This window comes from Cupressus sempervirens, chromosome 8, assembly GCF_028749045.1.
Source record: "Cupressus sempervirens isolate cs-2001-9-10 chromosome 8, ASM2874904v1, whole genome shotgun sequence".
Classification (NCBI taxonomy): Eukaryota; Viridiplantae; Streptophyta; class Pinopsida; order Cupressales; family Cupressaceae; genus Cupressus; species Cupressus sempervirens.
In genome coordinates, this window is record NC_143125.1 from 278774598 (window position 1) to 278846686 (window position 72089).

Here is a 72089-nt window from a genome sequence, read left to right on the forward strand (position 1 = left end):
TGCAAATCCAATCATCATTAAAAAGACATTATGTTTGTGCCGTGGATTTTCTCCTTTCGAATTAGCTCAGTCACCGCCGCCGAAAAATCATTGTTGCTTCCCCACGTCATCACCAAGTTGCTAGCAACCGCTTTGTTGGAAAACCAGTCAGCGACCGTGTTTGCTTCACGATAAACGTGGCTGATGTGGAAGTTTTTAAATTTCCTTAAGTCATTGTTGAAAGCATTTAATTGTTATAAAAATAAATAAGAACATTTTTTAAAAAATGGAAAACACAACACGATATGACATAGACCAAAATGAACAAAGTAATTTGGATAAAAAAATTAAGGTAGTAATTAGATACAAACATTTTTTTTTAAAAATTATAATAAAGTATTTTCTTTAACCAACTTTGTCAATAACTTGTATACTTCTAATCTATGGACAAATGTAGTAATAAATAGTTGATGTTTTATTTCAAATTTAGTTATTACATTCTAGATCCACTTTTAAGTTTTAATGTCATGGAAGTATGACTTGAGAAAAGAAATATCTACTCTCACACAATTGAAATAAGAAATTCATTCACTGTTGGGCTTGTAGGGATAATTTTGCTTGTATATAACGAATATTTCCATAATAGCATATGTATGTTAAGTAAATATTTATGTGAATAATCTCTCTATATAGGATCTACTTATATTTAATTAATAAAATAATTATATAACCAATTTTTAGTAATTTTCTTTTGAAACAAGGTATGTCATTAGCACATGTATGACATCACATATAACTTAAAATATCAATAAGACATGTGGATTTTCATACAAATATAGTATTCATTTAGACAAGTAAGTCTATACTCTAAAACATATTCACCATATATTTATGTTTCTTTGAAGAATCATTTAAATAAAAATCTTGGTAAGGAAGAGGGAAATAAAATACTTTGCTTGACAATGCAATGCTTACCATTTGTGATCACTTATAAAATAATCATAATCTAGTCTCTAACGATTGGTAATATCTGGATGTTGAACATATGTATATGTAAGCATCACAACCCTTACTACCTGGTTGGTACATATTCAATGACCAAGAAAAAGTCTACACCAATGTTCTCTTTATTTTTCAATGCACAATTTTGGAGCAAGTTATACAAAAGAGCACAAAGATATTATAAGATTTTCAATTTAAAATCTACACTATGTATATTTTTAGCCCCATACAAATGTAGATTATTGAGATATAGGAGCACATGTTTCCTTTCAAATTCCATATCACTTTTTTAAACCTTCTAACATAAAAATGTGTACATAAAATTATATATAAATATTGATAATATGTATAACCCATATATATAAGAGGCTCACAATTTACCATTGTCGTAGGCTCTTGCCTATATATAACTCATATATCATTACATAACATTTGAAAAACAATATCTTTTTCACTTCTTTTGACATTATATCAGTACATGATTGTTGGTATTTTCTATCATGCAAACTTTTATTTTATTTAGCAATTGAATTTATTCATTTAAATGATTTTTTTTTTGGGAAAACTTTATATTTATATTAATATTAACTGGTTCAAAAGGACTCCCGAAGAAAGAACCAGGAAAGAAAACTTTGTTCATGACCCATCAATTTACAAAGTGAGCTTTAGATCCTCAAAATAATCCCTAAAATACCTGAATCCCCAAGGCCATATATAGACCTAGTTACAAATTCAAAATAGACCCTTAAAATGGCAGAATGTCACTACATTTGAAACATATGTAAGATAGCAATATTGAGACTGCCCCAAAACCCAAGGCCAATTTGAAGGCCAGATTACATTAACAAAACCCCATTACCCAATTACAATTTTGATGCACAAAATATTGTGCCAAAGCACAATCATATAGTAATGGAAAGACCTGCCAAGGCATCTTTGAGGCAGAGGGCTTCTGTGAAGCAAAGCAAAACCAATGATAAAGGTCAAGAAGAGAGAGGGAAGATGTCATCCCAAGACCTTATAGATAGACTGCTCAAAAAAAATTGCATAAGAATATTAGTCAAGACAAAAATATACAATATATCATCTAGTAAGTCACAAAATGTAATCACCACAACCAAAATGCATAGTGGAGACAAGAATAGAGAACTCCACAATTGATCAACATGAGAGAAAAGAGGATCTCATGAACCCAAAGAACCATAGGGTGAAACCAAAGCACAAATAAAGGAGGAGGAAGGGAAAACTGAAGCACAAGTAGGGGAGGAGGATCTAACTGATAATGGAACCAAAGTATGAACATGAGCTACAATGGGAACAAAATTATTGCCTAGAGAATTGTCATCCATTGGAGGAGAGCCAAAACCTGAGCTTGAGGCATGAGCATGTGTTAACAGACACAAGAAGAGCATAAGTTTTTGCAAAAGCCTTTCCAATGTGGTCTACATCAAAGGGAGTCATGTTAAGTAAGTGATTGAGAGGCATAATGGAGGAAGAGGCAAGAAAATCTTTAACTGCAGCAAGCAACATGATATACTTGTATGAATTGAAAAGAAGATGCCGCAGAAATACTCCACCAATGTGAGCATCCTCTAACCAGAAATAATATTTTTGGACTGCTAAAAGCAACCCATTATCTTGAAGGAAATATGGCACAATAACCCAATATGCAATAGACAACAACAGAGTCCAAGAATTAAAACATTAGGTAGCACATGCAAAGAGTTTCAAACAAAAATAGAAAACATAATGCCATAAATAAGGTAAGTCATCAAATAGTAATACTGAGATGACATGGCACACTTAGATAAATAAATGAGAATCTTGTAAAATTAGGAACCAATGATCTCTTAGGACATCTAGGACCTCGATAATAATATAGGAGATATGAAACAAGTTACATAGAATCAATATTAATCAAATTAAAAATAGAGGGGTGGGAAACTGGGGATACAAGGGTAGAAGGATAAAAGAGGTGAGAGTCACCAACACCTAGATTAGCCAACAAATATGCTAAACAATTACCCACTCTAAAGGTGTGGGTTAAGAAGAAATCTAAGAAAGAGTCCAGGAGGGACCAAATCTAAGACAACATAATGGATGTGCCTTGAAAAAGAAACTCTCTGAACACAAGCATTAATAATTACCGAAGAATCCCCTTCAAGATGAAGGAACTTAACATGTAAATTCTTTATTGCAAAGAGACCATATAATAGAGCAAGAGCTTCTACCAGATTGCTAGTTCGTAGAGGTACAAGATGAACCTCAACGTAGAGAACCAAACTAAGGCAGTCACAAAGAACAAAACTTATTCTCAACTTAACTAGATTTCCTTTAGAGGAACCATCAAGACTAAGTTTAATAAAACCATTTTGAGGGGGGGACCATTTAATAGAGGCTCTAGAGTACATTCTATCTTTAGGGCATAAAAGAAAAGGAAGGGAAGGACACAACAAGCCCTTCCATTCCTTGACAATAATATTATCTCAAGAAGAAAAGCCCTGATCTCCTTTAAACTTACAAGTATAAGCATTAGTAACCTCAACAATAGAGTGATGAAGCTTATTCAGAATAACATCAATGGTGGAGGGAGAATTTTGAAAAATCTACTTGTTTTTCTCCCACTAGATAGCCCATAAGATCAAAGAAGGAGAACAAATCCAAATATAGGCAAACATAGATTTAGGAAACAAAATTGGCCAAGATTGGAAGAGGTCCCACAAAGACAAATGAAGGGGCATAGGAAAATCCAATTTTCTCAAAACAAAAATGAACATTCTTGGGCAAAGGGGCAATTGAGGAAAAGGTGATTAGAGGATTCTTGAGCCTGATTGCACAAAACACAAGGAAAAGCAATGGTAATATTGAATCTAGATAATCTGTCACTTGTAAGGACACAGTTCTTCAAAGCAAGCTAGGAAGAACAACTTGCCATAGGTAAAACTGACCTGTGTCAGCAAAAAATAAAAGCCCTCTATTTAGATTTTTGATTTTGAGAATTTTGAACTATCTCATAACCCAACTTGACTGTGTAATTACCATCTGGGGATGGTGATGCAAGGGCATCACAAGACTAGCAATTATTTTAATGATCTTGGATTCTACATGCATTTTGCATAGGTTATTTTAAAAATCTAATAGTTGGGTTATGTCTTAGTTTTAAATGGTTTTTTTAATGATGTAACTAGTGGGATAGACATAAGTGTCATTGATATAATAATGAGTTGTTTGGTTAGTAAGTTTGGTGGTTATAGAATCGATTATGGGGGTTATCGGGTTATCTTCTTTTGAAGATATTTATCTATAAAATTTAGAACTCGAGAAGTAGAGCAGGAGTCGAGTAGAATAGAAGAAGGATAGTGGATGGTGTCTTGATAGAGGAGAGCCAAGATGTAACAACAAGGTGAATTAAAAAAATATGATATGTTTGTGAATTTTTGTTCTCGTTGGCCATTAGGCATAATCACATTGTCTTGGTGATTATGCAGTGTTCGAATCTTTTTTGAAAGAAGGTTAATGTTTCTTGAATCGAGTTTTTGAAGAGTGTTTAATGTTTATGGAATCGAGTTGATTATTCAAAGAATCGGTTTGGATCAAAAGTCTTAGATTGATGGTTTGAAAAAAAAGATAGAATAATATGCAAGACAAAGTTATCTTCGATGCAGATTTTAAAGGAGAACAAATAGTTGCCAATGTGGTTATTGCTTGAAATAAGATAGGAGATGCCATATTTATAAGTTTGATTGGGCTTAATTAACCTTACCACTGTGCGCTCTGCATCAAGTGGTATCAGAGCACAATAAAAGATCTGGTTTGGGGTGAAGATCTAAGATTTTGAAGACCAAGAGTCCTTTGTTGATGCTTGGAGTAGAACTATCCTCTGAGAGTGTTCCAAGGTGGTGGCTAGATATCTAACGAACCCTAGATTGGTTTGAGAAGATGGTTTTGACAAATAGTGAAAGAGAAATGATTAAGGCATTGACGAAATACTTGTATGGCAATAAAAAGAAGAGAGAAGAAAGAGAAAGAAAGAAAAAGGAAGAGGAAGCTAAGAAGCAAGAAGAAGAAAGGTACAAGAATCTTAGTGAAGAGTTGGATAAGAGTATTGCAAAGTGGGAGAGGATAGCATTGCTTTTGGAGCAAGCAGTAGATGAAGATGAAGCTATTGATAAAGACAAGGATCAAGAAGTGTTACACATTCCATTGGAAGGGCATGGACAGTAGATGAATGTTGGTGTAGAGAGTGAGAGTGAACAATAGGAGGTTGTTGTTGAACCTTGTGAGGAAAAGGTTCTTGCAGATGAGGGAGAGTTGGTGACAGGTGTGGTTGAAGAAATGATTTTCCCGAATGATGGAAATGTGGAAAAAATTGATCAAGAAGGAAAAGACATAGTCCAAGGATTGCAGGCTAAGGAGAAGACTATTGCTGTAACGGATGACATATTTGTTGATCACTGTGATGTTCTAGAGATATACAAACAAGAAGAGGACTAGATTGTGGATCAAGTTGATTGGTATTTTTATGCAGGAGATGTGATGATTATGACAAAGGTATTTATTCCAAGATTCAAAGGAGGAATTCAAATTGGAGATTGGCATCAGCACGTTGTCTGGAGCAGCATCAATTCAGTCATCATTGTGATAACATTATTTCCTTCATACAATTGGAAGATTCAGAAGAAGATTACAACAATTCAATGCGACTTGAATTTTTCTATCCCTGGGAGTATGATGCAGGGCATCGCAAGACTAGCAATTATTTCAATGATCTTGGATTCTACATGCATTTTGCATAGGTTATTTTAATAATCTAATAGCTGGGTTATGTCTTAGTTTTAAATGATTGTTTTAATGATGTAACTAGTGGGATGGACATAAGTGTCATTGATATAATAACGAGTTGTTTGGTTAGTAAGTTTGGTGGTTATAGAGTTGGTTATGGGGGTTATCGGGTTATCTTCTTTTGAAGATATTTATCTATAAAATTAAGAACCCAAGAAGTAGAGCAGGAGTCGAGTAGAATAGAAGAAGGATAGTGGATGGTGTCTTGATAGAGGAGAGCCAAGATGTAATAGCAAGGTGAATTAATGAAATATGATATGGTTGTGAATTGTTGTTCTCGCTGGCTGTCAGGCACAATCACATTGTCTTGTTGATTATGCAATGTTCGAATCTTTTTTGAAAGAAGGTTAATGTTTCTTGAATTGGGTTTTTGAAGAGTGTTTAATTTTTATGGAATCGAGTTGATTATTCAAAGAATCAGTTTGGATCAGAAGTTTCAGATCGATGGTTTGAAAAAAAGATAGAATAATATGCAAGATAGAGTTAACTTCGATGCTAATTTTAAAGGAGAATAAATAGTTGCCGATGTGGTTGTTTCTTGAAATAAGATAGGAGATGCCATATTTATAAGTTTTATTGGGCTTAATTAACCTTACCACTATGCACTATGCATCAGATGGGGCCTAAAAAAGGTGATTAGGAGACTTAGAAAAGAAAATAGACTGTGAAGAAAGGAATTGATTAGTAGTAATGACATCCTAAAAAGAAATAGGGAGAAGGGAAAAGTCATTCCATATGAGTAAACCGGAATGAATGGAAACTATAGCCACATAACTAGCAAAATTAAATCCCCAGTGTAAAGAAGCCACTTCCCAAATGTTTAAGCAAGGTTGGAGAGTGCATAAAGGCAACAAACCATTCCATGAGTCAAGCCAAAAATTACTGATTCACCATTGTGGACTTCCTATGAGATAGAAGATGTAATAATATATCTAGCTTTCATCATAAAATTCCAAATGGTCGAACCTTTTAGGGGACCAAGAGTAGAAAAGACTCTAGAAGGATCTAAGTTATTAGGGTATTTCTCCTACATCAAACGATACCATTTAATGTTAGGTTGAGAAAACACTTTCCAAACCAACTTACCACAAAAAGCTAGATTGCGAGATGACAAACTATGAAGACCCACTCCACCAGTCAATAGGGAAGAAACCATGTTTGAGAGTGATACAAGTGGAATTTTCCTTTCTCCAAACATGTTGGTTGTCCAAAAGAATTCCCTAATTAGTTTATCAATCTGAGTGATAACTGACTTCAGAGCTTGAAGTACTGAAAAGTAGTAGTTAGGAATTATTGATAGAATAGTTTTGATTAATAAAATTCTACCAGCTAATGAAAGCCACCTTGCTTTCCAAGCCAGAATCTTGGATTTAATATGACTGACAACTGACTATCAGTATATTATTTTATTCAATCCTATGAAGAAAGGAACTCCTAAGTAAGTAGAAGGAAGTTCATCTAGAGGGAAATCTAGAGTGTCAACAACCCTTTTAGCTAACACTAATTTTATATTAAAAAGATAGACTTTGGATTTCTAAATGTTAGTTTTTTGACCAAAAGCTGAACAATAAAGGTCTAAAACCTTCTTAACTTGTTTAGCCTCTAAATGGAAGCCTTAACAAACATAAGTGTGTCATCAAAAAATAAAGAATGTTGTGACCAAAATGGATGTATTCAAAATGGGCACATCGGTCAAGCCATAAACCAACATTATGGGAAGCATTAATAGCTCGACTAAGAGCCTCAGCCATGATGATGAAAAGAAAAAGAGACAAGGGATCTCCTTGTCGAACACCGTAAGAAAATGAAAAGAAACTAGTAGGTGCCCCATTAATTAGTACAGAAAAATGAGCTCCAACAATAGAGGCCTTAACCCATTTACACCACTTTTTGGAGAAACCAAACCTTGACAGGACCTTTAATAAAAAAGACCAATTTACCTTGTCATATGCCTTCATCATAGCCAATTTAATGATAAATGAAGGAATAGAATGACAATTGATGGAATGAAGGGTTTCATGGGCAAGAATAGCCCCATCTATGGTGTCCCTACCAGGAACAAAGCCACCTTGTTCATGTGAAATAATCCTTGGGATGATATGCTAGAGACACAAATAAATGGCTTTAGTAATGATTTTATAATTTTTTACAAAGAGAGATATGACAAAAATCAACGAAGGTTTGGGGGTCACTATTTTTAGGGATAAGGACAAGGTTCGCAGTATTAAAACATTTTAGCATAGTTGAATTCTTCCTAGACTCCTCTAGAACAACCAGAAGGTCAAAACATATAACATCCCAAGTCTTTTGGAAGAAGAGTCTTGTAAAACCATCTAGACCAGGGGCCTTGTCAGGAGATAATGAAAATACTGCATTTCTAACTTATAACAAGGTAAAAGGGGCCATTAAAATTAGGTTGTTCTGGATTGTAATAGAAGGGGGGATATCAAGAAAAATATCATCAAAAATATTATCATTAGACTGAAGGGGCAAGGGGGAAATAACAAATTGGAAAAAAACCTACCCCCTTGATGCTTAATACACTCAATATCAGAAAATGCATTTCCATGTTCATCTTTAATAGAAAAAATAGATTTGATTGCTTTCTTACGTTTGGTTGAGGCATGAAAAAACTTGGTGTTTTGATCACCTGATTACAACCATAACTCAAAAGACTTTTGTCTCCAATAATCTTCTTCTCTAGCACATAGTTCAGACCACTCGGTCTGAAGGGTTTTTTGCATTTCAAAAGATTGAGGATCTAACCCATTGGTTATAATGTGTTGGTTAATTTCATATAGCTCTCTCTCTCTCTCTCTCTCTCTCTCTCTCTCTCTCTCTCTCTCTCTCTCTCTCTCTCTCTCTCTCTCTACTTTTTTTTTTCTCAAAGATGTTTTTAAAAATATTAAAATTCCAAGCCTTGATCAGGTTTTTGACAAATTGCAATTTTTTAAAGAATTGGAACATCATGGTCCCATTCTCCTGAGGAGCATATTGCCGCCATTGTTTTAAGAGATAATGAAAGAGAGGATGTCTGAACCAAAACGATTCAAATTTTAATCTTTACATTTAAAGACATTTTATATATCCTTTCAAATCTAATGATTAGGGCAATGATTGTCAACTAGATAGTTGTGGCTAATGATTGTCAATATTGATTTTGAAGGTTAGTTGGTTTCTCATAGATGTTCTTGTTATAAAATAATTAAATTCAATTTTATTTTACTTTTAATTCTTATAGTATTTTTTTATCAAATTTAAATGGTTTATGTCAAAATGTCATATTTACTAAGATTTGTGAAGGATTCTACAATAGGTAACATAAAAATTGTTAAGGATTTTCAATAAATTTTGTTTATTTAAATTAAACCTAAATGATAATATTATTTTATATTACTTAGATTAGATTGAGAAAATAATATCTTGAATTATACAAACAAGTTTAGGCATCAAGTGTTTATTATTCATAAAAATAAACATAACCATTGCACCTTATTACAATCTTCATGCAAAATAAAATTTATAATACTGAAAGATAAAATATCCAACAAATTAAATTATATTCAATATGACCAAATATGTAATACATAATATTTGTTATGACTTGTATAAGATATACAATAGTGGATTAAATAGGTTTTGTGGGTTATGGCATTTTACCATAGCAATACCCATAGATTCTACGAAACAACCTATGTATCACACTCAAATTTCAAATATCTTTGGGAGCCTATTTTACCAACGAGGTGACACTCAAACTCAATTTGACTTTTGTCAAAATTTTGAGAACATGCACAATGCAAAATCAATTGAACAAGATTGGGAATTACTAATGTAGCACACAAACAAAATTGTATGTATTTATGAACAAAACACATTTGACTAATCAATGTACCTTTCCTATGCAAACAATCTAGTGGGACTACACAATAAAAAAGTGCTTAAACTACCCAATCTTCCTATTGCATTTAGTACCATAGTCAAAATATACATACAACCAAACATGAATAGTGACGTTGACCAACTTCAAAAAGAACACTTTCTATGTATAAGCCAATGAATAATGTTAACAACAAGCCTCTGTAATCAAATAGGTCTTGTAAATGGATCTCTTGGAGAGGTGTTAGACATTGTAGACACACCTAGTTTTAAACCCTCATACCTGCCTCTATATGTGGTTGTCTGATTTGATAATTACAAGAGCCCACCTTGGATCTCCCAAATAATTTACCTATAACACATTTATCCTTGGGTAATCATAGATTAATACCACTATCCATGTCATTGGAACTCACCATAAATAAATCCGAAGGATTGAAGCTTCATAAAATAACAATTGGTATTTTAAAATAGAATAACAATGTTTGAATTTTATAGTTGTATCAAGAGTTGAATCAGAGGAAAACCTTTGTATAGAACCACAATTATCCTTTGATCTATATTTAAGAATGAAAAAAATTAATATACAATTATCAAGAAAGGAAGAGTCAAGATCACAACAACTCTCACTATAGTATTAAACGGTGTCTTTCCCTCATCTACAGTATCTCGTGTGTTTGCAGTCTGTACCTTGTTATATTTTGATCTGAGAGATACTTGTTACTCATGTTATTTTTACATTTGAGATGACCCGAGGGTCAGATGTTATACTTCGATTCAGTATCATAGATGTTAGATTACTATGTTGTTCAGTTGATCATATTTGCATGATGATGCCATTTTGAGATAACTATATGTTTATGATGATATCTGATTATCCGATATTTGGATGTATCTTTGATTATGTTATATGTGGATTTAATGTTATGGTTATTTACTTCATTCTTTCTTTGTTATGATATATGAGAACATGAGTGATGTAAATGGATTATTTTAGTATAATTAAACAAATGGTTAAATTAGGTTATTTAATGCATTTATTGCTTCGGCTATGTTATTATATGCAATTGCACTTGATCATGTGTTTTAGTGTGCAATATTTATATCCATGGCAGTGGCACATGGAGTTAGTGATTTAGCTATTCATATTTAACCAATGTCATCCCTGTATGGTCAACCTATCTTATTTAAGTGTTTAAATTAAACCTTCTAGTGATTTGATTAAATCTAGACTCATTTGCATTATGTGATTAGACCTGTGAACATGTCTATGCATCTAGAGGTTTGCCTTGTCGTGAAAGTTTGTAAGGTTTCCTATGATTTTGGTTTAAGGGTTTTTGGGCTTTATTTTTATTGATTTTAATTTCTAGAAAATTTTACATAGATGAATTCCAATTACTTTGAATGGCCTATTTTCATTTGGGTTGATTCGGGGTTTAATTAGGTTACCTAGTTAATTACCCTAATCAATTATTCACTCGAAAAGTGAATAAGTATCCAAAGAGGAAATTTATTCCTCACTTCTCACCTTTGGAAATTAGAAATTTGAGAGCTTTTTCCAAAATTCTCTTCAGGAGGATTGCATTTTTGTTCATTGTGAGAGCTACGGGTGTGAGATCTTTGCAAGATCGGTCTCATTGGATCCAACTCGGGAGACCTTGGTTTGCCACAACTTGTGGTAGCTTCTGTGAGATATTTATTTTATCTGGTTGATTCTTATTTTAGCCCTTTTGGTTGTCAGGTAGTTCTCTCCCATTTTTGTGTTTCAGCTTTCATTTCTGGTAGTTGTATGTTAGGAGGCTGAGAACTAGCGTTCCCCTATGTTTCTGATTGCTAGTTATGCTAGGTTGGTTAGGTATGAATGTTTCCTTGATTTTTGGGATGAGGGTTTGGGGTTTTGTACCGTTATGTTAGCCATTTTTGAATATGGTGTCCAAACCTAAATTTTATTGGATTTTCATGACTATTTTTCCCTAAGACCAAATGGGTTTTAAATTCAAAGTTTTTGAGTTTTGAGGTTTTTACCTCAAATTGTGTGTCACCTAGTTTTCTCAAGTTTTCTTGGTACAATGTTAGTCATGGACTTGGATTATTTGTAGGATGTCAGTTAGGCAATTGTTGCACCTTATGTTGCATTGGGATGTGTGTCACATCTGTCCCCCCAAGCTTGTGTTCGATTGAGTGTTATTTTGCTTGTGTTCTTATCCAACCCTTATTTCTTGATCTTCATGATGGTGGTGTGCCACACATGAGCACGTGCACATGCATTTGTTGGGTGACTTGTGAGGCCCAAACTCCCGTTTGTATTTTGGTGGAGTTATGTTCATTTGGGGTTGGGTTGGGAATATGCATGCCTACGGGCACTCATCATTGGATGAGCATGGGTAGGGTAGGGTAGCATGGAGGGGGCTTCTCTCTTGGAGCCTAGTGATCATTATGCCCCAAGGGTTGGAGAGAAGAAGTTTTAATAAGTAATAACTAAAAAAATACTGGGTAATAAATTTAAGATGATAAAATGTGTGAGCACCTGATTAAGTTTGAAGACACAATGTGAGAGCCTTCCATTGGGAAGTTGAACCACACAATATTTAGCTTGGGCTTCCTGATGCCAAGCGATTTACCCTCTAGGTGAGTCCCTAAATAGTTACCCATTGAGTGTCTGATGAAGTCCTATTGTACTTGCATTTTCTCATGATCTTGGTTTCAGTCATCTTTACTATTTGGCATGAGTGTTAGCCATGGATGTTTGCTTTATGTGTGTTTTTGGTTGGATCATTGTCTCCATCAACATGGCAAGAGTGGACCTATGGGTTCCACATGGTTGGGAGGCATAACTACCTATACCACTGCTAGGGATCAGTGTACAAAGACAGTCTATTATTCTAGTATGACTGGTGCTTGATGTTTCACTTGGTATATTTGAGATTCTATATTTGAGATTCCAAAGTATGCTTCCTTGTGATTTATGCTTTCATTGGAATGCTTGGATATCATGTTTAGACGATGTTAGTTATTTTACACATTCCTATATTATGATGTTTAGCATATGACTAGATGATGTGATTTACTTAGCTGGAGTATCTATTGCTTATTGGTTTAGCATGTTAGATTTTCTTGTTCTTATGATGTTATTATACTTTAGTAGTGACGCCCTCATAAGATAACTCTGACTATTTGGTTGGCAGTTTGGGATGTTACACATGGGGGATGGCTAGAATCTTCAAGGTCTCATGATGCTATTATGGTTAGGAGGAACCACACAAGAGTTTGGTCATTTTTGTTCATTGTGATGTTGCTTTTAGTATGTTTCTTTTTATTACTATGGTTTAGATGGTTAGATGATTTTTTCGTCTTGCAGTTATAGTGTTCAAGTGTTCAAGACTCAATTTGTGGATTTGGTACTCCTCAGTGTGGAGGAATTGTTGTTTCCTACTTGCTTGTCTTTCTTTTTCCTTTTTGCTATTATACTTCCACGCAATGGAGAGGTGCTTTCTCGAGTGAGAATATGTTCTCTCATGCTAGAAGACATTCTCTCACATAAAGTGTAGAGGAGGCTTGCACAAGATTATACTCTCTCATGCGTGAGACTTTGCACTTCCTCGCGCAAATGTGTGCATTCCCTCACGCAAACCTCGGCATCAGTGTGGAGGGAATTTGCTTGCTGAGAAAAATGTTTCCCTGTGCAAGAGGGCAGATCCTCGTATGGCATGGTGCACTTCCTCGCACAAAGGGGTATTTCCTTGAAAGAGACTGTCCGTTGTGTTTTCTCACATGGAAAATAGGGGGTATCTCCATTGTTTTTCAGAGAACACAATTTGGTGTTTTGAGTACCCTTTAGGATTGCTTGTATTTCTAGGCTTCGACAGATTGAAGATTATTATTCTGTTGTCACCTTTGGTTTTTATCTTTTTGTTTGAGCATGTTAGTTGGTAGTGGCATGTAGAGATTCGTTGGTAGCTGGGATGGTTGGTTAAGTCTTCCATTGCGATCTTTGTGATCCTTGTATATTGATTGTCATGTGCATCCATACTTGTTTAAAAAAAATATCTTGGCCTTTATTTATCCTTGTTTTGAGGATCTCCAAGTGGGGCATTACCTCATCACTTTTTTATGGTGGTCACATGAACTATATGCAACCCAACTATGTTTATTTTGTTTTCCTATTTTACATTTCCTTTCATATCATAGTAAATATTTGACAAAAAAATGTATATGGGAAACCATTTTATATAGACTTACATCTTTTGTTAGTATCGGCGTACCCCTTGCTCCTTCGGGTGCAAGTGCTAATTATAATGTCACTTTATTATTCACATGACTTACTTTAACCATGATCATCATTCCCACTCATATATGATCAATTCTTTAGCAATTCAATTAGGACATTCACATTAATGTCGCCCCTTAATTACTAAAATAGATTCATTGTAATTTAAGGTCAACATAATGTTATTGTATGTGATCCCCAATGTTCTCTAGAAAATATTCATCTAATAACTGTTGCAAGATATAATAGTAGAAAGTGAATTGCTCTTTAATATTTGACCTCCTCCATTGATGGTCAACCCTTATAGCTTCCTTGTTACTCTATTCATTTATAGTACTTGTTTCTTTAATCAATATTCTTGTTAAGGGTGCTAATGAGTTCATGGAGCATGTTCATGGGATTGATTGTTGATGACACTTTCTCTTATCTTTTAATCCATGCACTTAGTCTAATAATCCTAAAATTTCTTATGGATCTTAATTTTCCAACTCATATTAATGATCATTGATGGAAAATGGTGATAGTCTCTGCATTGTTATGGTTTCTTTTAGAGGTATTTTCTCCCGCTGAATTGCTTAGCTTTGTTTCTAACTTATGTTATTACAACCAATGCCTTAGGAGGCGATTCCACTATATGATGAGGCTACATTGGATGATATAGAAAAAGGTTATATATAATTATGATATTTTTCATTAATTCGGTATAATGCTTTTTACTATGTTGATTTGGATGATACATGCATTCCTCTTTTCCCATCTATTGTCATATCTCTATGCTACACTCACTTCAAGGTATCTAAATTTCTAATTGTGATTTGGTACACATAGTCAATTATTGTATGCTATTATCATACATCAATTACAGACTTAAGAACTTTATTAATTGACTGCAATCATGAGAAAAACATTGGCATAAACATCATTTGAAAAAATGAATTCACAATATATATCAACAACATGAGGATATCATTTTTGTCATTACAATTCATCGCATAGATCAATATCTCATAATTTGTTTTCTTTGTTATAATTTTGAAGGAAATATGACTACCTCTGATTAATTTGAAAATAACAATTCCTTTTTTGTCGCTACTAATGCAACTTGATAGTTTCTTCAGCAGGTCAAGGTGATCGTTCATGTATTAAACTAAGGCAACAACACCTAGACTATAAAACACAAACTTTGGCACTTGTTTTACCAATATTCTATGTGGAAAAAATTTCATGTAGTGATGTGTTTGTTCAAATTCTTACAAGCCTGGTAGGGAACTTGCTTTGATACCATGTTAAATTTTGACTAGCTTTATAGAAAATAGGAATTTCAAAATTTAATCACTACTCTCTAGATGTATGTGTGGATTCTATATGATATGTTGTTTCTTTAACTTGTAATAGCACTCATTGATTTTTCTTTGTTTCAAGTTACTGTTTCAATGAATATGTATATGATATGAAGATGCATGTCTCCTGTAGAGACGTGTCTCTAGTTAATATCTTAACCCTCATTAGTTATTGCTTCAACATATATTGTAAATGATATGTTCTCAATATATTATCATTATTATAATATATGATAATAAGTTTTATATATAGATAATATGTATATATCATTCGTATAATAATTATATACATATGTATGTATGTATGCATGTATAATATATCTCATATATGTAATATACATATATTAATAATTTATTATGAATAATAATTATGCTCCATGATGATAATAGTAAAGGATATATATCAAATGTTCAAAGTCAACAAACCATTCAAACATTGTTTGGAATCATTTAATCAAAGCTACAATCATTAACATTCTATAGCTTCAATGTTTCTCTTTATTTCCTTTCATTTGTACAAACATATTTTGATTGGAAGGAATAAACTAATGAACATGATTTATAGAGCCCTAAATCCTCTCTATTGCATTTGATTTGAATCCATTTTGAGGATTTTTGATCAAGTTATAAGTTTTTTTTTGGTGATTTTTTTTTGAAACCATCAATACCCTAGGCGTTTGGAACAAATCCTTAGAAACCTAACAATCCATTGTGCAAATTGTACCAAACCTTGGGAAATGTTAGGATACCATATGCACATTAGTATGAAAAAAGTTCCAAACCAGTCACATATGTCCCTAATTTTTAAGGTGATTCCTTAGGCTTGGCATGACTATATGACGAGCCAAGAAGAGCATAAATAGGTTTTGTAAAGAGGATAAACAAGGGTATAGGTATGATCCAATGGTAGAGTTAGTGTCTCTAGGAATGTAGATAGATGATTCAATAAGCCATTTGATAAGTTAATATAACTAGTGAAGAACTCCTTTACAAATCAAGTTTAATTACCAATCAGGCCTAATTTGGACAACATAGGGTTGGCACAATCAAAGGTAAAACCTAGTCCAATTTGCAATATTTCTTGTAGATGTGAAAAAGGTATTCAAAAGTGGTATCTGTTCAGATCCTTATTTAGGAAGTTTATAAGTTATATCCGAAAAGACCAAACGCGAGGGCTAATTACTACCAGATCTCCTACTAGACCTTATGTTCCAAATGGTGAATTAGATTTCTCAAATTGGGATCTAAGAGGGGGTTTGAGTTAGTTAAGACAAGGAGAGGATAAAGCACACCCACAACCCTTCTTTGAAAAGTATGGTGGCAAGATCCTAAGATGATTGGGTCTGGTGTAAGGGAGTCCACAAGGGAAAGAAGGGATTTGATGTGAGAAGTTGTGTTTCACAAAGGATAAAGGATTCTTATGTTGAAAGGACACAAGAGTGTGGTCCAACACAATACCTAGGATATTAGGGCCTCTTGAAGAGGACTAACAAGTTGGTCAACCTAGAGTTGGTACCAAGAGGAAGTTTAGGAGAAAGATAACGATCCTACCTTGATACCACAACCCTTTGCATCACTCCTAATGAGAATTAATGTGTTCTAATGGTACTCAATGTGTCCTAATGGGATTTAATATGTTCTAATGGATTTGAATGTGTTATAATGGTTCCTAATGTGTCGTAATGGTTACTAAGGGGTCTTAGGACCACTTAGGACTTGATTTGTACCATTTAGAGCACTTATTATGCAATAAGACCCATTAGGGTCCCTTAGAAATCCTTAGAAATCGTAATATGTATTCTTAGGGATCCTAAAAGGTCCTAAGGAGATATAAGGGGTCCTCTGACACATTAATGTGTTTTAGTGGGTCTTGATGGGTCTTAATTTGTCCTAATAGGAATTAATGTGTTCTAATGGGTCTTAATGCGTGTTATAATGGGTCCTAATGTCTTCTAATAGGTACTAAGGGGTCCTAAGACCAATTAGGACTTGATTAAAATCCCTTATGACACTTATTATGCATTAGGACCCATTATGTTTCATAAGGGCCATAATGGGGTTCTAAGGGGTCCTAGGATGATTTAGGACCCATTATGACCCCTTACAATATGTTAGGACCCATTAGTGTGTTGTATGATAGTTATTGTGTCCTAAGGGGTCCTATTGGGTCTTAAGGTGTTCTAGTAGGACCTAATGTGTTTTAATGGGTCTTAATTTGTTTGAGTGGGTCCTAATGTGTCCTAATAGGCCATAAGGGGTCTTAGGACCAATTAGGACCCCTTAGGACACTTATTAGGAATAAGACCCATTACCCCTACGATTTAATTAAAAATAAATAAAAAAGAGAGTTCGATTGAACCCACTCTTTCTATTGAAACACTAAGTCACTAAGTTTAAAGACTTTCGATCAAAACTTTTTGATTGTCAAGTGAAAGTGAAACACTTGTAATGAAAACGTCCAAATTTTTGGATTTGTTTGAAATTGATGAATTCCTTCGTTTGAAATTTGTAACCCACTATTATAGGTTCATCTATAGTCTACTTAATTCAACGAAACCTAAGTCATTGAGAAAGTTGATTGAATCCAATTAAGCCCAAGAGTACACAATGTCTAACCAAGATAACTTGCCCCTTGACCCACAACAATGTCTATGTAATATTTTATCTTTCCCACATAAAACCTCTCTTTTATGTTTGAATTATTATTCCACCTATTTCATTGAGATTTTTTTCCTTCCCAACTTCAAGTTTTTATTTCAAACCTTTTAATCCTTTTTCCTCTTTCCTAAGAAGAAACCTCTAAAATTATATAAATTGCAAAGGAGATTCACATAAGTAGGTAAGTATAGTTGCCATTAATGAGCGAGATATTTCAATAGTCAATAAAGTGAGGGTATGGATGGCCACATGGTCTAAATTCCATCCATAAACACATTATTGAGTTTGAGAACCATTGGTAAGAGACATGCTTCATTTTCAACCTAAAAAGAAGTTTGACATTCCTTAAATCGATACTAAAAAAGCCACCTAACTTAAATGAGTAAAACAAAAAAATTAGTAGCAATATTTACGAAAATACAATTTCAGCGTTTGTATGAGGGCCGTCTTTTTAATTTAAATTATTTATTATTTATTATTATTATTATTAATCATCACGGTTTTCTAATAAACATTGAAATACACCAAACAGTGACAACTGTTTATTTCGAGTTAGGAGTGAAAATGTGCTTGAAATATGTGCCGAGTCCTGATTATTATATTATTTTTTTAATATTACATATAAGTATAAATATTTTAGATGGTAAATTTTATTTGTTTTGGAATTTTTAAAATATTTAAATTCAATAAATATAATATATTTTTAATTGATTTGAAGTATTTAAAAAAAAAGGTCTAAAATTTAATCATAATTATTAAAAAAAATTTCTAATTGATTTTTTTAACCTATAATAAAAATTATATAAAATATTATAGAATTTTATTTAAAAATTAATTAAAATAAAATTCTTCAATATTTTTACAATTATTTATTTATCTTAATATTTTAAAATTATATATGTACATCTCTTAAATCTGTAAAATCTAAAAACAATCAAGTAAAAAATTATTATTAAAAGACACATTTATGTTGTATGATTTCTAATCTTATGAAATTCTATTATAGTTCTTTTGTAATATGGATAGTTGAATTTATTTATTCTTTATCTAATATCCTCTTCTAAATTTTGTTAAGACACTAGATTTCTAATCCTATCAAATTAATCTATTGCAATTCTATTATAATAAACAGAGTTAGAAAAAAAATTTAAAATTTAAAATAAAAAAAATAAAATAAAAAATATATATATATATAAAATTAAGCAGAGTTGAATATATTTATATATTTATTCTTAGTTCTAATTTTAGTAGAGGCAGTAGATTTGCATTCATCGTCTATATTCAGAGGGATAAGTGGTACAAAATACACGAGACTAAACTAGTATTTGAACCACAATCATGGACAAAGGTAGTACCTAAGTTGGAAATAGGAAAGGCAAGGGTATCCCTTCTGAGGAAGAATAAAAATCGTTTTGTAGGTGCTAAGATTTCGGTGGTTTACTGTGGGCTTTATATACAATACAATGCCATTATTATATGTCTCTCCGGCCACCGTGCGTGCAAAGCGAATTTTGTAGGATTTTGTGAAGGAAATTCAGCCAGTTTGTCATTGTTTAAAGGCTCTCATCCCAGAATCAGATCTTTCTTCATGATACAAACTTGTATAACTGTAGTTTCCCTGATTCTTTGATGGTGTGGGTGTGTCCCGAATTCATTATTGTGTAGTGGGTATTTGTGAAATTTGTCATGAAAGGCTCAAGGGAGTCACAGGGGTGGGGAAACAAACGGGTTCAGTTCCAGGAGCCTTATAATAAAATGCCCAAATCATCTGGTAAGCATCAGTATTTCTTTTCACAGGTTTTAGCAGTAGTACAAGCAATTAGATCATTCAGTTTCGTAATTTGCTACAGGGTTTATCTGATGTAGAAATCACTCGGTAATTGCTTTCAGGATGGATGCTAAATTAGTCAAAAACTTAATTTGCAGAGCGCTTTATGGGGTGCGTAAAATGTTTCGTTTTGGGTCCTTGCATCCCTTAGTTTTTTCATAGCGGTTTCATGAGGTGTCACAAATTTTTTCTTTAGGGCTTGCTGCTTGTGGCATGACTTAATTGGCCCCTTTAGAACCATTTTGAATTTATAGTTAATTTTCTCGTTGTCAACCATGAGAATCGAGGATCCTCTAGGGTTCTTGAATCTTGACGGCTATCCTTGTATAACTTTCAGGCCAGAGATTAGCCCTATTCCGCGCGGTGTTGCCAGGGTTTGGAAAAAAAAATAGTGTTGCGTGTCTTCCAATGCCTTAAGAATATGTCTACTCCCTGGTGTATTTTAAAATTATAATTTCGTAGTATTTAAAATTTATTTTTTAAATACTATTTTTACCGTAGGCGATGAACGGTAGGATTTCCTGTGTACACTGTGGGGAGGAAATTTTGTGGCTAAACATTCTACGCATTTATATTAGATTTTCAATACATGGAACATTGGGTTCCCTTAAATGTTCGGTTTTTTCGTTTCCGAATCCTTTAGTATTCGATTAGTAGCTAACAGCGGGGATTTTTCCATTTGGATTGGAAAAGTTAGGGCCATTTAAACTGTACTCTTATGCTCTATTTGCATGGTATTTTGTTGAGATAAAGTGAATACAAGCAGTGATGGGGGTTTCTCAGATTTATGAAGGCAAATGGGTATTTGGTGAAGATAGTTACTCCTTTCGTGGTGTGTCGTGAAATCCTAGTAACGAGTTCCCTGCATCTTTTAGGATTCACTAAAGCTCATTACAGGACGGTTTCCCTCACTGAGTATTAAAAAATTAGGACCATTGCACGAGTACTGTTATGCTATTTTAAACTATTTTGTACGAGAGTATGGAGGGTATCAGAGATGAAGGTTCTTCATGTTTAGGATCATTACCAGCAGGATGATTTGTATGAATGGAGGTTTTGTGGCCAATTAAGTCAATCTCCGTGTAAACAGAGCCTCGTTTTATGGGAATCCTTAGGAAAATGGTTTGGGCTCTTTGCATCATCTGGACCTTAATAGTGAGCTAACACTGGACATTTTTCATACCTGGTAATGATAAGCTGGACCAATTTTAGACTTACTGTGCTGCTATATTCAAACATTTGTTGGAGAGGGTTGATACTAGTACAAATGGGATTCCCCAAAATTTAGGGTGAGAAAAAAGTACGAGTGTCTGTATAGGGCGAGAAAACAGCAGGAGTATCTGTATCGTGTCTACAATGAGGTGGAACTTTTATGGTAGAACATTGTATAGATTACATCACTTTATGAATTTGCAGGAGTGTCTGTATTGTGTCTACAACGAGGTGGAACTTTTATGGTAGAACATTGTATAGATTACATTACTTTATGAATTTTCAGAGTCCAATTTCTGAAGGTGTATTGAAGTTTTGGTTTTGTGCTCTTTGCGTCTTTTAGGTTTAAGTGGCAAGCTAATACAGGGCATTTTACTCAATTATATTAAAAAGACAAAAAGACATTTTGGTTTAACTGACACTTTCTGTTATGCGTTTATGGTCAGTTTTTGCAGGAGAAGGTAAATGCTAGCAGAAATGTTGTCTCACTAAACTTGCCATGACAAAACAGTAGCATTGTTCCTTTTCACCAGAGTGTATTCTTTTATGATGGAGGGCATCTTGTGATCTAGCATGTGTAGTTTGCAGGTGCTAAGCCATCCTCAAAGTGCAATTTTGAGAGAAATCTTAGGAGCTTGTGACGATTCAGGGGATATATGCTAACACTTATCTTAAATAAAGTTTGGTAATCATGTTAGTAGTTACCCGGTCATCATGCAAAATACCTGCATTTTGACCATTAACATGCGTTCTTCACAACTTTGTATCTTAATGTTACAAATTTTCCTCTCTATTTTAGCTTCATATTTGAAAAGGATTAGTTGCCAAATCCTGAAATCCTAAAATCTCAATTTGGACCCTACTGCACATACACAATCAAATGCAGTCACTGTCTGTAACTCAGTCTCCCATTGCTTGGAAAAATGAAGAGTCTGTAAGTTGAAATGATTTAGTTAGTGTAAAATCCTGCTGGTTGGTTAGTGTACCTAGGGCATGATTTTACTTTTAGGATAAGATTTTGGTTGGGGTAAAAGTTCAGTTAAAACATATTTTCTGATGTTTTAATGCAAATATGATTACCTGAGAAATGAGGATAAAACTACTGCTTACCTTTAGAGTTTGCATTGCACAAATATGTGGGTGATGTGAATTTTGAGTGAGATATATTAAATGACATGAACACACTTTTCATGGAATACCAAGTCCAATGCATCTATCAAGTGCATGCTTTCGTCACATGACAATATTTTTTGTTGTGTATATCTATGGGGAACTTGAAATTGGATCTGAGATATATTGTCATAGTTCTTTAAGATCCTTGTTTTGATCTAAATATGAGAAAAAATAAATTAGATTGGAGATTAAATTATCTAACCTGCAATGGTTGTACATACCAGTTTGGACCCTCTTATGTATCAGGTTGAAACTTTGGCCCAATGCAGATGTGTACCAAGCAATGCTGCCCTTTGGTTATTTGAACAGTGGCAATCATCAGACCAATTGAATTACATGTCATCAAAATCTGATTCAGTTACTGGGATGAATCCTCTAGGTTTCCTTGGTTGTTGTTTGAATGTCTAGTATCATTTTCTTACAAATTAAAGATTAATTTATCTGCTTACTGAATTATGTTAAATGATTTTTTTATTATATTTTAGATCACACCATTTTATTAGCTAGTGAATATTCAAAGTTTCATGTTCTTGAGATGTATACTATATGTAAACGGGTGCTTCTTTTGCTCTTGTCATTTGTTTGTACCTGCAACTTTATGTTCTCTACTTCTGCCTCATCGTGAACTGCAAGATAATAAGTCATTAGATTTATCTATATGAGCATTGCAGTGATCATCTATGCAAATTTTATCCACTAAACATATTCAAACATGGATGTTACTCTTAGGGGCCTGGAAGCCAGCTGTACCATTTTGGGAAAGGGAGTTTTGTGAATCAGTTGGTCTCTCATGGAGTCAAGTTTGTGACAATAACAATGAATTGGAAGGATTTGAGAATGTTCTTCGTTGGGATGATTCTGCCGCATTTGAAGCTTTTCAGATAGCCAAGCAGAGGTATTGGGCAAAGCGAAATGGACGACCTTATGATGTTCCTCTACCCAGTTCTGACCTATATATCGGTGAAATTGACTGGAACTCCCATATTCAAGAAGACTGTGAGATACCTGAGAGAAATAATTCTTCTTCAGAAGAGGATTACAGAAGGCCATACTTCAAACGAGGGGCAAGGGGGCGCCAAGGACGCAGAAGAAATACATCTAGACCAGAATCACAAGATCATGTGAATCCTTCTGAGGATAATGCTCATTTTTCTGTAAATATGTTAGTTCCCAATGCATGGCCTGACAATGCTAACAATGCCCCAAAAGATGGACAGAACACAGGGCCAATAGGATGGAGTGAAAATAAGCAAAATGCAACTGAAATTTCGAAGAATTGTGCTCAGAATTCGCTGTATATTCAGCCAACAGGGTGGGGAGATCAACAAGATGCTGGTTGGGATGTTAAACAAGCAGATCATTCTGGCTGGGAAGCCCATGAAAATAAAAATGTCTCAACAGGTTGGGAGCAGAAAATGGATTCTGGATGGGGTAACCAGACCGAGCCTACAAGAAATTCAACTATAACAAGTAAAACTGCCTGGACAGATGCTGGTAATGTTGTGGGTGATTCTGTTGGCTGGGGAGATCAAATTAAAAATAGTTTGAATGTACCTGCTATTGGTTCAGGATGGACACCTCATGAAGAGGGAAACTATACATCAGGGCAGGGCTGTGGAAATGAGAACTCTGGATGGGGTTCTCAGCATGTAAGTAGAACAGGCTGGAATAATGTGAAGGACGTTTCAGAGTGGGAGAGTGGAATTGGAAGCACATCTCCTTTCATCCCTCAGGAACAAGTTATTGCAACTGGGTGGGGGGATCAGTTTCCAGAACAAGTACATCCTTATTATCAGAATCATGCTTGTATGCCAGCACAGTGGAATACTATGCCACATGCTGCACAATGGCAAAATCAATCTGCCCCATGGAATCCGGGGCATGTGGAAATGCAATATCAAATCAATGGAAACTGGGGAGGCCCACCTTGCAATTCATTTAATCAAGGGGTTTCACATGGCTGGTATCAGGCACCAGCATACCCACAAAGTGCGTGGCGTTCTAATCAAGGCATGCAAAGCATTTGATTGTTTTTGGTCATAATAGTGTATTTTTATTATTTTGCTACTACTTTTAATTTTTATCATATACAATTAATTATTATTCTTTGTCATTGATCTGTTCAGGTAATTGGCATCAACAGCCTCAACATAAGCAGGGGGGATACCCTGCACAAAATCATCACTATGCACTGAAGAAAGATAGAGATTACAGAGTTAGCAACAGACGTAATCAGAGATGAATGCTTGGGTATGCAAGGAGATATGAATACATGGGTCTCTAAAGGCGAGTCATTTGGGGAGGGAGTAGTGAGTGCTCAACCAGAGTACAGTTCTGTACAGCAGATGGTGATCCTGGGTTTTGATATGGAATACTTTTTACATGATTATTTTTTAGCCTATTTGATTATTTTGTGTTACATGTATATATGTAGCTAAACTAAAATCTTATCAGGAACAGAAACTTGTGCCTAAGCACATGCGCAGGTGAGTCTATTTGTATAATAGTTATTTTGAGACTCGCTTAGGAAATTATGGTGGTTTTTGGGTATTTCACCCCAGCAGCCTAGAGATTTGTATATTGCCTACTATAAAATCAAGATATGGCAGGTGAGGAGATCTTTGATGTTTTATGCTATAATAGCCCTAGTCTCCTCAGTTAACATTTTAGAAGCATTTGGCATCCGTTGGCATCATTCTTTTTGTGCATCTTCATTTTCTTTTTGGAGATGATGAAGGGTGATTATTATTTTTTCAATTATATGTTGAATGAATTATGAGACATGTAATAGAAATGAAGAAGCACGAGTTTCATACTTACACAACTTGCAATTTAAATTTTACAGTATTGCTCTCTTTGGAAATCTCAGCTTTTAAATGTACAGGTGCCTTCGGCAACTTTACAAGGCTTAATATTATAAATTGAGAAATATAAATCTTGTATATGAGTTGTATATTAACTCACAAAGTTTGTTCTTTTGACTAATTAACCTTTATGATTTATGAAATTGTATAGCATGTTTCTGTAACCTTTTACAACCATTGAAGCTCTGGTAATGCTGCCTTTCCTGCAATTCTTAAATTTTTTCTTCAATTATAAATTATAATGAAAATTCAGGCAGGCACATACCAAGGCCAAGGCAAATTAGGTTGGAATAATTTCAAAATCATCACTGTGTTGTGGTGTCAAGTATGTTTGTTTAAGCATGGACTTATAATTACTGTTGAATTATAATCAGTCCTGCCAACTGCTTCAAGTTATATAAAGTAATGTGGTAATTTCTAAAACTAAATTTGTAATTCTTTTTGATGGTTGTTTTCCAAATAAAATTAAATAAAGAAAATTTCTTTTACTAACATGCAACCTGCATTATATGGTGTAATAATTGTGCATTTCTCTAAGTCATGTTTTATGCCATTCTAACTTGTGCAGGGTGTGGTCATGGACTTGGCCGTGTGGAAACTGATGTTTTTGTTTTATTGTAACTTTTCAGACTGTTTGTTGAAAACTTTTGTCTGCAAACAGTGAGAATGTTTAAATTGCTTCAAATTTATATCAGTGAATTGCTGTCTGATCACATTGTTCTTCCTTGCTAATGGGAATTTTTGTTGTATTTGCAGATTGTAATTTTGATATTTGATCTAAATTTTTGAAATGCAGATATCAAAAGCAACGGGATTTTCTAAGGTGCTCTTCCAGCCACCTATTATTGTAAGATGAACACCTTCTGGAGTGCACTTAATCAAAAAATAGTGTACATGTTACTTCGCATATCTTGAATGCGGCAACAATTTTTTAATGTAAGGCAACCTTATATTATTTTATCTTTTTTTTTACATAATATGACTGCTGGATCAAATCCAGGTTTGAAATATTCAAATCTGAAAAGTGTAAAAGTAGCAAAGTTGTCAAAGGCTGTCGGAAATGATCGACTACAAATACCAGGTAATCTTTACTGCACAAAAAGTAATAGATGTTTGGAAGGGGATTGACATGGCTGTGCTTGTCTTGTGGGATTGATCTATGACAATGAAAGAAGTATTTCCCATGTGGCCTCTGCTGAAATTTACTCCTCCAGTATATTTGGGAAGAGAAAAGTTTTAGTGCAAAGACGTATGATGAGGGTGATAATGAATGCATGTGTCCATTTGACCCAATTGGTCTATAGAGCTTATCAAAGTATGGGGAAAATGATTTAACTGTAGCCCTGTCCGGTAGGATGTTTTTCCTGTTGTCCTAATTGTTGACATCTTTGCTCATTTTCCTTGTCTGTCAGTTCCTCACAAGTCATCAATTAGGAATTTCTCATTTCCTTTTTCCACAATTCTTCTTACTCTATTGATCTGTTACTCTAGTATAGGTCCCAGCTAGAGAAAGCAGAATATGAAAATCCTTAAGTCTCTGCTGCTGGTTTAGAATTATAGATTGGTTAAAACTTTTTTGGAGCTGGTCTTAGCTTTCTCCATCTAGATCTAGGTCGCATTAAGCACAGAATTTGTGTAAGCAGGGGCAATATTAAATATCAGGCAACAACCTTTCTCCTATGTGTTTGTCTTAGCAAATTCAATACTGATTTTGGTCAGTGTTGAATAAAGACTTAAGAGGGCTTCCTTTCACGTTTGCTTTTACAAGTAAGTTCTGATTATTGTTTCTCTTTGGATGCAGAACAAACATAAACTGATCATATGAGTTATATGAACGTGCAAAATTTTGAAAGATTAATTAGTTATTATGCAGGGCTGAACTTGGTTTGTTAAAGGGTTTTCTATCTGTTGCAATACCTTTCTTCATCATATGACATCCCATGTTGCATGCACTGTTATATGCTGCAATGGAATTGTTACTTTTTTATAGGTATGACTCGGGTCTTTATGGCAGCAATATTCCTTTTTGTTGATTGCTAAATATTTACCGTTCTGGTTAGTTGAGATATATCTCTGTTGCTAGTATCTGAAATGTGGAAGACATGGATGGCCTTAAAGTAGTTTCTGCATCTAGGACACCTGTGCTTGACTAGTATAAGCAGAAGTAATTTTGTGTGTTATGATCAAATGTTACAGCTTTTGGCGCTTGTTTTTCTTGTACAGTTTTCATATGATATCCACATTCTAGAGAACATGTTACCATACTTTATCCTCATTTCTGAGTTCTTGCTTTTAGATCGTTACCTTCACTGTGAATTTCATTGAAGAGTTAAATATTATACAGGAAAGCTGCTCCTACATTATGTGGTTACAATAAAATATGGAGTTAAGTTTTTGATAGAAGGGGAAAAGCAGGTTTTGAAGGGACAAGGAAACCTGTACAATAAGCTGTTGTCCATCAAGAAAGAAATGTTAAGTGACAGCAGAAACCCCTTTAGAAATATGTCCAAAGAGATATGAAAAAGTGACAGCAGAACCATTATAAAAATGCTGTCCAAAAAAGATAAACACAGAACTGACAGCAGAAATCCACTACAACAAGCTGTCCAAATAGATAAATATTGAACGAACGAACTGATAACTGATTTTATAACGTTTTTATTTTTAAGAAATTACTTTGATTTTACATGTCTACTTTCTAGGATTTTGATATTGTTTTCTGGGAGTCTAGATAAATTTCATCACATGTTAATTCGAGCCATTTGTTGACAGATTCAACTAATGCAAAATCAATTGTAGTTTGTGAAAGAGGTCTGTCATAAAGAGTGCACATATGGGTAGGCTTCTTTAAATACAAAACTTGCAAGAAATAAAAATGCTGGCAATGTGGGTCCTTCTGTAAGATTTAAATGAGCAATTCATTCACTTGTAATATCTGACCTTAAACAAACAATTTTTTCACTTCTAAGATTTAAAGAGGTAATTTGGAAACGCCATTTTCTGGTGGCACAATCTTGTTTTATTTACTGCAGTTCTTGAGTAGAAATGGTTCCTATTTGTCAGTCTTTGGATGACAATAGCTCAGAGGCATTCCTGCGTTGTCATTGTTATGTTCATTTATACTCGTGTCCTAGTTAATGATATCCACGTTCCTTTGTTCAGTGCTTTACTAAATTTGAAATGGTAAACAATGTCAAATGAATTCTGAATCTATGGATATCAGATGATTATGATAACAGTGGGACAAAAATAAATGCTGACAAAATTCAGAGGTGACTAATGGTTGAATGCATTAATGGTCTTCTAAGAATCTGTACCCAACCATTTTACATATCCTTAATCTATTTTTCATTCATCTTGACTATGGTGACCCAAACGTCAATTCAAAAATTTGTAGAGTCAATTCCAGAAACAAGAAACAATACACATTATACTTATAATGATTACTTAAACTTTGATATTATAAGAAGCTATTATACTTGAAATTTTACACATGCTCAAGTATCGTTGAATCCACTATGATCTTGGTTATTTGCAATTCCAAACACCATTACTTTGATGCCACAGTCACTTATGTGAATCAATCTTTAGATTTTAGATTATGTAGTCCAGTTATAAATTGTTTGTTTAGAAATTGTCAACATTTCAGAGGATCTGCAGAAAGTTAAAAACAAGCGATTGCAGTTGAAGATGCTGTGGGCTCGTTGATGAATCTAACGCAACATTTGTAACGTACAAATGAAGTAGCCGTGGGAATTCTGTTTTTACTATGGTGTAATTAAAGCATTTAGGGGACATGATTTATTGGAGTGTAACGCAAATTGGGTCATTAAAGATTAATTTTAGCCAAACAATCTAGTGGACAATGGTTAACTTTAAAAAAGGTAAATAAAGCAAGTCCAATCGATAAACACATGCAACAAGTTTGGTGCTTTGTCAACGCTAGAAAAGATGTGCATTTACTTAACGTGCAGACTTGCGTTATGAACTTTGACGATATGATAGTTGGCAATAAGAATGAAACAAAAACGTACGTGAAGTCTGATCTAAGCCTCGGCGCTAAAGAATCTAGTTTACCTCGACATGCTCCTGAGATTGTCATTATTATCTCATGTGGATACAACTAGAAAGTTAAATTAAAAAGTGGATCTTATCAACCAATAATTCTCAATTTCTATTTTACACATTAGTTTTTAAAAATATTTATGGGCAAGATAATAATGGTTGAATTTTGTTGAATGATTCCAAATGAGGGAACATGCTATCCAGCCGTCAAATTCAAGTTTTTCAACATTTATTAACTAGCAATTGCATCCAACAAGGTGCAATGGTTAGCCGATTGGAAGATATGCAAAGGTAATGCATTAAAGGGAACCTTTTTCTCTTGAGCAAATCTAATCCAATGCGACAAGATAATTAACATGAATCATAAGAAACACGTTAATCATTAGTACAATACACTAATAATGTCCTTAGGGAATGCTTGTGCCTTTGTTTATTTTACAAGTTTTATCATTGTTTTGTTCATGCAATCTCCATTGTCTTGGGATATTAATGAAACTTTGGTGTAGAAGATTGACAATTCGTCTTCCTTTATGTTGTTACAGAGTCTTAGATGACATATTGTCACCTTAAATGCCACTATGTACATTTTGAAGTATTATTAGACAATGAGCACACATTTTATTTTATTTGGGCTCAGTATTGTAAGGTTCTTTCCTCACATACCTAGCGGGTGCTGCTTTCTTATCATATGTATGTGCTTTGATAATAGATAGTGTTACAAAGTTCTAGGGAGCATATGGCCAATCTATATTTCTTTGTTCGGGGGCTTCACTTGCTTCAGTACTTGGGTTGGTTTAATCTCATCTCAGCATCAAAATGTTTACATCTACTATTTGCAAACTTATTCCACTACAATTGATCACATTTCTAAATGCATAGTACTATGTTCTTTATAGTGACATAAGCTTGTTAATTTAAATTTTTTCAATAGAATACAAATTCATATTTTCGAATGACATAACACCATTTAATCATCATATCAACATAGAAATGGAAAATAATATATTAATTTTATTGATTGCATACAGTAAATTTAGGTTTTATTATATTTAACCTACGTACTGAATTATTATTTCTTCAAATAAATCATTAAAAATGTTAATGATAATACATTATATATGATAATGTTTACTGTTAATTTTTAAGTACAAATAAAATAATCAAAGTAAAAACTAAAGTTATAAAAATAAAAATTGAAGAAATAATGATTTAAAATAAAACATCACAACTATATTATTACACTCAACTAATATGAAAATTTGATAAATTAATAATATAAAATTAAATAATGAATATAAATATAATTATACAAATGATTTAATTTTATACATTACGAGATAAAGTATAACATATAAATATTATATCTTTTTTTTTTGTTAACATCTTTTAGAGTTGGAGAGACTTTTTACTGTTCAATTTTTCTAGGTAGTACTAGACTAGATATTTTTTATACATATATGTGTATCTAGGTAAAAATGGGGGGAGCATTTGGCTTCTTTGCTAACATGGTCAAGGTGACATATGTGAGGAGAAGAAAAGAGAAAATAGGGCTAGGATATATAGTCTATGTACTATATATACTAACCCCATGGAAGTTTTATCATTAAAGTGGTTAAAGCAAGCAATTGGCACAACTTCTTATATCTAACTAGGAAAATAAATCCCTTTGCCAACATGCATGGTGCACAACAAACATTTGGTAGTAGCATAGTAATTTATTTCACCTCCACAACTTTTCCATCTTCCCCAATGACCTTGTTTTCTACTGTATCTAGTTCTATCATACATTTGGCGTTCAAGTTGCCCATTAACACAATTAATTCCTTGGCATAAAAATGATGACAATTTTTTGTCTAAGATTTAGCTATGCAACCACCACTCAGTTTGTTTTGTTGTTTTACAAATATAGAGTGACTATAAATAGGAAGAGAAGGGGATAAAATTAGTGCATTTCAATAATTTTGAACCCTCCCAAATCAGTTGAATAGACACGAAAGTTTAGAGATTTCATGTGAAAATGGAAGACGTAGCCAAACCTTTGTATTTGAGTTCATTCCATTTGTTTTGAAGTAGCCATTTCAACGACAACAAATCTTAACTCTTTCCCATTGCTACATGGAATACATTGATGAGATTATTTTAAGGGAACATTTGGAGCAAATCTTTTCACTTTGTTATTGGGATATTTGGTACTCCATCAATCCTTGCACCTTTTTGAATATAATATGATTGTAAATCTCTTAATTGAGTACACACTTTGTATAGTGTTATAAAATCCTTTCACAAGGTAGATCCTTACAGATCTAATTGTATTACCCATAGCAGAGTAAGTCACCAGCAGTGACACCACATTCTAAGCCCTTACAAGACACCCTCTTACTATAGTAGTGATGTATCTGTGTGTATTGTCCCTGCCGCAATTTTCCATCTAATCAAGGGTTTCAATGTGACCAAATACTTGTGTTATGTGTTAATGATTTTATGGTTATGTTCTCATGATTCATGCAATTTAGCATAGATAAAATTATTTTTGTTTCTTTCAGGTTCCAACACATATGACTTGTGATGATGAATTTTTCATCATCATTTCACTTGATACTTATACATCTCTATTATGTTGCTCCTAGTTTTGTGCCATTGTGAGCCTATCTTTTGGGAGCTCATTGTCCTACTTTGTGAGTAACATAATATTGATTTCCCTTGTCTCCTACTTGGGGGCCACAAGCCCTATTTCCTCCTTCTATCTATATCATAGGATCCATTATCTCCCTTTGCTGACTTGTTTTCCTTTTATGATGACATCTTTTCTTGCATTCATTCATTCCATTGTGATACTTGTGGGGTAACATCCCAAGTGCAATCTTACGTTTTCTTCAGATTACATGTCTAGTGTGTATTGAAACCACTTAGGGAAGAATAATATGTCCTTCCCTTCTTCAATTAATCCAATATCTTTTATGAATTTGCATTCTCTTATAATTTGATGTTCTCTCTTGCATGCATTTATTGTGCTATGCAGGGATTAACATCCTAAGTGCAGTCTTATGCTTGTAAGTGCATCTTTATTATAAATAACTTATCATTTAGGGCATATATTGGATTTTATTTCTCTTTTCTCTAGGATTTGTTATCCCTTTATTTTTTATTTGTGATAAGTAGGTAGGCATATTGTAGGATCATTTCATTTCTCTATCCCATTTCTTTATAGGTTTGTATTATTTAATGACATATTCTTATCTATGGTATGTCATGCGTTGTTACATGCAAGATTGTGTGTCTCTACCTAACAATGTCTTTTCATGCCTTGGATTTTAATGTTTGTCATTTCATAATCATCTATAGTGTACTTCATATGTGATATCATTTCTAGCATCTAATGTTGTTTGGAATTATATATCTTGTGATGTTTTCTTGTTTTAATTTTCTCTATGGTGTTGCATTATTCTATAATATAATACTTCTTGTGGAATATGGGGTGTTTACATTTTGTGCATGACCAACAATTTTTTCTTACGACTCATCATTATATCTTCCAAGATTTTGTTATATATAATCCACTATAAACTTCTTTTTCTTGCTTCACGCTAGGGGGACAAGAGGCTTTGTATACTCTCTCTCTCTCTCTCTCTCTCTCTCTCTCTCTCTCTCTCTCTCTCTCAACATTTACTTTCCTTGGGCTTAAGTGGAACTTGTTTATTATGTGACATTGTTCTTTCTCTATGAAAGATTGTTTCTTGACTATGTATTCTCTCTTTTGCAAGAGGTGTATGTCCTAGATCATCACCTCTTCTTTATCAAGTAAGGTTATTCCCATTATATACACTTACCCTTTCTTTGGGTTGAAGTTTGGCGTCCTTTATCCAAGGATCCATATTCCACCTACATATAGGGGGTTGACTAGGCACATTCTTTCTCCTCTTCCCCTCTTCTTGGAGATGATATATTGATCGAGTACTCCTCTTAGGTAGATGTCGTGTCATTAATATTTCTCCCTTTTGAGGATCTTACTTCCATAAGTAATATATCATTTTCACGATTGTCTATGTTCTTAGATGGTAAGGTTTACTACAATTCACTTTGAATATAGCCCACATTGTTGCATAAGGATATCTTTGTGTTGTATGAAGTAGGTATCCTTTCTCTTCCTTCTCATGTCTATATGTCTATTATATATACATGATAAGGAGGAAGGCATACATACACCCTCCTTGTACATAGTTTTTGCTAGCAATCATGGGGTAGAATACTATGGATTTTAAGCATGGCTTAGAGTACTTTAGTCTTGTGGGCTTGGTATACTTTCTTAACACATTCTTATCTATGGTATGTCATACATTGTTACATGCAAGATCGTGTGTTTGTACCTAGCAATGTCTTTTCATGCCTTGGATTTTAATGTTTGTCATTTCATAATCATCTATAGTGTACTTCATATGTGATATCATTTCAGGCATCTAATGTTGTTTGGAATTGTATATCTTGTGATGTTTTCTTGTTTTAATTTTCTCTATGGTGTTGCATTATTCTATAATACTTCTTGTTGAATATGGGTTGTTTGCATTTTGTGCATGAGGCACCCTCTTACTGTAGTAGTGATGTATTTGTGTGTACCGTCCTCGCGGCAATTTTCCATCCAATCAAGGGTTTCAGTGTGACCAAATACTTGTGTTATGTGTCAATGATTTTATGGTTTATGTTCTCATGATTCATGCAATTTAGCCTACATAAAATTATTATTTTTCTTTCTAGTATTGTGGTTGATGATATTTGTTTACCGAGTTGTGAAACATACACGGGAATTACATATTTTATTAAGGGTTAGAGTTTTTTAGAGGATATCGATTCACACATTGCCTTCCCCCTCCCCCTCAACATCCTACCTTTTATAAGTAATCCAACACATATAACTTGTGATGATGAATGGTATCTTTTTCATGATCATTTTACTTGATACTTATGCATCCCTATTATGTTGCTCCTAGTTTTGCACAATTGAGAGCCTATCTTTTGGGAGCTCATTGTCCTACTTTGTGAGTAACATAATATTGATAAGTAGGAGATAATTTCCACAGCAAGTCAAATTGTGATATTGTTATCAGGATTTAACTGTGTGATTTTTGAGTCAAACTCATTGACCCATGTTTCATGAGTAGTGATTCAACATGAATCCATCTCTCATGAGAATAAATGGAACACTTAGTACTCATCAGATCTAGGTGATGCTCATAGGGGTGAAGCACCGGGACTTCCTGGGAGGTCACCCATCCCAGTACTACTCTAGCTTGAGCACACTTTTTCCTCCATGGTTAAACCCAAAGTTTGCAACCCCATTTGCAAAACCTTCACCAAGTGTTGTGCCTTATGAACCATTCATTAGAAAGCCCCTTAAGCTCATCAATTGATAATCAGGAGATAATTTCCACAGCAAGTCAAATTGTGATATTGTTATCAAGATTTAACTGTGTGATTTTTGAGTCAAACTCATTGACCTCTGTTTCATGAGTAGTGATTCAACATGAATCCATCTCTCATGAGAATAAATGGAACACTTAGCACTCATCGGATCTACGTGATGCTTACAGGGGTGAAGCATTGGAACTTCCTGGGAGGTCACCCATCCCAGTACTACATCAGCCTGAGCACGCTTGACTATAGAGTTTCCTCCATGGTTAAAATCAAAGCTTGCAATCCCATTTGCAAAACCTTCACCAAGTGTTGTGCCTTATGAACCATTCATTAGAAAGCCCCTTAAGCTCATCAATTGAGAAGTAGGAGATAATTACCACAACAAGTCAAATTGTGATATTGTAATTCATTTCCCTCATCTCCTGACTTGGGGACCACAAGCCCTATTTCCTCTTTCTATCTATATCATAGGATCCATTATCTCCCTTTGCTGACTTGTTTTCCTTTTATGATGACATCTTTTCTTGCATTCATTCATTGTGATTACTTGTAGGGTAACATCCCAAGTGCAATCTTATGTTTTCTTCAAATTACATGTCTAGTGTAAATTGAAACCACTTAGGGAAGAATAATGTGTCCTTCCCTTCTTCAATGTATCCAATATTCTTTATGAATTTTGCATTCTCTTATAATTTGATGTTCTCTCTTGCATGCATTTATTGTGTTATGCAGGGATTAGCATCCTAAGTGCAGTCTTATGCTTGTAAGTGCATCTTTATTATAAATAACCTATCATTTAGGACATATATTGGATTTTATCTCTCTTTTCTCTAGGATTTGTTATCCCTTTATTTTTTATTTGTAATAAGTAAGAAGGCATATTGTAGGATCATTTCATCTCTCTATCTCATTTCTCTATAGGTTTGTATTATTTTATGGCACATTCTTATCTATGGTATGTCGTGCGTTGTTACATGCAAGATCGTGTGTCTCTACCTAGCAATGTCTTTTTACACCTTGGATTTTAATGTTTGCCATTTCATAATCATCTATAGTCTATTTCATATGTGATATCATTTCTAGCATCTAATGTTGTTTGGAATTGTATATCTTGTGATGTATATCAATTTTTTCTTACAACTCATCATTATATCTTCCAAGATTTTGTTATATATAATCCACCATAGACTTCTTTTTCTTGCTTCACGCTTTGGGGACAAGAGGCTTTGTATATTCTCTCTCTCTCTCTCTCTCTCTAAGCATTTACTTTCCTTGGGCTTAAGTGGATCTTGTTTATTATGTGACATTGTTCTTTCTCTATGAAGGATTGTGTCTTGACTATGTATTCTCTCTTTTGCAAGAGGTGTATGGCCTAGATTGTCACCTCTTCTTTATCAAGTAAGGTTATTCCCATTATATACACTTTCCCTTTCTTTTGGTTAAAGTTTGGCATCCTTCATCCAACGATCTATATTCCACCTACATAGAGGGGGTTGACTAGACACATTCTTTCTCCTCTTCCCCTCTTCTTGGAGATGATATATTGATCAAGTACTCCTCTTAGGTAGATGCCATGTCATTAATATTTCTCCCTTTTGAGTATCCTCCTTCCATAAGTGATATATCATTTTCATGATTGTCTATGCTCTTAGACGGTAAGGTTTACTACCATAAGCTTTGAATATAGCCCACATTGTTGCATAAGGATATCTTGTTGTATGAATTAGGTATCCTCTTTCTCTTCCTTCTCATGTCTATATGTCTATTATATAGACATGATAAGGAGGGAGGCATACATACACCCTCCTTGTACATAGTTTTTGTTGGCAATCATGGGGTAGAAAACTATGGATTTTGAGCATGGCTTAGAGTACTTTAGCCTTGTGGGCTTGGTACACTTTCTAGGTTATTCTCATATCTATGTATTGTTGCTTCATATCTTTTGCACACATAAACACATATGCTAAATCTCATATATGGGTCATGCATAGAAACTTGTTAAATCTCATTTATGGGTAACACATCTAAATATATGTTGAATCTCGTATATGAGTAACACTTACAAACTTACTAAATCTCATATACCGGTAATGCATTCCAGACATATATGTGCATGACCCTTTGACTAAGTGATGCTCTCTTGTTGTAATTTGTTAGACTCCCCTTCTCACTCTTCTCTACTTTACTATGAGTGTGGGTTAACCCACACTCTCACTAAAGTTCGGGATAAACGTATTACCTTAAATTGAAAGTGCCCCAATTTCATGTTGGTTTGAGACCCATTTAATGTGAGGTAATTATTTGTTTGTACTTCTCCTCCTTTCTACTCATTTCTTCTCAGTTCTCCTAGGCAACTGTTGGTTAGGACCTAACAAATCCTCTTTAATGCTCCTATTTCTTGACACAAAGCTTAGGGTAGGATCTAATCACTTAGGTTCCCCCTTCCCTTCATCAAATCACTCGAAATATATTTTCTACACCAAAAAGGACTTTTCTCAAAAACTACACTTGATTTATGAAGGCTAAGACTTGTTTTAGGACCTTGAGGGATTCTCAGAGATCATGAGGCCTAGTTAGTAGGGATGTAGTGTGTCAATCATGGACATAGCCATCCCTTCTATACAAATCAAGGATGTAGTGTGTCCCTTCTTGGGACCTATTTTGGGTCCACTTCTTAGGTCCCAAGTTCAGATTTTGATCCGAGGTGTTAATTCTCTGTACAATTGGCATGTGGGAGAAAGTTATTATGAGCCCTTTATAAACCCATCCATTTGTCTCATTTTGCTACATGCATTCACAGTATTACTTCATGTGCATTAGCTCTCAAGAACTCAAGCACTCTTCAAGAATTCATGACATTCAAAAAAGTTCTCCATAGAAGATCAAGGATTCAAGCATTCAAGAAATTGAAGGAGTTAATGCAAGATCTAGCATTTTCAACATTCAATATCTTCCTTCATACATTCAAGATCCTTTGTGACATCTTCTACATTAATCCTTCCATTCAATCTTAAGGCGAGTTTCAAGCACATTCATTTATAAAGGTTGTGGTTTACTTTGATTTCCTTTCTTATGGTTTTTGAAGTCAAGTCAAGGCTATTGCATTTGCATACTTGATTACATTCTAAATTCAAGAGCATATTCATATATTTACATTGTTTCATGTTTGATCTACTTCTACTATTTGCTAGCATTATCTATTTTCTATTTCAATTCTATTTGCTAGCATTATCTATTTTCTATTACCAAGGTCACCCCCCAAATAAAAAAAATAAAAGCTCTTTATTTTGCATGCTGCAAGTCTCAGGAGGAAGAGCATGTGGCAAATTCAAATAAACTTTTTGCTAAACTTCAGAGATTTAGAAAGTGTTTTGTGTTTAGAGACTATTGAGAAGGTATGCACTGCATCCCTTATGCCTAAAGTTATCCCTACTGAGAAATATTGGCTTTGCCAAACAATCAAACAATTTTTAGGTTTTGAGGATCTCACACTTTTTTCTCTAGGTTATGGAATTGGGTAGTTTCACAGATTGTTTGACAACATGTTTTTAGGTTTTTATTTCACAGAACTTCGGAGGGCTTTTCTGATCTGATTCAGAGCACCATTGGCATGAAGCAGGGTTGTCCTCTCTCCCCTACACTGTTTGGCTTGTATATTGACAAGTTGGAGGATTTCCTTATGAAATCCTCTCAACCAGGAGATGGGTGTTATTTACATCAGGTTCTAATCTCTATTCTCCTCTTTGTTGATGATGTCATTCTCTTGGCCTCTTCTCCCGATAGCTTACAGAGACTCCTTGATAGTCTTGCTTCTTTTTGTACTTAGAGACAACTTGTGGTCAATTTATCTAAGACATAGGTTATGGTCTTTAACTGTTTAAAGACCTCTCATCTCCATTTCTTCTTCCAGGGGAAGGAGGTTGAGATTACTACCTCTTACATGTATCTTGGTGTGAAGTTCTCAAGACCACGTTTCAGTTTGAGCCCTACTATTTAGTCCCAAGTCAGTAAGGGCATGGGATCCCTGGCTTTGCTGGAGAGATAATGGTTCAGGCATCATTTTCAGGATATTTCATCCAAGTTGTCCCTTTTTGACTCCTTGGTTCGTCTGATAGTCCTCTATGGTTCTGTGGTTTGGGGACCTTCTCTTATTGCTTCTGATTGGACTCCTATTGAGCGGGTCCAGACACTATTGTTGTGTCATATCATTAGGTGTCACAGATTCACCCCTCATAGTATTGTTTTAGTGGAGTTTGGTGCTCATCCTCTCAAACTTGCCATTATTTTTGGCTTGATTTGGTTTCTTCATCGGCTTTGTGGTTTTATGGAGACAGGTGCTGACCGACATAGATACTCTTTTTTGGCATATTGTTCTTCGCTGGAGATTATGAGATCTAACACTTTTGCTAGATCAAGATGTTGGTACGCTCAGGCCACCTCTTTGTTGGGTTCAATCGAGATTGAGATTGATCATCTTCCTCCCTATCAATTTTTGCTAGATTCCCTAGCTCATCTTCTTCCCTCTTGTCAAGAGTTGAATGAGCATGTCAGATAGGATATCTATAGGTAGTATATTACCACTACTTGGTGTCATCCCCTGGGTGGTTTGCGACCTAAGATGGCCTTTTATGCTAAGCTTTTTCTTGTTATTCAGGATGGTATTGTTGTTCGCCCTACCTATCTCTATCGACATTGGAATCATGCATTACGGTTCTCTTTGGGCTCTTTTAGGGTTGGTTCTCATCGTCTCAGGGCTTGAACTAATCACCATATGGATCAGGCTGATCGATTATGCCAGTTATGCACTCTGATGGAGGCTGAGACCGAGACTTACTTCATATTTAGTTGTCCTCATTACTATGAGATTAGAGGGAGATTCTATTGCCTTTTTAGAGATTGTTCTTCTCTCTCAATGTTCTTCAATTATATTGATCAGCGATGTTTAGCACTTTATCTTTAGGAGGCCACCCATCTTCAAGAGAATACCCTACAGTCCTTTCATCAAAGACGAACTTCTGATTAGCTCATTACCACCTTTTTCTCTCCCTTGTCTCCTCCATGGGGTTTCAGAAGGCCTTCCACTACTTCATGTCCCAGATCTGTCAGACATTGTACTAGTCTCTATAGGCAACATCAGTCCTATAGGGGTTCTTCATGGCATCTGAAGACTATGGATTGTCCACGGATGTACCTCTCTATTACGGATTTATTTGTGACAATGAAGGATCCTTAGTCCTTACCTTGTCTTTCTTTCTTGTTGTTTTTTTGTTTCATTTTCAGTCATCGTTTGGTGCCTTTGCTTGGCTGGCTCTTCTGTTTGTATGCTCAGTCCCATAAACCGTTTTGGCTTTTCATGGACATTAATAATTTTATCTTATCTTATCTTATCTTATCTTCATAAGATTTATCATCTTTCCTTTTCTATTTCAATACACGTTATCTTTTCTTTATATTTCAGCTTTACATTATATATCTACTTGCCTAAAACCCTCTTAAATTGGAGGTGAGGGAGAAGTAAGTCCAAGTAATCCATCCCATTGTACTAGGTTATGCATTGACACTCTCTTTTGTGTTAATTGAGCCTACATTAGGAGGTGAATCTTGGTTTTCCCCTGTCATTTAAATGGTTAGGGTGGTTGATTCTATTTTCCCCTACACAATTCCTAACAATGTACTAGTCACTTCTAAGAGGGTAAACCTTTTTACTATAGTGAAGGGCTTGTGGGTGTCATCCCAACCATGGTTTTTATCCTCTAATTAAGGGTTCCACATATAAAAATAATTGTGCCATGTGTTATGATTGTGTGGAATTTGATGCTATTTACTTTTATTGCATTACATTAATTATCTTATTTTTTTTTGGAAGCTATTATTTAAGTTGCAAAAAATTATGGTTGAATTGGTAGGATAATTGTTTGTACTGTTTCACCATCCTTCTCAATAGTTCCAAATAACAATAGTTGGCACCTAGGACGAAGAATAAAGGATCATCTAATATAGTCGTAAGAGGTATGGGAGGATTAATTAAAAACCCATGATGTTTTCCAAATTAATCAAGAGAGGGAAGGAAACATTTTGGTGGCAGTAGGGAGGCTCAATTCAACATGTATGCTACAACCTAATTATATCACTGATGGAGGTTCTATGTGAATCTAATTTTTTGGGTCTAAGGTCTCTATAAATACCCGATCTTCCCAATGCCAAATTGGGAGGACATTGATGTAATGTATGTACATTCATCAAAGTATTGATGATATGAGATTTGTATCAACTATTACAGTGAGCTATGCTTTGATAGATATGTCTCCATGACTCTAAAAATTAAGACAAGGTACATGATTTGTATCCTTTAGTAAAATGGGTCTCATAGAGGTCGCTTTGGGTAGTAGATGCACACAATTTATTTGTTGACCAATTTTTGTGAGACTTGCAGATTGAATGTCACAACCCTTTGATGATATTCAACATGATTGATGTGAATGGGAGCTCTATGAACAAGTTATTATGAATATGATGATAAACATGGATGTTAAATGTGAAAGAGACAAATTAGAAAAATATAATAGGCTACATTAATAGGGATTTTTTTTGAGGTAAAGCAATGCAATATACACTAAGCACATGTGTTATCTCACAATGTGCCTCAAAAGGATCATAATCTCACACTGACAATGGAGTATGTATTGTGTAGATTCCTGAAGACATTTTTAAATTGTCTAAAATTGTAGCCAAAGGTGTAAAGGTGGACACAAATTCATTATCCAAAGTATTCATAGTTTGCATTACTTTAGATCATGGGTACTTCCCTTTCAGTGTATACTCAAAGTGTATGTTATTAGCCACAAAAAAATTGGGGTTTGTGTCCCACACTCATGGTGTGGGGCTCCAAACATTGTTCTTATATGCTAGCTCACACTTAATCAATAACCAAAAGAAAACACTAGTTCACACACATAAAAGGTTACTAATGTACCATCTTAAAATGGATGCACTTGCCTTTTAAGAACTTTTAGCACCCTTTCCATAATGTCTTTCTTGGACCATGGATGAAACTGTGCTTGATGTCCTCTTTTCCCTATAGTCTTCCACTTCTGTATTCATTCTGGTAACTACCTAATATCTCTGTGGCTCTCTTGACCTGACCTTTAGGAACAGGTCAACCCAGGTCGACCTAGATTGGACCAGGTCAACCTATGTTGACCTATTCCCCAAAATTTTTGGAGCTTAGGGCTCAAAAGACCTCAAGGGTTTAAGTAGTTTTATTCTTCTCTTAAGTCAACTTGTATTGTTTTTTCTGTCCAAAAACTCATATATAAGGAGGCTTGGAGGTCTCATGCAATCCAATTTCATCTCTCAAGCTCAAGCATTCATATCCTTTTGAAGACAAGCAAGCTATTCGAGGAGTTCAAGCATTCAAACAATGATACTTCTATCAAGCATTGAAGGATCCTTTGCAGGAATTTCCTCTTCAAGATCTAGATTATTGTTGGCCATCAAGGGAGGAGATCTATATTGAATCATTCACTATCTTCTACATTGATGCACAATTACATCCATTGCACCATGATGGGATTATGGTAGATCCATTCCAGATATTGGAGATACCCTACATTCTTATACCTAATTCAAGATCTACAATGCGTTACTAGAAAAATTCTTATTGACAAGGGTTTTTATAAAGGAGAATCCTGGCATTTATCTTATTTTTAGTCATTTACATTTACATTTATCATTTACAGTTAATTTCTTAACCTTGGGATTGACTAAGGCAAGCCCTCATCCAACAAACAATAAAAAAACCCTTCATTTTCTGTGTGTAGGACCAGGATAACAAATTTTCACCTGCAAATATCAAAATAACTCCTCGGAAGCTTTCTAGAGAAGTTGGTTCGACTTTGCTATAGTGCCATTGGACTACATCAACTCCACGGGAATCAATCCTTCTAGGTCAACCTAGTCCTTACTACTTTTTTGGATGAACGGTTTTGGGTTTTGTTACTTCCGTCATTTCATTTGGGAATCCACAGTCCAATATTTAGAATAGGCTCAAATCCACCACTTTCGAAGCTAAAACACATTCTTATACAACTTTCAAGGTGAGTCCTTTATATTTTATTTCCTTTCATATCTTTACCATAGATCTATGTCTTAATTGAAATGATTGTATATACTTAGCACTTAGATCTACATTATTTAAGCAATTAGTTCAATTTAGCATACACATTATCCTATACGGGTAAAAGAGTGTACTTCCTTGTATTGCATTCTCCTTTATAATTCCAATTTAGTATTGGTGCTCTTCTTCCTTTGGGTTCTAACTAATCTAATCTAGATTATAATGGGAATCATATTTGGAGATTTTCCTCTTTCCGTCACATACATATTTGAATGGCTTAGTGGCCCAAAAAAGAAGAGATCTACAACTTCTCAAAGTTTTCCCCCTTGCCCCCTAAACATTTTGGTGAACCCAACGATTCCCCTCTTTCTTGGAGTTAGATCTTTCTCTATTATTTTAGGTATTTATCTTATTTTGGTGAACCCCCTTTCTTCCTTTTGAATCACATAGTTAGATTTGGGTATATTTTGTTTGTTTAGATCTCTCTTTTATGCTCTTTATTGCATTTATATGGTTAGATATCATTATATTTTTCTTTTTTCATCTCCCCTTTTATGATCTTAATTACACTAAGTTCAACCTATAGCCTCCCTATTAGGCAAGCCGTAGACTCTTTGACTCCTTTGATCGTGATTCCTCTTTTCTTCCTAGGACTAATGATGACACTAACATCTTTCTCATGATATTAATCCTACGATGGTGCATAAATCTTCTCACCTATCCCATGATGAAAATGAATCTTTAAGAGTTCCTCCTTCACAAGTTGATAAGATTTATCATGAATTTGATAAGTTAGAAACTTGGCTTACACAAGAACAATAGAATCCTGATAGTATTGTTACTATTGAGGCTCTTAAGAAGCTTGTTAATAATGATGATAATAACATTTCTATCTTGCGTGGTATATCTCACCTTATTAATAATCATGTTAAGTCAAGACAAAATGTGTTCAAGAGTTAGGATATCCTCCTTCCACAAGTGTTGAACCTTCTATTTTGATTACCACCACTCTTTCTAGAATACCTTCATTTGCTATAACTCTTATGACTACTTCTACAAAAAGTCTACACTCCTTTAAGTGTTGATCTTCCTAGCCTTTCATTTCCTATGAGTGTTCCTCCTACTTCCATCCATTCTTTACTACTTTCATATAATGTAGTTCCTTTTACTTATTTGAACCCTTTACCCATTCCTTCTAATCCTCCACTGACATACTTACATCTTCCTTCTTATTATAACTTTCCTAATACAACTATCATACCTATGCCTACTAGCACATCTTATGATCCTACTGCTAGTAGCTTGGTTCAAACTGTCACTGCATGACAACAAAAAATGGCTCATTTTACTCAATATGAGTACAAAATTCCTACATGTGACGTAACTAATCCCCTTTCCTTAGATATCCTTCATGTTGTTATACCAAAACATGTTGAGGTACCTCATCTTGATACTTATAATGGTAAGGGAGATCATGTGATTCATGTTAAAACTGCCTAGACTATTTATAGTTATTTTTTTCTTGACTATAAGCTTATGGCTAAGTTGTTTCCACATATTTTTAGGGATGTAGCCTTGAAATGGTATTTATCTCTACCTTCTAATTCTATTGATTCCTTTAATGATGATAATAACATTTCTATTTTGCGTGGTATATCTCACCTTATTAATAATCATGTTAAGTCTTGATAAAATGTGCTCAAGAGTTAGGATATCCTCATTCCACAAGTGCTAAACCTTCTATTCTAATTTTTTCCACTCTTTCTAGAATATCTACATATGTTGCAACTCTTATGAATACTACAAAAGTCTACACTCCTTTAAGTATTGGTCTTCCTAGCCTTTCATTTCCTGTGAGTGTTCCTCCTACTTCCATCCATTCTTTACTACTTCCATATAATGAAATTCCTTTTACTTATTTAAACCCTTTACCCGCTCCTTCTAATCCTCCATTGACATACTTACATCTTCCTTCTTCTTCTTATAACTTTCCTAATACAACTATCATACCTATGCCTACTAGGACATCTTATGATCCTACTGTTAGTAGCTTTGTTCAAACTGTCACTACATGACAACAACAAATGGCTCATTTCACTCAATCTAAGTACAACATTCCTACATGTGACATAACTAATCCCCTTTCCTTAGATATCCTTCATATACCACAACATGTTGAGGTACCTCATCTTGATACTTATAATGGTAAGGGAGATCATGTGATTCATGTTAAAATTGCCCAAACTATTTGTAGTGATTTTTCTCATGACTATAGGCTTATGGAAAATTTGTTTCCCCATACTTTTAGGGATAGAGCCTTACAATGATATTTATCTACCTCCTGATTCTATTGATTCCTTTCAAACTCTTGGTAATGCTTTCATTCAACAATTTTAGAATAATATTGATTCTCAAATTTCTTTAACTGATTTAATGCATTGTAAGAAATATGTTAAAGAGAAAGTTATTGATTTAATTGGTAGATTTAAACATTTGTATGCTTATATTTATTATCTCATGCCTGATCATGAGATTCAATGCATCTTTGTTTCTAATTTACAAAATGACATTATAGATAAGATTCCCCTTACTATTTATACCTCATTTTTACAACTTTGTGCAATGCTTCACCATTATCAGTTACAAGTGAGTCAACTTGAGATCTCTACTCTAATGACTCTTGTTTCTAATGATAAGGGTGATGGCAACATAAATTCAAACAAGTTCTCTAAACCTAACAATTTCATCAAAATAAAGTCAACAAATACAATTGCTGATCAAGTGGCTACTACATCTAAAGGAACATATACTTTTTCTTTTGTGTATCATCCTAATCATAAGTACACTCAATTATCTAAACCCTTGTCTAATGTGATGACTAAATTGATTCATGCTAGAATTCTTAAACTTCCTCCTATTCACCCTATTGATACTAGTAAACTGATGCCTACGTCTTTTGATTTAGATGCTTTCTTTCAATACCATTGTCAACTTGGTGATGATACTCAAAGGTTTTATGTTTTAAAGATTTAAAAATAATGCAAGTTAATAATGCAAATAAATCTCTTACACCGCCTAATTAAAATTTACAAATTTACAATAATCGTTTACCTGCACACTCAAAGAATCTTATTAATCAACCTTCTTCTTCCAACCACCATATTAATTATGATGATAAGATAGTTGAAGTGAATCATGTGGTTAATCATGTTGGAGTTAGAACCTCAACCTTTGATTTTTTCTCCACTTGTACCTAAACAAATACCTCTTATTATCTTTATTCAATTTGATATGTTTAAGGCACCTACTAGTTCTCTTTACATCACTTCTAGATTTTCTCATGTTCCTTCTTGTGGTACTTTTGTTGATCTTTCTTCTACTCAAAATGTTATCATTGAAGAACACCTTTTCAATAAAGGACTACACAAAGATACCTATGATACAACTCCCATATGGATTCAAACATGTAATGGTTTTCTTTATCATCCTCAAGATTCTATCACTTTACCTATTGCTCTTTTAGGGAAGGTTGTTCATACTAACTTGTTGCTATTTCTAATTTTGATCAATTTTAAGTTAAACTTGGTATTCTATGGCTTTCTTCCATACAATATATAACTTTTCCTATTCATAAGTGCATTAATTTCCCCGTAATGGAGAAATTATCACCATTAATCATTCCCTTTATAAGTTGTTGTGTCTTAGAGATTGTGATGAGATTGATTTTTATTGGCCATCTCATCATGAAAAACCACTTACTAGTCCCAATAATATTTATAAAAACTATAAAAAAATATAAAGTAGTCAAGATCATGTAACTCAGTCTTCCTAAGGGTTATTCTCCTCACCTATCTTACCTACTTCATCTTCTGAACCTTCTTTACCTTCTATATGTATCCATTCAACTACTATATCTGAACCCATTTTTGTTCCTTCTTCGAAACCTACGGTAGTTGATCCTAGTTCTAGTATATCTCATAAGACTATTTGTAACCAACATCCCTATTAGCATTGCAAGAATCATCAAGCTAAAGCTAAGACTAGATCTCATTCTATTGCTTCTCAACTTGCATCTTCATCTCAACCTTTACCTTCCTTTAATCAAACCATGCACGAGTCTTTGGAGGAAGATAAACAAGGTAACACTATGCATATGGATAAACATGATGATTCTATTTGTATCTTAGGTTCTATAAATCTTGATATGGAAGATACTTTAGATAATGAATATGTTAGTAGTGATGAAGAATTAATTGATATGGAAATGATTTTCCTACCATTCTTTCTAGACAACTTACAATCACTCCTAGTAATGAGCACGGTGAATCTCAAAGTCCTTTCTTAGAATTGGTTGTGATTTCTACTATGATGAATGGAATTCCTCTTGCGAGTTGTCATCCTTCCCCTAGCATTTCTAACCGAGATGAGGGGGAGGCACACATAATGCTCGATGTGGACTTTATTTACCATTTTAGTTTTTGTATTCTTGTGTTATTTTTTCTCCCGTGTTGCACTTTTGTTATATGTTATGACTTGATTGCTTTAGATGATCCTTGTTTCTTTGTTGAGCATAAGAGAATAAAGTGATCACCTTGTTGTATACATTCTTCTATTTGTATCTCTTTTCTTCTATATGTTTTTACATGTTATGTTGTACTTGTGCTATTTTTTGTACTAGTCATCTTGGTTGCTTATGATATGGTAGCACCCTTTCTTTTTGGTCTCCATATTATTGGCCCAAAAAGACTCTTCTTCATAACTCTTACATGCCTTTTCCTCCATTGTGTTTTAGTTCTACTTCCTTTGGGGCGTAATGATATTTCATACTTGATATAATATTATGTATTATTATATGATCGTACTAACCCCAAAGTTTGTAGATCCCTTTTGTTATTTCTTTTGTTATGTGCTCATTTCCCTTGATATGTTTCTCTTCTTGGGAGCATCTCATAGTGGAAATGTTCTTTAGTGGATACATGTATTATTTCATTAAATCTATTTCTCCCATTGAGGCATTTTCAATCACTTTAACATAGGGGCATACACTCTACTCATCCTTTGACCATGAAGTTGAAAATATAGATTTTGTGTATAGCTTGGAGTATGTATGAATTCTAAGTTATTCCCAAATCTATGCTCTCTCTCTCTGGTTTCCTATAACTATTGATAGTTCCTAGGGTTTAGTCTCTTTTGGACCTCTCTCTGAACTATTGACAATTTGGGAGGCTCAATCCTTGTTTTTGGACCCTTCTTTTGACTATTGACAGTCTTGAAAACCTGATCTTATTTTGATCCCTTAAGGACACACACATCCTTATACCTTGGTCAATTTTTTATTCTTATTTTTGGGACATGGAGGTCCCTTAAAGTTGGATCCTTTGATAGAATAACTAGCATGCCACACACACTTGCTAGACCATTCAATGCCATCCCCTTATGCAATGACCTTTACCCCTTTCTTTTCTTTCCCCTTTCTTGTGTGGCTCACAGTATGGAACAAAAGCCTTACTGGGTAAGTAACTACACTCCTTTGTAGTGATTTTCTCTCTTATTGTGATTTTGGATGTAACAAAGACTTGAGTTTCTTGGGGGCTTGATGATTTTTTTGTCTCCTACATCGTGATAAGATCAACTCTTTTCTCTTGATCTACTTTACTATGAGTTTGACAAAAATCATACTCCTACTAAAGTGGGGGCTAAATGTACTATCTTAAATGGACACACTTGAATTTTAAGACCTCTTAGCACCCTTTCCATAATGCCTTTCTTGGACTATGGATGAACCTATGCTCGATGTCCTCTTTTTCCTATCTTCTTCTACTTTCTTCTCTATTCCTTCTAGTAACTACCATAGCTCTTTGTGGATCCCTTGAATTGACCTCTGGGACTAGGTCGACCTTATCCCCAAAGATTTTGGGGCTTAGGGTCCGAAAGGCCTTGGGGGGTTTAATTATTTTTACTTCTCTCTCTAGTCAGCTTGTATCATTTTCTCATTTGAAAACTCATTTTCATATCTCATATTCTCATAACATCTCATGCAACCCAATTTCATCTCTCAAGCTCAAGAATTCATATCCTTTTGAAGAAAAGTAAGCTATTCAAGGAGTTCAAGCATTCAAGTGAGGATATTTCTATCAAGCATTGAATGATCCTTTGTGGGTATTTCCTCTTCAAGATCTAGCTTACTATTGTCTATTAAAGGGGTAGATATGTAGTGAAGCATTCATTATCTTCTACATTGATGCACACTTACATCTATGACACCATAATGGGATTATGTTAGAACCATTGAAAATTGTGGAGATACCCTACATTCCTATTCCTAATTCAAGATCCACAATACATTACTAGTAAAATCCTTATTGAAAAGAGTTTTTAGCAAGGTGAATCCTAACAATTATCTTGTTTTCAGTCTTTTACATTTACATTTAACATTTATGATATATTCCTTAACCTAGGGCTTAGTGAGGAAAGCCCTCATCCAACAAACAAACAAAAAAAAAAAATCATTTTCTGTGTAGGAGCAACATAGTACAATTTTGCATGTAGACCAGGAAATAAATCTATAGAAACTTTCTCAAGAAGTTGGTTCAATTTTTTGCATGCAGACCAGGAAATAAATCTATAGAAACTTTCTCAAGAAGTTGCTTCAATTTTTTGATAGTGCCATCGAACTATGTCAACTCTGTGAGAATCACCCCTTCCAGGTTGACCTAGTCCTTACTACTTTTTTGGATGAACGATTTATGGGTTTTGCTCCCTTTGTCATTTCATGTAGGAATTTAGAGTCAAATATTCAAAAATAGGCTTGGATTCACAAATTTTAGAGCTAAAATACATCTTCTTCTTCATATTTCAAGGTGAATCTTTTACATTTAATTTCCTTTCATATCTTCACCCTAAATCTATATCTTAATTGGACTGATTATATAAACTTAGCACTTAGATCTACATTATTTAAGCAATTAGTTTAATTTTGCATATAGATTATCCTATAAGGGTCAAAGAGTGTATTTCCTTGTATTTCATTCTCCTTTATAATTAGAATTTAGTATTGGCACCCTTCTTCCTTTGGGTTCTAGATAAGCTAATTCAAATTATAAGAGGAATCATATTTTGAGATTTGCCTCTTTCCCTCACATACATATTTGAATGGCTTAATGGACCAAAAAGTGGAGACCTACAATCCTATTAAAGTGTTTCCCTTCCCTCCCTAAATAAATAGTTGGTGATGTGTTTCATCAGGTCCATGTAGATGATGATATATTTTGTGGGCCTAGAACCATGCGGTAGGTAACATGGAAAATTAATAGAAAACCAAGAGACATCATGTGACATGGGCATTGAGTGGATTACATATCATCATTGCCAAGTGTTATGTTCTTGTGATCTTGTGAACCCAAGGATGAAGGGGGGGGGGGGGGGGGGGGGGGGGGAGAGAGAGAGAGAGAGAGAGAGAGAGAGAGAGAGAGAGAGAGAGAGAGAGAGAGATTGCAAGATCACAAGTTTGTGACATGTGGACCATCTTGGTGGAGGGCCTAAGTGGGGATGATGGCATGTGGGGCCAAGAGGATCTAACATAGATAACATTGAGTGAATTGTCATGCAACACTTGGCATGTGATAGTTGCACAGGTGTTATCTCTAGGCTATAGCGGTTTGTGATGACCAACCATAAAGGTATAGAGGTAGAAAGTGAATACCATAGGGAAGGTGGTTTAAGGTGAAGGTTCATCTATATTTCATGACACTTTTGAGTCTTAATGTGTTTCATTGATGCTTTGGAGATTAAGTTGTTAATAATTAGTCATTAGGTCATGGGTGAGTTGGTGACATATGGTGTTGAGGTGGTTCCAAGATGAATGTTAGAGCCAATAAGGATTTGTCATGTGGTGATAGGTTGACATTGAGGTAGTAGGTCTAAGGTTTTTTAAGCCAATGAGATAGTGACATATGCCACTTGTAAGCGATGCCCAAATTTGGGCATGAAAATGGTGTCTTCTAAGATAAAAATTAAAATATTAATTGGCTCATCCAATTGAAAGTCACAAGAGAAATTCAAAATGAATAAAATATTGATATTGTCACCATAGTACAAAGATCATAGGAAAATTTTGCACAAGTGAGTAATAAAAATAAAATGTTGTCTGGGGTTGTTCATTATACAAAGATACAAATGAAGATGAAATGCACACACAAATGAAATGTATTACTAAAGATGGGTTAATATTTGTAGAGAGGGGAGTTGTATTTTACTTGTATTATTTTTCTCTATGGATATGTGTGTGTTGTGGTAATTATTTTCTCTAGAAAAGGTTATTACTGTCAATGAGAATACAAGGTGAAAGGTAAATATAAATAATGGAGCAGGAGGGCATTTTTCACAAGGATGATTTTTCAAGTGTATTTTGATGTGGCTAGGTGAATATTCATGAGGTAGATTTATTTTTTTAAGTAAAATATTTTATTTCACTTGTAACAGAATGGGGAATGAGACAAGTGAAGAAGTAAATAGAGGAGAATATTCAACAAAGTAGATTTTAGAAAAGAGAACGAACATGTGTCAACAAGGCACCAATTTTGATGTTTCCTTCTCTTCTATATATTCTTCTTTCTTCTCTGGTGTAATTATTCCAAGTTTTTTTGGTTTTTCATTAATGTAATTCATTTATTATAGGTTGATTAAAGGTTGGATCATTTTTTTTTGGGTTTCTGGTTACAACATGTTGTAATATGTTATCTAGTAATGATAAAGAAACTAGTTTCCATTATATAGTTTAGAAACACATATTAATCTATCTTGAGGTTCTTTAGTTTTCTTTTGATTTTTGATGGTCAAGGTTTTGAATGTTTTTTGTTACACATTTATTGTGAAAAATGTTCAGTTATAGACACATGTTCAAGAAGCATTTTAAAATTTTCTTTAATCTAAATGTTGGAGATCATTGGAGTATTCTCAAGATCAATAAGAATGTTACCCAGTTCTTTATTTGAGATCTCATCTTTGAAATGAATTGATGGTTTATATATCACTATTTATGTGGTTATGTCACTATCATATATGATTATTTTAGGTTGACTTCCAATGGATAAGGGGATAGTTACCAGGGTTCTTCTTGTGAAAACCCTAGAAGAAATCAAATGATTGAAACTAAGAATAGTCTTTATTTTCATGTATTTTGTTGTTTTCTTCTTATCTCATGCTCCATGAAATTTGTAGATCAATGAATAATAAGCCATTATTTAGTATCTCCTTGTTGTATTGAATCTTCTTATGAGATTTATCTTTTTTATGTTAGTGCTAGTAATGAGTATAATGTTGTATTTTATAGGGCATCAAGGGATCACACTCTTGGTCTTTGTAGAAGCCAAAGTGAAGAAGGGTTTGTTAGATCCTTCTCAGTTGGTCCAAGTCTCAAACATTTATGATTATTGGAGTTGGCTTCTCCATAGGGAATTCATAGATCAATTGTGCTTTTATTTTGTAGTGTAAACCCTTTTGGGAACCAACAACTTTCTCATCAAGTATATTGTACTATTTTATTTGATTGTTGAATAATATATTGGGTTTCTTTTGGAGCGGGTTTTTTTTTCTCCCAAAAAGGTTTTCCCCACATAAATCATTGCATTGTGGTTTAAATATTTCTATTAAGTTTTCATAACCACAAAAAAAATCTAAGAAATTGTTACACTATTCTTGGCTTAGGGTCAATATAGGAAGTTGTTCCTCTACATAACTTCCTCATGGTTGTAGCTTGATGTTCCTTTGTACTTAGGTCTACTCTTGAAGGAAGGAAAAATTGCTCTTAAATTGAAATGTTAAAATCGATGAATGTTGAAGGTTGGTAAAATAAATTTTAAAATGATGTCCTTATATGGGGTTCTCAAGGCATTTTAACATTTAGGACAACTTCCAATGGTCATATCAAAATTTTGAGATTTGGTTAAGAATGGGAAAACCATGCCCATTAATATTTTTTGAAATTGGGAGCCATGATCTACTCAAAATAGGGGAAATAAAAGGTTATGTAGAGTGCATGTACCTAGGGCATTATATAAGGTAATCTCATGAGCATTTAATGATTGGTTGGATGAGATAATGGAAAAATAAGGCTCAAAAGACTCATAAGGCAATCATACTAAAGAAAGGCCCAAAAAGGAGAGTGAATTTGTAAGGGGTTACAATTTACAACACTAAATTTAGCCCCCACTTTAGTGAGACACTCATACTCGCAATATAGTAAAGATGAAGAGATATAGTAGATGAGAGTAATACAAGCTAAGGATATTATGATACTAAATTTGAGGAATGATCAACTCTCCAAGCATAGGATCCTATCAATCCCTATAAAAAGATTTAAATATGCACAAATAAGAAAATGTTAGTACTAAAGAAAATACAATGTTACTAGTACACTAATTGAAGAGAGTTCAATCTAAAAAATGTCTTGACTACTACCATGTTATTGCAAAGGAACAAGAAAACTTTGGAAAATTAAGGGCATAAACCAATTGATGAGACAAGAAGATATGCATTCCATTTGCCAACAAGGTTTCTTATGTTTTTTGATTCATGTAGTACATAAAAAATGATCACACTACAAGCCATGCTATAATAGGTAATCAAAATTTGAGGACACAAAATCAACAAAGATCACACTGTCAATCCATGCTATACTAAAAAAAACTGATCAAAATAGTAAGCCATACTAAGCTATTTAAACAACTCATGCTAGAGATATATTGATAACTTCACGTTAGGAGGCATTATGCAACACAAAAATTTCACTGTAGGGGAACATTAATGAATGTTTACAAGAAAAAGGAGGCCTTATATGCCCCACTTAATATGTCAACATATTTTCATATTGAAATCTTAAGAAATATAGAGATCTACATCAAGGATAAATAACCTTCAATGCTAAAGAAATAACTTCAACAAAAATGCATGTGTTCCAAGCTAGGAAGGAAGTCCTTACAATGGATATAATTCTTTAAGAAAAGAAGATATTTTTATTAAAGACATATATTTCAACAAGTGTAAAGGATCCTTATCAAGGATACATAACTATCAATAGGGGATGAAGATATATCTTATATCTTTTCCTTAATATATTTACTTAGATCTTTAGTAACGATATCTTAAATTGAAAGGGAAGGAGATCAATAAAATATACGTTCCCAATTACTAGGGCAGGGAATATTGAAGAAAAATTGCATGCTTTCTATCACCAAGGAGACATCCCTAAAAAGAGTATGCTTTCAAGAAAGGAAGAGGACCTAATCAAGGATACAAAATTATCATTTGTCATGAAGGACAAACAATTCTACACAAGAAAGAATATCCTTACAAAAGGTACAATTTGGCAATAAGAAAGTTTTTTCTTAGATTTCATGCAAATATCTCTAAAAAATCTTTGGTAAGATATTAAAAATGAAAAGTTTGAGCTAGAAAATGGAATTGATTGGTGTATGAATCAAAAGTTTAGTTCTTAAATTTGACATGAAGTAGAATACTTGTGAAATTTCTGCATGATACATCCATGGTTCGGTCCTTGGATACTATAATGCTTACATATCTAAAGGGATTTTTTTTTATGGAGAAGCTCTAAAGAGTCTAAAGAGGAGCTTCTCAAAAACCATAGGCAAAATTAGGTGAAGTAAATAAGAATAGGTTTGATAAATTATTTCATATAGAGGGAGAGGGATTTTACATTCGTGGGAAAATGTAAAGGATATATTACTTATATTGTTGTGAGTTCATAATATTTAGTTACTAATACTCTAGATGAGATTTTTTTTAAAGAAAAGAGGTGATCAAATTATATGAGTTGTATAAAAATATTGAGAGGTTACAAATCTTGTAGTCTCTTCTAGGTGGAAATGTCCCTCTTGATGGGTCCAAATCTCATATTATTTGAAAATTATAATTTGATTTATGATGTTTCCATATAGATACTTGATTATTTCAGTTTACACATATATCTCCATGGCACAAGATCTAGAATCTATGGAAATATGAAATGACTCCTTATATTGGCATGATAATTGATGAACAACCTATTTTCTGATTGGTTGAGGAAAAATGATCTTGAAAATAGCAAACTCTTCACATCCTCTTTTTATTAAATTCATGTGGAAATTGTTTTCCAATTTTAAACATTTCCCTATTGCAATGGTATAAAAATTGGAAAGTAATTATATTTAAAATTGGTAATTCTTTGAATCATTTATAAAAGAGATTATTTACAATAAATAAAAGATGTCAAGCGATTGATTTAATATTACTATTCTGGGTAATTTGTACATGCAGGGGTGTGGAATATGGAATATGTATTTTTGGACCAAACAAAATATATGTTTTAGAAGGTTTTATGATAGTTCCAACAAAATTATATAACATGTTATCATAGTGGGAGTTCATTCCAAAATTTTATAGGAATATTACACGTTATTTTGGTGAACTTTTTTTAGATTGAAAGAATCAGACAACCTCCCATAACTTGTAGTGCATCAAATAAAGTTTCTAATGAATTAGTAATTGGTATGAACACCCTATGTGATGCAAGAGCATCGAGGTTGGATTTTTTTGAACCTTATGGTTTGTGCAATTGGGGATGTGATTGAGGCATATTGGGAAACCTTGTCCTAAGTGTGCATAGAGTTTAGAGTTATCATCTTGGAGTTAGAGCCATTTTGGTGATTGTTGGTCCTGGGTTCTTGATGTACTGACAAACTCTGGAGATTGTATTTGTGAGTTTTGATCCGAGGGAGTTGGCATGTGTGCTCTTGGATTTGGATAGTTAGATGGTACGTGGACCTTTGTCTAAGTGTGTGTATTCTTATGTGGTCTTATAAGTTAGTTATGCCTTGCAAACTTGGGGCTTGTCATAAGTATTTATTTTATTTAATATTTGTAGCCAAGTCGACTTGGGGCTTGAGGGTGTATTTAATGTGAGTATTTATTTAATGTCGATTATGCTAGGTTGAATATGGATTGGTTTCATATAAGTAGAGGGTCTTGTGGAGTCTAGAGTCATTATGGAATTTAGCATGGAGTAGTTGAGAGGAGGAAAGTATAGCAGTGATAGTAGTTGCAGCTTGGAAAATGAGGAGGTTGCTTGGTGGATTGTGAGAACAAGATTAGATTCTTCTTGCAGTTCTCTACTAGAGTGTGGATATGGACTAACTAGGAGTTTGATCTTGTGAAGTCTTGTAAAATTACTATTACTTTCTTTGTATTTGGATGTAACCAGGAGGGCCTTACAACCCAACACATTGCATGTAATCAATTGTTTTATTAATAAAGAGTTGAGTATGGTATCAGATCTTGTATTTTGTGTTGTGTTTCCATTGTGTGGTTAATTGTTAGGGGCTAGGACATCTCCATTGGGGATTCTCCTACCTTCCACTACAGCAAGTGGTATCAGAGCACAATTTTCTTGAGTGTGTAGATAGATCGCCAAAGTTGAGGTAGTATGGACCAGGACCTAGGGTGAAGATCATCAGAGCTAGGATCTGGTTGATCTTGTGGATTTTTTGCAGAGGGTTTGCGAAGATCTTGGAAGATTCCTACAAGAATATTGGACCCTAGAATGATTGCAAATCTTTGTGATGTAGTAGAGAAGAATATTTTAGAGACGTCTATTTGGTTGGAAGCTAGTTTGACCGATTGAGTTAAGGAATGGACTTTTTAGGAATGACTTTAATGGATCTTTTTAAAGGTGTATTGGTGTAGATCAAGTAGAGATAGTTGAGTTTTGCAAAGGTTTATGGAGCTGGAGCTTATCGATCTGGAAGAGAGTGGTTTGGTTGGTTAAGAAGATTGTGCAGAGGAGAAGACACTTTGCTATTGAGGAAGAAGTAAAGGATGACTTTGTTGAAGCTAAAGAGGAGATTTGTTTTCATGATCAGTTTGTTGTGGCTGACATGGAAATTACAGAGCATATTGTTGTGAGAGATGAGATTTCTTATTGTGAGAATTTAAATATGGATGTTGCTGGTGTGGATTCACTATTTGTTGATGCGGCTGAGGATTTGCATGTTGCTCTTTGTGTGGATTTGGGCTTACATGTTGCTAACTTGATTTTGGAGTTACATGATGTTTTTAACATGGATTTCATAAATTGGAGGATGTTATTATTGATGGTTGTGATTAGTTGTAGGAATTATTGGTGAAGCATTGTGTTTAGTTTGTTCCTAGGAGTGAGCATGTTGATTGGGTTGTTGCAATTCATTTTGGTTCCTATGTTTGAGTGAATGAAGCATAGATGGTTGAGTTTTAGATTCTTTCTCTTATCCTTAATGGATTCGAAACCTTTGGTGAAGATGGAGTTGGTTGTGGAAATTTCTTTGGGCATCAAAGCATGGGACATACTTTTCTATCTACCTAGGGAATTTGATGCAGGAGCATCGAGCTTGGATTTTTGTGGACTTTATGGTTTGTGAAATTGGGGATTTGATCGAGGCATATTGGGAAACCTTTTCCTAAGTGCGCATAGAATTTGAAGTTATCATCTTGGAGTTAGAATGATTTTGGTGATTGTTGGTTGTGGGCTCCTGATTTATTGGTGGACTTTGGAGATTATATTTGTGAGTTTCAATCTGAGGGAGTTGGCATGTGTGCTCTTGGATTTGCATAGTTGGATGACATGTGGACCTATGCCAAAGTGTGCATATTCTTATATGGTCTTATAAGTTAGTTATGCCTTGTAAACTTGGGGCTTTTCCTAAGTATTTAATTTATTTACTATTCGTAGCCAAGCTGACTTGTGTCTTGGTTTAGTATAAGTAGAGGGTCTTGTGGAGTCTAGAGTCATTATGGAATTTAACATGGAGCAGCTAAGAGGAGAGAAGTGTAGCAGAGCTAGTAGCTATGACTTGGGAAACAAGGAGGTTTCTTGGTGGCTTGCGAGCACATGTTTAGATTCTTCTTGGAGTTCTCTACCAGAGTGTGGATCTGGACTAGATAGGAGTTGGATCTTGCGAGGTCTTGTAGAATTACTATTACTTTCTTTGTATTTGATCGTAACCAAGAAGGCCTTACAACCCAACACATTGCATGTAAGTAGTTGTTTTATTAATAAAGAGTTGAGTTTGGTATCAGATCTTGTAGCTTGTGTTGTGTTTCTATTGTATGGTTAATTATTGGGGGCTAGGACATCTCCACTGGGGATTCTCTTGCCTTCCACTACATCACTATGGTACCATGTCAATGAGAGGATAGTAGACCTCATGACCTTGTGCCTACCATATGAAGCTATAGCCAAGTAAGCCAAGAGCCCAACTCTTTTTGGGATAGAAATTTATTAAAATAAACTTATTTATTTCATTGTACAAGAGGGTCTCATTTGGATATAATCCTCTATTTATTTACTAGAAAATAAACTTTCCAAGCATCTTATTTTTATAATACAAAACCTCGCCCAAAATTTCTCTAGAGACTTATCTTCAACACAAATATTTCTTTGAAAAAAAAGCCATCGAAAACTAGCATCAAAGGACAAAAAACCTTCCATATTAGAGAGTGATATCATTAAGAGGTTTCATTAGATCTTCAAATAGTTTTGGGTTCAATTGTCTCAGTTGTGCAATGTAGGTAGATTGTTTTTAGGTTTCAAGTGAAGTTAAGTGAAGTTCTCTAGGTGTTGTATTTTTGAAGTATTTTACCATTTTTTTTCAAATTTATGCTATTATACATTGATATCTTGGTGTTATTTTGTTTTATAGATTGTCTTCTATAGTTATTAAGATTCATTATTCAAATTGTGGAAAAACAATGTTATGATGTTGTGTTGTTCGAGAAGATATTAATATGATGTTTCTACATTTATTTCAATTGTTTACTATTGTTTTTTTATTATAATTAAAAAAAAAAAATTGTACTTCCATCAAATATATCATTAATACAATTTGAATTTTATAATTTGTCATCTCTAAGACTTTTGGTGAAATAAGGTGCAAAGAAATTATTAGTTTGGTATGTGGATTTGTATTTTTGATGCAATTAAAGAAATAGTTGATATAGGATACATGATTGATGCAAGAGCATCTTGGGTCTTTAAGAAATCTTGCATCAACCAAAACTATTTCTTATTTTTTTACACTAGTATGTTGTTTGTGGAGTAATCGTTGTTTCTTTTGGTTTCAGGTTGTGTGCAATTAGCATCTTTTTGAGGACCTATCCTTGATCCTTGTCCTAATTGTGCATACTTTGAGGTTTCATTTTCTTTGAGTTCTATGTCATTCATTGCAGTCTTTGTATCTTGTAGTTTTTATCCAGCAAGGCATGTTATTTTCCTTGGTATAGTTCTATACATTGATGTGGCATCTTATGTAATTGGAAGTCAAATCCTAACTCATATTTTGACCTATTTCTAAGAGCCTATGATCTTTTTTTGTCCTTTTCTTAAGTTTAGTTTTAATCTTCCAAAATTGAACCTATATTATAATTAAATTCTTGACTAGGTGACTTATGTCTTAGTTGTCTATATAAGTAGCTTGGTTAGATGTAGGAAGGTAGTACTTAGAGAGCTTAGAGCAAAGAAGATAAAAGATGTGAGCTTGGACTCTAATTTTGTAATTCTCATTGTATATGGCCGTAACCTAGAAGGCCTCACAATTGGGCATATTGATTTCTTTATATGTGAAGTGAAATAATTGCACTTATTTTGATCCAACATATGGCCTCTTGTTCCTTGTTGTTTGTCTAATTAGAACTTCCATGTATAACTCTTAGCAAGGGTAGCTTAGGTTTTCCTCCTTTGGCATCCTGGCCTTGCGTCAAGTGGTATCAGAGTTGAGTTCTTTCTTGTGACTTGGAACATGGAGAACCTTGTTGGATTTGGTTGTAGGGTGGTAGATATGGGGTCTATACTATAACTTGTAGGAGGTTATGATCTTGCAATAACTATTGTTAAGATGGTTTGTGGTAAAGGGAATACATATAATGCCATTATGGATATATTGAGGTAGATTTTAGCGAGACTTGAAGCTATTGAGACAACCTAGAGAAGACGTGTATATCTTGAAGATGTTAGTTATGGTGAAGAAGGGGCAACTAATCCTAATCCTAAACTTGAAGTTGAACAAGATGATGAAAGGATTTTGAAATTTATGTCTAGGGATAATTCTAGACCTATTGTTGAAGTTACTTGTTATGATGGAAGACTTGAGATTAATGCAGTTTTGGATTGGATTCTTGAGATAGAAAAGTACTTTGAGTATGAAGGTACTCCTGATAACAAGAAGGTGAAGATAATAGTCACAAAGTTGAAGGGTCATGCTTCACTTTTGTGGGATCATTTGTAAACTGAAAGACAAAAGAGAGGAAATAAAAGATCAAGACATGGGAAAAAATGATTGGAAAGATGAAGAAGAATGATATGAATAGAAAAGTGCTTTTAAGACTAATGAGGGTTTGTATGAGTGGTTAGTTATGCCTTTTAGTTTAACTAATGTATGTAGTACTTTTATGAGGCTAATGAATGAAGTTCTTAAAAAAATTCTTGGGTAAATTTATGATTGTGTATCTTGATGACACTCTAATATTCAGTAAGACTAAAGAGGAACACCTTGAGCTTACCAGAAAGGTATTGCAAAGATTGAAGGATGAGAAATTGCTGATTAACTTGAAGAAATGTTCATTCACGAAGAAAGAGATCATTTACCTTAGATTTTTTTATTTTAGCTAATGGTTTGAAGATGGATTCTGAGAAGGTAAAAGCTATTCTTGATTGGCATATACCTAAGAATCTTGGAGAAGTTAGATCATTTCATGGATTGGCTAGTTTTTATAGGAAGTTTGTCAAAAATTTCATTTTTGTTTGTAATGCTATGACTAAGACTATGAAAGGGGACAAAAAGAATTTCAAGTGGACACATGGAGCGCAAAAGAGTTTTGAAATTTTGAAATAGAAGGTTGTAGAATTACCTATACTTTCTTTGACCGATTTTAGTAAAGTTTTTCAAGTTGAATGTGATGCTAGCGAAAGTGCAATTGGAGCTGTTTTGAGTCAAGAAGGAAAACCTACAACTTTCTTTAGTGGGAAGTCGAATGACAGTAAGAGAAAATATTCAATTTATGATAATGAATTCTATACTATTGTTCAAGCTTTGAAGAAATGAAGATATTATTTTATGCCTAAATATTTTGTGTTGTACATTGACCATAAAGCTTTGTAGTATTTAGGAAATCAGAATAAGTTTCCTCAAAGACATATGAAGTGGGTTGAGTGTTTGCAAAACTTTTCTTTTTCATTAAAGTGTAGAGTGGATAGTCAAATAAAGTTGTAGATGTCATGAGCCAAAGAAGGAGTTTGCTGACTGAGATTGGAGTTGAGGTACTTGGTTTTGATGATTTTAAGTACTTGTATGAAATTGGTCTTGATTTTGCAAAACCTTGGAAAGCTTGTAAAGATTAGTTGGTAAGAGATAAGTGGACTGATTATTTCATTTAAGAAGACATGTTGTTTAAATGAATTTAGTTATGCATACCTAAAGGATCTATGCGAGATAACATCATGAAGAAGAAGCATAGTGGCAGACTAGCAGGACATTTTTGGATTGATAAGATAGTACAGTTGATTTCAAAAAAATATTATTGGCCCCGAAATTACAAGGATGTGTAGATATTGGTTAGAAGTTTCATAATTTGTCAAACAACAAAAGAGACTAATCAAAATTTTGGATTGTCTTGACCATTGCCCGTACCTAATAAGCCTTGGGAAGATATCAGTTATACTTTGATCTTGGTTTTCCTAGAATTCAGAGAGGTAATTATTCTATTTTTGTAGTGGTTGACATATTTTCAAAGATGACACATTTCATACCTTGTAATAAGACATCTGATGCAGTACATGTGGCTGAATTATTCTTTAAGGAAGTGGTAAGATTACATGGTTTTCCAAAGACTATTGTTTCAAACAAAGATACTAAGTTTACTAGCTATTTCTGGAGGACACTTTGGAAGAAGCTAAATATAGAGTTGAATTTTAGTTCTACTTTTCATCTGCAAATAGATGGACAAACTGAGGTTGTAAATAGAAGTTTGGGTAACTTATTGAGATGTTTGATTAGAGATAAGCATAGTAATTGGGATTTGTTTTTTGCACAAGTAGAGTTCGCATATAATGATTCTGTGAATAGGAGCACTAAGAAGACACCTTTTGAGATTATTACTGGAATGGATCCTATGAGAAATACTAAATTAAGGGATTTGATTGCTGCAAGAAAAAAGGAGTGTTGAAAGTGAGGAATTTGTAGATCTCCTAAAGACTTTGTAGGAGGAAGTCAAAGAGAATATTGAAAACAATAATTTGAAATACAAACAGAGAGAAAATAAGGGGAGAAGACATACATATTTTGAGGTTGGAGATGAGGTTATGATTCATTTGAAGAAGAATTGATTTCTAGTTGGTACCTACAACAAGCTGAAAATGAAGAGATTTGGTCCTTGTAAGATTCTAAGAAAGTTTGATAGTGTAAATTATTTTGAAGTTGAATTACTAGAAGATATGGATATCTCACCAATATTAAATATTGAAGATATCTTTGAGCATTTTGAATCAAATGATGAATTGAAAAAAATCCTTGATTATCCTAAGAAGAAGACAAACACCATTGAAAGAATCTTGAATAGAAAAATAAGTAAGAGTACTAGAGGAAAAGACTACATGGAATATCTAATTTAGGAGACAAACAAACTAGTAGAAGATAGTTCATGGATTACACAAGCTGAGTTTGATCTTTATGATTTAGGTCAAAATATCAGGAATGCTTGGTGTGGATAGCGATTCTTAATTAACCCCAAGTGTGTGATGCAGGAGCATCTTGGGCCTTTGAGCAATCTTGCATCAACAAAAAATATTTCTTAATTTTTGTGCCAATCCGTTGTTCATGAAGTAGTTGTTCGTGCTTTTGGTTTCAAGTTGTGTGCAATTGGCATCTTCTCGAGGACCTATCCTTGATCCTTGTCCTAAGTGTGCATACTCTAAGGTTTCATTTTCTTCGAATTCTACGTCATTCTTTACAGTCTCTATTTCCCGTAGTTTTCATCCAGTGAGACATGTTATTTCCCTTGGCATAGTTTCATACATTAATGTGGAGTCTTGCACAGTTCGGAGCCAACTCCTAACTCCCATTTTGACCTATTCTTAAGAGTGTGTGATCTTTTTTTGTCCGTTTCTTGGTTTTTGCATTACTTTTCCAAGACTAGACATATAATTAAATGCTTGACTAGCTAACTTGTGGCTTAGCTGGCTATATAAAAAGCTTAGTTAGATTTAGGAAGATAGTCTTTAGAGAGCTTAGAGTGAAGAAGATAGAAGATGTGAGTTTGGACTCTGATTTTTTAATTGTCATTGTATATGGCTGCGACCCGGAATGCCTCACAACTAGCATATTGCTTTCTTTATATGTGAAGTGATATGATTGCACCTACTTTGATGTTGCATATTGCCTCTTGTTCCTTGTTGTTTGTTTGATTAAAGCTTCCATGTGTAACTCTTAGAAAGGGTAGCTCAAGTTTGCCTCCTTTGGCATCTTGGCCTTGCATCCATGATACTATATCATTAGTAATATTTGGTGTAATTTATCAATATTCTAGTCTAGTGAAGTTTTCCCTTCGATTGTCATTTTTAGGTACAATTGTGTAGTAAATTTTAGATATTTTTAAACTTTAGTTTAAACATGCATCTTTAAATTTGAATATTTATAAATAATTTATTTAGATGATTACTAATAAGATGTGTTGCATGTCATTTTTTTTCATACCAATAACTTAAAACTAATGCATTCCTTTCATATAAACATAATGTGAGACTAAATATAAATTATAAATACAAACTTAACTAAAAATTAACTAAATAAGGTGAGAGGAGAATATTCTCAAATACACCTAAGTGCCAAAGGTGGAGTTTAATTCAAGTTCAAAATTGAATAATTTACATTTATGCTAAGGATGACATTAGATTTTGTTGGCATATACACTAAAAATTATTCACCCCCTAATACTTAGATTTTTGCATGGAATATACTTTTGGTCTCCCTTATATTTAAAAAAATTAAATTTTACATTTTGAAAATACTCATCGTCCGTCACATAGGGAGGTTGTCCTATGCCTCAACAAAATCTAAAAGACACTTGACATACTATTGCAAATCTGATTTGAAATTCGTAAACAAAGATTATATGGGTATCAAATTAATGCAACAAACTAGAGGAATTGTTATTAAAAATTGAAATAAGCTTACAAAACAATGAGCTAATAATTAGTAAACAAAGATTTTATGGATATCAAATTGATGCAGCAAACTAGAGGAATTGTTATTGAAATTGAAACAAGTCTAAAAAACAATGTGCCAAATTTATTGGTTTCTCCTCTCCACATTACAATATGATATAAATATGATCTCAGCGTGCAAAATAAATTCCTACAACAAGAAGTAATCTTCCATTAGTATTCCTTCTCTTAACAACAAAAATGATGCAACAAAACTTAAAAGACTTTAGATTGAAACTTTAAACAAGCTTACAATACAATGAGGTAAGCCTATTGGCTTCACAATACACCTTTCCAATATGGAATAAGTATGTTTAAAGGCTTACAACAATAGTGTATTTTTAGTAACAAGTGACATCTTAAAAAATATTCCAAGCTTTTCAATCTCCACCTTCAAACCTTAAAAAATAGGAAAGAAAACTCAAAACCCTCCCCTTTTTGCTCCACCAAATTCTCTTCTTTTTTTTTTTGCATTTTTCCCAATTTACATCTCACTTACTCTCATCCTTAACTCCTAAACTTAGTCATACAATTAAATTAAATTTTAGATATTTTGAATTTGAATTAAAATCAATATCATTTGCAACGTACATAAATCTCTTATAGTTTGAAAGCCTTGCACTTAACAAGACTTGATTCCTAGTACACTCATTCAAAACTATTCAACTTCACCAATATGCCAAGAACCCATTTACAACTTTATAATTTTTTAAAAATGTGCTCTGCAAACGTTCCTAACATGACTTTCCCTTGGCTCTCAAGAGATAGGGGAGAGGACCTAGTAGTCGTGCACCCTAACTTCGTGCTCATTAAAGTTGATCGTAATGATCATAAAAATGGCCAAATTTTTTATGGCACCTTCTTTGACTAGTCAAGTGCTTATAACTAAGGTTTCACTTCGTCATAATTTAATTTGATCATAGTTTTATGCATGGTAGTAAAATGAGTTCAAATTGTCCCTTTTCTAACCTACTACCCATCATAGTACACTACCACCCCCAATTGATAGTTGACCACATCCCAATAGTTGTACACGTTGTCACATTAAATTTTGACCACATATGAATAAAATATACACTACAAACCTAAAACCTAAACATATTAACATTCTTATATAAACAAACATATTCTACTTGTATTCATTAATATTTAATTATTGTGCAAATTTTATCTTACCACCGACATATGTAAATGTAGAAATTAAATTAAAAACTGTCTTAGGTTGGTTTTTTTTACACCTAACCCTAGACTCATTTTGCGATGTTTATACAAACTTGTTCATACCGTAATTCATTTGTCGCCACTTGTTGCTCTGTAACGATGCTTTCATACCCTAATTCATTTGTCGTCGCTTGTTGCTCTGTAACGATGCTTTCTGGCACATAAAAATGGTGAACATATAGGGAAGACGCCACGAATCACATGCTTAGAAGGCCGCGATTCCAGTGCGTTGAGGTATATATTTAGTGTTTCAATTTCTGTCCATTTTTGAGCGGCTCTTTGTAAAAAACTGTTGCTGAAGGGTTTTAAAACGATATTGTTCTTGTTTGTCCTAAACCCCCGGTTGATAGCAGTTAATCCAACATCCTGAACTTCTCTTTTGTTTGGCTCCCTTCCAAGCATCGATGTCCTAATTTCAGACCTAATCGGCTAATGACCTAACTGGCTCCGAAGCTCTCTTTTCACAGATATTGGGAACGGGAACACAACCTTTGAAAAAAATTATAACTTCTTCACTAGCGTTCAAAACGTTTCGAAATTATTCTGGGGTTCATCGATATTTGCAAAAGTTCATTTTACAAAACCCAACTGAGGCTCCTTGCATCATTATTTGCCATCATTTCCGCAACCTTCTTGTTCATGAGTTGTGGTCAAGGGTTTCTTGGTCATTTTTCTGAAGAAAAAAAAAATGGTGTATATCTTTGTGTTCAGGTTTTTTGCTGCAACCTGCGAAGCTTATTAATGGTGTTTTGTGCGAACACAACAATTCACAATACTTAGCCCAAAATGACCAATTCTATTGGTCAAGTTATGCTCCATTCAAAGGTTTTTTTGGTCAGAATGGCCCTTTTTTCTTTGACAAGATTTCGTCACCACGAGAATCTTTTCCTCAACAGCACCCAGTTCTTACACTTGATTGCACCATTTGTTGGCTATTTCTACTTTCACTGCTGCCCTTTTACTGTAAGCCTGTCATCTACATTTTGAAATGGCGGTCGTTGATGAGGAATGTTTTTCATCAACAGGCGAGGAGGAATCGGAAGGCATATGCCAATTTCTCCACTACCACGACACTTTTCCAGAGGGACAACGAAGTTGAATTGTTATCCTGTTGCATATCTTGCTACATGAAATGGAAAGAGCCGAATTGTTTTCAGGTCATTTTAGTAGTTTTTTTTGTGCTACCCCGCCGCTCCAATTTTGGTAGATCTGCATAATGGGTTATCTTGTTGCATATCTTACTGCATAATGGGATTTGAATCGATTGTAGGAGGCTTAAGGAATTCCTTTGATTTATAGTATTTTCTTTGATTAAAGGAGGTCTAATTAGTTGGTACACTGTTATATCTCCATTTTGATCAAATTGGCAAATCCCAAAATATGGATTGCTTAAACAGTCACTGCAGCGGTTAAAGGTTTTAGGGATTTTTCTCTTGAAACAAATGATAAATGATAAGAGATATTTAAAGTAGAATAGTAATATGTGCCTGTTTATTTTTTATATAAAATGCTTAGAAACTTAGGAATGAGTCTTTATGGGAGAACCAAGTAATAGCCGCTACCATGGATTATAAAAACAGAGTATATTTAGCTTTACGCTGATACTTGTTCAATAAATTTGTATCACACTATATGTTGAGAATTGTTTTTGGATTTATTTTTCATTTTTCACGTATAAGATAGATGTTTTTTTGGTTGGTATTGAATTTGGAGTAAAATAGATGTTATATTTTGTCACATTAATTGTAGTGAACAACTTGTATTGTTTTCACCATTCATTTTACATCTTAATTAATAGTTGATAGATGAATTACTAATACATTTTATGCATATGCAGGTTGGGGAAAGAGGGCTTCAATTATCTTTAAAATGTGTCTATTGACACAACTACATTGAAAAATTTGAGATCATTTGAGCAGGTAAGGTCTAAAAGACCTTACTGGGCAATGACCCATCTATCCTTATTTCTTCCTTTTGTTTTTATGGAGATAATTTTCACAGCAGATTTAACTGTGTGATTTTGAGTCAATGAGTTTGACTCAAAATCACATAGTTAAATCTTGATAGCAAATATCACAATTTTGTTTATTTCAGTGAATAAATGTGATTGTGTCTATAGAAAGTAAACTTTAAATTGACATATATGCAGACCTTCAATTGCTATTTGTGTCTTTATGAAAATAGATTTATAGATATATTTATAATGACTGTCAATAGAACATTACAAAATGACAACCTTCTCAAGAAAATGTATAATAGAAAGACCAGTTTATAGGATATAACAAAATGACTGGCTTGTGAAAATAGAGGACCAGTCTATAGGATACAACAAAATGACTGGCTTATGAAAATAGAGGACAAATCTATAGGTTATAACAAAATGATCCGTTGTGCAAATATTCCTCTGAGCCATCAGAATGATTAAGTCTTCATTGCATTTTTTTTCTATTCAAAATAACCAAGCCTTCATTGTAGCATATGTCTTCACTGCAGCATACTTAGTTCACCATGAAGCCAGGGAAGGGTTCTGGCTCCTCCTCGGTAGTATCTATTGTGGGATTTTCTGGACTAAATGAAACAACCTATGGGGTGATGGGATTCATTTGCCCAAACATATTTTCATCCAGTAACCTACTAATCTGGAATTGTTTGATTGGAGAATGAGGGGGGCTTTGGGTACAAGCAGTATGGATGTTGTGAAGGGCAGCATAGCTAGGGGATAGAATGTTGTACATATCCCTTAAAATTTGATGATGCTCAGGTAAGGGAGTTGTTGGAGTACTGTGTTGTCCTGCTCTATTTGCATTTAGTTCAAGAGAAGTTGCTAAAGAACTTGCTTCCCCAATATTTGCAAGTCCCTTGTTGACTTTAGCTTTTGTTAGCTTGGCTCTTCTACAATCCTTCTTTTCTTTCTTTTTCAACTCCCTCTCCTTTTGTTGTTGTACCTTTTCTTCTTGCTTCCTTTGTTTTATTATTTGCCTTTCAAGTTTCTGTTGATCTTTCCTTTTTCTCAACTCAGTTTGATGAATTTTCCTTTCCTCCAACTATTTTTTCTTCCTTTCTTTCAACTCTATAAGTTCAACCTTCCTTGCTTCTTGCTGCTCTTGCAATATTATATACTCATTAGATGTAAGTATTTGAGATTTTCTTCCCAATCTAAGAGTGGTATTATCAGATGGTTTGAATCTCTTTGTAACCCTTTGAATTGGTAGCTTCAAAAAATTTCTTAATGATCCCTGACTACATAACCTCTGTTCATATTCTGCCCCAAAAGCTACAGATGTCTTCAGTGCATGTAGATTATGTTTAGCTTGTCCATCTTCATCTATAGATGTCTTCAATCCATCTAGATTATGTTCAGCTTGTCCATCTTCATCTTCAGTGCAATCCAGATTTGAACCATCTAGAATATGTTCAATGTGACCATCTTCACCCTCATTACATTCCAAATCTGAAGTCTCCCAATTGCTTGTTTCAGCATAATAATGAACCACCTCTTCTCTTGGCATTGGAGGTGGAGAAGGAATAGATAATGAAATGTCTTCATCTTGAAAGTCAATCTCTACTCCCAATTCTTTTGCTCCTTCCTTAACCCAGTTAGGTGGATCAAACTGTGTTGGTAAACTCATTTCATCATGCAAGTCATCATCAAATTGTCTCTGGGTAACATTTGCTGGTGAACTTGTATTTTCATTTGTTGGTGAACTTGTATTTTCATCTGCAGGTGAATTTGTATTTTCGTCTGCTGGTGAACTTGTATGTTCATCTGCTGCTGAATTTGCAAGTTCATCTGTTGGTGAATTTGCAAGTACATCTGTTGGTGAACTTGTATTTTCATCTGCTGGTGAACTTGTATTTTCATTTGCATCATCTTTCTGTTGTTTTGCCATTTCTGCCACACAATTTTCAATGGCTTCATCATCATAACCAGCTAACCTTAAAATGCTTTCAATACCTACAGCATCAATTTCATCTTCAACGTTGAATGCATTACTTGGCTTCATGTCATTACAAAGTGCATCTTTATTCAATGGCCAAATTCCAGTCCTTCGGAAGCCAGCTGTAATATTTTTAGGCACAAGGGTAAGTTTGAAAGCTTTGCTTGCAAATTCGGCCAATTATGTTCTTCTTATTTCTATGTGTGGATGTTTGGCCATCCATTTTGACCTTTTAGATTTGAAATATGCCTTGAATGGAGAAAACACACTTACATCTAAAGGTTGTAGTCGATGACTAGTGTGAGCAGGCAATGTAAGAAGATCTATGCCCAGAGATCTCGCCTCTTGAATTGTTGCAAAGGAAACATGGCTTCCATGTCCATCAAAAATGAGCAAATGCCTATTTTTGGATGAAGCCCCACTTGGAACAGATCTAGCAAAATGATGTAACCAATTTAAGAAAAGTTCTTTTGTCATCCAAGCATGTGGTTGTGCTGCCATGCAAGCTCCTGGCTCACAGTTAGTAATGTAATTTTGAAGTCTTCTTTTTGCTTTGAAAAGATAGAAGCCTGGTATGCTCTGACTTGCAGCATTGATACAACATAGTATTGTGATCCATTCTCTACTTTTAGATAAAATTTGAGGCACACTTCTACTTCCCAACTTTGCAATCACTCGCATTCCACAGTTTCTGCCTGCTTGTGCACCTGTTTCATCACAGTTCCATATATGTGTTGGTTCATAATGATTATAATCATACAATGTTGTCAAATTATTATAAAAATTTGCCACAATACTTGGTCGTAGCATGAATGCTCTATCCCTATCTAGACCCTCTGCAGTCCGCATTGTCAAATTTGGATGGTGTTTGTGAAACCCAACCCACCATGATCTACCTGGTAAGCCATTTTTGAATGGATTTGGACTTGTTTGGCAGATGTGAGCCACATGTGACTTAAGGTGAATTACCTCCAATCCACGACCAAGCTGAGCTAAATCTTTACACCATTGAACAACTTCTAGCTCTTCTTCCAAGGAGAGAATTGTTGGGGGTCCCCTAATTTTTGTTGTTGTGAGTCCTGCTAGCCAATAAGATAGACTGCTAGCAGGAATTCCCCACTTCTTTGCCGCTCCTCTTATTGAAAAACAATTATCTTCAACATCTTCAATGTCATGTTCCATTTCCTCTTCTGTCCACTGATTGCCTTGGAAGCTTTTCTTCTTTTTCTGACATTTAGAGGATTTGACAACACCATCTAGCCTATCTGTATTGTCTACAGCAAGAATGTGATTTTTTTTTATTAGGAGCTGGCTTGGCTGAAGTGTTTTCATCATCAGATTCAACAACATGTAATTTAACACCTCGTGGATAGCGAGGTGTCAATTTTCGGGCAGATCTTTTACTTCTTCTCTTTCCTGCTGTCATAATGCCTAAATAGAAAATGTCATGGATTAAAAACCATAAAAACACATTATAGAGAGATTATCTTATAGTAGCAAAACTGAAACAAAGTTTTTTTATGGGAAAAAGCATTCCTAAGAGAATGACTGAACATTTGAACTTAAGACAATTATTCAGTCACTCTCTTAGAAATGATTTTTTCATAGATTTTTCATTTCCATCATTTCCATCGTATAATATGCTGTTATCTTTTTTAGAATTGTTGTATTTTCTCCCAACTATAACTTCATACTATATGATGGTTTGTAGTTCAATCAGTCTTGTAGAAATGAAATTTCTGTCATGATATTTTTACAAATAACTTTATACTACACAATGGATTATGACATATCTCTTATTTTTTGTCATGTAATACACTTTTATTTTTGTGAATGAAATAACAGCATACGTTAAATGATGGACTATAACAGATTTACATGGAAATGAAATAACTCTTATATTCCATCATATAATATGCTGTTGTTTTTGGGAATGAATTAACTGTTAGTCTGGAAATAACAACATACATTGAAGGACTATCACAGATTTACATAGTGTATCATGACAGAAACTATATAAGATGTTAACAGCTACATTATATGCTGAAAATTGATGTTGATCTATTTTGTGGCACATAAATAACTTCATACTATATGATATTAGACTGCAAATAACAACATACTTTATTTGTTGATCTGGAAGATTAGTTAGTCTACAAATAAACAAGATTTTTCACTAACATCATATGATGATGGACTATAATAGAGAATACAAAGAATGCTAATATAGTTCTTTGGCAAAAAAATTCACAGTTAGTGTACGAATAAACATTTCCCAATAACATCATACATTATATGATGGACTATAATAGAGAATACAGCTAATATAGTTCTTTAACTTGAGTGGTAAAATACCTGGTCTACTGGGCTTTTGATATCTTGAGCAATTGATGTTCTATCCAATTCCTCTAAGTGCTCATAGAGAAGCCCAATGTTCTATGCAGTGCTCTGAGCTGAGATAGAATGTATATTCATTTCAACAGAATTCATTCACTGTATGTAGTATTAATAGATTATTTTCCCTCCAACAATTTTGAATTTGAAATTGATAATTCTCTGTGGTTGACAATTTTTCCTGAACTTGCAAATTGGTTAATCCGTGGCATTTGAAAGTTTGTAATTTGATTGGTTGGCAATTGATTGTGGTTTCCAAGAGAAGATTTTGAATTTGTTTCTCCATTAATTGTCTAATTTTGATGGATTGGGGAGCTCCAACCTATCAATTTTTATGATGCAGGTACTCTTAACTTGCTTGTCAAAGACTCTAAGTTGCTTATCGAAGAGTTGGATTTGTTTCTCCATTAATTGCTTGATTTTGATGGATTGGATTTATTTCTCCATTAATTGCCTGTTTTTGATGGATTGGGGAGCTCAAACGTATCAATGTTTATGATGCAGGTACTCTTTAACTTGCTTGTCAAAGACTCTGAGTTGCTTATGGAAGACTCCAAGTCCAGCAGTTGGCTTGAATATTTGTCAGAGATGGGATGAGTTCTGGAAGAAATATTGATTTATTTAT

The 72089-nt window shown here is 34.0% G+C and overlaps 1 protein-coding gene across 2 annotated transcripts; it reads left to right on the forward strand.

Moving 5' to 3' along the window:
- Positions 1–19353: 19353 nt before the first annotated feature.
- Positions 19354–25004, forward strand: LOC149542520 (uncharacterized). Of its 2 annotated transcripts, none has more exons than XM_089797453.1 (3): positions 19354–19738; positions 22910–24169; positions 24307–25004. In XM_089797453.1, exons 1-3 carry the CDS (start codon positions 19654–19656, stop codon positions 24420–24422), a joined length of 1461 nt encoding a protein of 486 aa, XP_089653579.1. In that variant the 5' UTR covers positions 19354–19653; the 3' UTR covers positions 24423–25004. The 2 variants fall into 2 exon arrangements, with proteins under 2 accessions (XP_089653579.1, XP_089653578.1); XM_089797452.1 differs by having other exon boundaries at positions 19361–19738; positions 22910–24190.
- Positions 25005–72089: the final 47085 nt, after the last annotated feature.

Excerpts from the sequence above, each read along its gene's own strand:
- LOC149542520 (XM_089797452.1), top strand. The coding sequence starts at position 19,654 with ATGAAAGGCTCAAGGGAGTCACAGGGGTGGGGAAACAAACGGGTTCAG. Across the intron at positions 19,739-22,909 it reads TAAAATGCCCAAATCATCTG|GGGCCTGGAAGCCAGCTGTA; the intron begins GTAAGCATCAGT and ends TGTTACTCTTAG. Across the intron at positions 24,191-24,306 it reads TGCGTGGCGTTCTAATCAAG|GTAATTGGCATCAACAGCCT; the intron begins GCATGCAAAGCA and ends TGATCTGTTCAG.